This window comes from Mesocricetus auratus, unplaced genomic scaffold (genome assembly GCF_017639785.1).
Source record: "Mesocricetus auratus isolate SY011 unplaced genomic scaffold, BCM_Maur_2.0 Super-Scaffold_100010, whole genome shotgun sequence".
Lineage (NCBI taxonomy): Eukaryota > Metazoa > Chordata > Mammalia > Rodentia > Cricetidae > Mesocricetus > Mesocricetus auratus.
In genome coordinates, this window is record NW_024429194.1 from 33,208,694 (window position 1) to 33,276,356 (window position 67,663).

The 67,663-nt window shown below is 47.2% G+C and overlaps 2 protein-coding genes and 1 long non-coding RNA gene across 5 annotated transcripts; 2 read left to right on the forward strand and 1 right to left on the reverse strand.

Moving 5' to 3' along the window:
- The first annotated feature begins 445 nt into the window (after positions 1–445).
- On the forward strand, positions 446–8,831 carry LOC121142784. Its single transcript, XR_005879883.1, has 2 exons — positions 446–606; positions 6,869–8,831. It is a non-coding gene; the product is annotated as an uncharacterized LOC121142784 (long non-coding RNA).
- On the reverse strand, positions 3,588–10,273 carry Des (desmin). The gene is made up of 9 exons (NM_001281612.1): positions 9,676–10,273; positions 8,429–8,489; positions 8,236–8,331; positions 7,955–8,116; positions 7,668–7,793; positions 7,003–7,223; positions 5,325–5,368; positions 3,841–3,923; positions 3,588–3,681 (listed from the first exon to the last, which is right to left on the reverse strand). Exons 1-9 carry the CDS (start codon positions 10,248–10,250, stop codon positions 3,640–3,642), a joined length of 1,410 nt encoding a protein of 469 aa, NP_001268541.1. The 5' UTR covers positions 10,251–10,273; the 3' UTR covers positions 3,588–3,639.
- Positions 10,274–46,036: 35,763 nt separating this feature from the next.
- LOC101838215 (aspartyl aminopeptidase) lies at positions 46,037–55,764 on the forward strand. Of its 3 annotated transcripts, none has more exons than XM_005070471.4 (15): positions 46,037–46,157; positions 46,712–46,805; positions 46,888–46,976; positions 47,073–47,186; positions 47,429–47,554; positions 47,730–47,860; positions 48,017–48,092; positions 48,203–48,310; positions 49,372–49,449; positions 50,286–50,369; positions 51,279–51,439; positions 51,815–51,854; positions 51,951–52,052; positions 54,855–55,022; positions 55,622–55,764. In XM_005070471.4, the coding sequence occupies exons 1-15, from the start codon at positions 46,152–46,154 to the stop codon at positions 55,670–55,672; spliced, it is 1,428 nt and encodes a 475-aa protein (XP_005070528.1). In that variant the 5' UTR covers positions 46,037–46,151; the 3' UTR covers positions 55,673–55,764. The 3 variants fall into 3 exon arrangements, with proteins under 3 accessions (XP_005070528.1, XP_012969098.1, XP_012969097.1); XM_013113644.3 differs by having other exon boundaries at positions 46,120–46,257; XM_013113643.3 differs by lacking the exon at positions 46,037–46,157 and adding an exon at positions 46,183–46,321.
- The last annotated feature ends 11,899 nt before the right edge of the window (positions 55,765–67,663 follow it).

Sequence of the window (67,663 nt, forward strand, 5' to 3'; positions counted from 1 at the left end):
CGCCAAGCCATCTCTCCAGCCCCATCCTCCTGCACGTGGGGGTGAGGGGACATCTCAGTAAACATCCATTGAATCGGTGAAGAAGTGGGTATCACCAGCCCTTCCTAGTGAATATTTAATGTAGAGAAAAGTAAATAAACATGCCCAGTGGGTATTCATTCAAGAAGTATTTAAATATTTAATGAGTGCCTACTGTGTACCAAGTACTCTTTGGGGTGCAAGGGATATAATAGTGAATAAAGCAGATTAAAAACTGTCCTTGGGCAGCTGACATTCTTAGGCATTGAATCAAAGGTCACTGATTCATTTGCATATGTGCCCTGGCGAGCTGTGTAGAGACAAAGGAGGGGGGAATGGATGACCTCAGAGGGTAGGGCTGGAGTCCCGCCAGAGTGGACAGATGGGATAGAAGAGTGCCCACTGGGATCTAGCTGCCTCTACAGTCCTTCCTGCTCTCCTCCTCAGAGAGAATTGGAGATGGCCTGAGCCTGGTCTTCGGGCTATGGGGAGCCTCTGATTCTTGATGTAGAGTCTTGTAGAAAGGCTTCCCTTCAGAGCATCCCCTATGGAGGAGCCTCCAGAGAACTGCCACAAAGGATGTGACAGGTGAGGCTGGGAAGGGGATTCCTGCATGAGGGATGTCTGAGGTCTCACCACCACTCTAAAGACGCTTGAGCTGTTATTTAAGACAGTGAGGCTACCCCCTGACCTATGTGTCCTTTTGCCCTGTACAGAGGAGCTGTAATTCACTCAGGCGATGGTGGAGAACAACAAGGCTCTAGAAACACCTTCCAGGCTACCATCGAAGCCTTATCCACCAGGGCTAGGACCCCAGCCCAGACATTCTCCAGGAAAGTCAGCACATGTTTGAGTTTCAAAGACAGACAACTCCTTGCTTGTGCTTAGTTCTCTAAACTCATGGAAAGACACTGAATGCCATTCTGGTCTGTTCTGTGAGAATCTGACTCTACTAGGGTATGTGGGAAACAGAAATGACCAGGAGTCATAGATGAGGTGGGGACTTGAGGTGGATCCTCAAAATGGACCTGCTTCGAGAAAGTTGGGAACTGGTAAAACAGGGGTACATCTTAAATGGGAAGAAAGACAACACCACCTAAAAGAACTTGGGGACTTTTTGGAAAGCTGTTTTAGAATGACTGGTAGGGACTTTAAGGCTAAAGCCTCATTGGTTTTATTCACCTGAAACCTATATGAAGGGCAGATTAAGGAAGTCCAGGAACGCCCAAAAGAAAGAATATCAAAAGAATATCAAATATTTATTTGGGGAGACTCACATAATGAAGGTAAAGAGTCACCAAAGTCTTCTGCCCTGGAGATGCAGGATTCTGCCTGCCATTAGGGCTCCTGTCTGTCAGAGAGAAAGAGAGAGAGAGAGAGAGACAGAGACAGAGACAGAGACAGAGACAGACAGAGACAGAGACAGACAGAGACAGAGACAGAGACAGAGGGAGAGAGACCCTCCTCTTCCTTATAAGGGATATGGAGGGGCACACACCAAAGCCACTCCATTGGCAGAATGAATCCCCACCACACCTGCATGTGTTCGTCATCTCTTTGATTCCCATACTCTTCCATCTCCTTTAAAGGGCAGTCACTTAGACATGGGAGGAGCGGCAGGGAGCCTCAGGTCCAAGGGCTTACCATGTTCTTTGAATCTTTCATTGACCTGAAGCATGTTTTAAGAAATGGAAAGAAAGACAAGCTTCATGCCTGCACTCAGACCTTTGGACTACTCAGTTGTCTCTAAGCTATTGATAAGTCTTCCCCCGTAGATTGAAATGCCTCCTGAAACATACGCCGGCGTTCATATGTGAAGCTTGTTTTAGTACATGAATGTCTTATGTGGTTCCCTTTCATTAGCAAAACATTCTAAGTCAGTGGTTCTCAAGCTGTGGGTCGTGACCCCTTTGGAGGTCATGTATCAGATATCCTATATATCAGATGTTTTCGTTACAACTCATAACAATAGCTAACTTACAGTTATGAAGTAGCAACAAAATAATTTTATGGTTGGGGTCACCACAACATGAGGAACTGTATTAGAGGGTCGCAGTATTAGGAAGGTTGAGAACTGCTATAGTAAGTTGTCATTGTCTCATAATACATATACACATTTTATTCTAGGTTCACTTTTTACTTCTTTTTCTTTTCTTTAATAATTTCTCTATGCCCCTCTCATTTTCCCCTACTCGCTCAAATTTTCCTTTTGTGTGTCCTTGGCTGTTGTTGTTTGGATTTGTTTTCGTTTTTTACACAAGGGTCTTACTAGGTAGCCCAGGCTGCCATTGAATCTGGGGTCTTTGGGCTTCCACCTCTTGAGCCCCAGTGCTAAGGGTAGGGGTACAAGCAACACACCTCCCCTGGCTCCCTTTGGTATTTAAATGAGACCACATTCCATTGGAATTGCATATGGATGAGGGATAGGTTGACATTTTCTCAATGTTGAGCCTTCTTAGCCATGTAAAAATTCTGTCTGCACTTTTGTGAACATTGTTACTTTGCCTGGACTGGCCTCTGGGTATTAAAGAGCCTTAGAAAGGGTTAAAAGGTACTTGTAAGACTTAAATAAAAGGATCAAGAGTTTCAAGTTGAACCTTGGGTACAGAGGGAGTTTGAGGCTAGTCTGAGCTATATGAGATACTGTCTCAAAGAAAAAAAAAAAAAGAAGTAAACGAAAGGGCCTGATAGTTTCTGGGGAAAGGACTTGGGAGCTGTCCCCATCCCTGCCTTCACCAGATGTCCAGATGATCTGAAGGTAGCTTAAGGAAAGGGGCATCACTGTGGCATTGTAACAGAAGCCCCTTGTCCAACCTCCCCTATGCAGCACATAGACTGCAGCCTGGAGGCCTTAGAGCAATCTACCTGGCAAGAGGGTGACACCGTCCATCTCAGGGTGATGGGTGGTATGACAGGGTCCAGTCAAGACAGCAGGGGCATGTAGGTTTGTGCTTGGCTCTTTATTGTTTCTGTCCAGGGCCCCTGCAGTGGGAGGGGCAGGCGTGAGAGGTGGGGCCCTCCCACCAGCCTGGGCCCACTCTCTGCCTCTCTCTTCTTTCCCTCCAGCTTCTCACCCACCCGCTCTCCTTCTGAATCTCCTGCTCCCACATCCAGCACCTTCAGGTTCCCTCTTACAGCCCCAGCTTTTCTAAGCCCATCCTGGGCTGGGATGGGAAAGAGAGGGGACGCAAGGACATTTTTTCAGCCCCTCCCCCACCTCAGCTGAGAGGCTTCACTCTGTCTCTGACCCAGGCTGGGGGTCGAATGTGAGGGTGTCTATAAAGCTCTGTCCTGACCCTACAGATCCCAACACCTTCTCTGGTACCATCTCCAAAGCCAAAGGCTAGAGCCTGAGGTTACAAAGGTGGGAGGGAAAGGGCCATGACTTGAACTAGGTTCTATCTGAAGAGCCAGGCTTGGCGACTGCCGACAGCCAGGACTCATGGTAAGGTCTGCAGAGGTGCTGGGGTGTTTCCTGGGCAGCATGAAGACCACAAAGGGGTGATCGGTGAGGAAGGGTCAGATTCTGTGAGTGAAGGAAAGTGGCTGGGTGTGACATCCGAGAGTGGAAGAGGCTGGCTTCAGGAGGCAGTGACCACGGGGACCAGGACAGTGTCTGGCTTAGAGCACCTCGTGTTGTTGCTGTGTGGCCTCGCTGACGACCTGAGCATGAGGAGAAATCCAGTCTAAGAGGCGCCTCGGCCCCATTTACTCCACCCCACAGCAGCAGGACCTCCTCACCCCCACCCAGGGTGAAAGACACCGGGCTGGCAGACACACCATTGCCACCACCAAGGACACGGGGTCCAGCAGACCACTCACCTCTCCATCCCGGGTCTCGATGGTCTTGATCATCACCGTCTTTTTGGTGTGGACTTCAGAACCCCTTTGTTCAGGGCTGGTTTCTATAATAGACACACCCCATGCTCAGCCTGGCAGGTTCATATCTAAGCTGCACCTTGGATGGAACTCCATCCCAGGTTGCATTGCCCCATGCACCATCCAATTCCACCTTCCTCGTGACAACCTTCTGCCTTCTTCAAGACCTGGTCCTTGAACCCAGCACCCAACAGATGGTTCTGTAAAGCCAGGGACCAGTCCTGCTAAAGAGCTGACTTCAAGAGCCAAAGGATGGTACTGAGAATGCTGGTGCAGAATGGCAGGGGACCCAAGCCCCAGCCCAGTACTCAAGTCCCCTATGTCCCCTTGTTCCCTCTCCACCTCTGGATTTTCAGAAGAGCCCAGCGTGAGTATGTATCTGTGGACTCTCCTCTAAGACAGACAGCCCCAAAGCCCAGGCTGTGGACTTGTGGGAGGGACACAGAGGCCCCAGTTCTTTTTCTCTGGACGAGCTGCTTGGTGTCTTAATGTAAAAGCTAGTCACTGGTTGACTGTGCTGATCCCTACTGTGCCTGTTTCCTCTCTGGGAAACGGCAGCCATGATACTTCCCGTATTGTGGCTCTGGGCTTCTGATTTGCAGCAAAAGTGATTTTATATGCAAAATGCATACTTGGTAACTGAATAAACAACTAAGTGAAAAAAGAAGTCTGAGTTTTATAGTGGGGGTCACATTTAGTTCCTTGGTGTCAGGAGTTTGGCGTTCATGAATCCCTTAGCAAGCAAGTAGCCTGTAATGAACGTTTGACTCGATGGAGCACAGCATGTATTTTTCCTGATGGAAATGAACATCGAAGACGTAAAAGGTTTGATCTAGGAAAGGAGAAGCTGCCAAGATCTCCGACTCCCTTTCCTAATGTATCATTAGTGAGTGCTTCTCTGCTCTCTGGGGTTGGGAAGCCACTTAATCTGCATATTACTAATGTCAGAATGGCAGAATGCCTTCAAATCTCATTCTCTTCATTGTTTGGCTTTGCTAAAATTTGGCTTCCTTTTTCCAAATGCGCATCCAACATCTTGCTCTCCGCAAACAAGGCACTCAACAAACAGGCAGAGAACAGTGTGCCAAGTGCTCTCTGGCAGCATGCCAGACAGATCATGAGCAAGGGGTATCTTCCTGCCCAGAGAGTGAGATGCTCCTACTGCCAGGGGAACACCCCTGCAGCTTCCAGAGTCTGCCATTCAGAACACATCCTGATTCTTGAGACCCAATAATCCAGAAGGTACAGGGAATGCAGTCAGCACGATAGGATGCAAACCAACACCCCCACCTCCCTAACCCCCTCCCCGGTGCCTTATCTATCGTCTTCTTTCTCCTTCATGCCTGGTCTGCTCCAGGGTTCCATCCTCCTCTCCTAAAAGGTTTGAGCCCCTGCAGTCCCACCTGTGCCATCCAGTACACACTCACCTCGGAAGTTGAGAGCAGAGAAGGTCTGGATGGGAAGGTTGATCCTGAAAAGGGAGAGACCATATCCCCAGAGGGTTAAGGACACTCAAAACTCTTCCTGAAATCACTCCCATCACTTTTTTTTAAAAAGAGGTTTACACTTTTTAAAAAATAACAGGATTTTTTAAAATTTTTATTTATTTTGTACAGTGTTCTGCCTGCATGTATGCTTGTACACCAGAAGGGGGCACAAGATCTCATTACAGATGGCTGTGAGCCACCATGTGGTTGCTGGGAATTGAACTCAGGACCTCTGGAAGGTCAGTGCTCCCAACCTCTGAGCCATCTCTCCAGCCTCCCATCACTCTTTAGGCTGCTTCTCCCTAAACACCATTTCCAGTTGTCCTAGCTGCCCCCTGCCCCCTGCCCCGCAGCCCAATACTCTCACTACCCACAATGCACAGATCAAAAACCAACTCTAGCTATCCCAGGAATTGCCCCTTCTAGAAAGATCACACATTCTAATCCTGACCTTGGGCATGACACCAAGATGCCTAATCCCACTGCACCCTCCAGTCCCTGGTCCTCCTTGTTTCTGGCACTGGAGGAGGCATGAACAGCAGCTGTAAGGGACACTCACTTTGCGCCCACCCTCTGTGCAGGCCAGATCCAGGAGTGGGCCATTTATGCCTAGTCTAGAAAAGGGCATCTGGCTCCAGCTACCTTAAAAGGTCATCCATGTTGTGTTAGATGTAGATGTCATTCTACAGAACTCAGGGGCTGTTGATGTAGCTGGGCTACTAAAGGGCTTGCTTAGCACTCACCAAGCTGTGGTCCAGCACCCAGCACCATAGCAACCAGGCATGACAATACAGCCTGTTCAAGTTCCAGCATTTAGGAGATGGAGACACGATGTTCAAGGTCATCCTTGAACTACGTAGCAAGTTTGAGGCCAGCCTGAGCTACCTTAAGCCCTTCTCAAAAGAAAGAAGCAAAAAAGTAAGCCTGAATTCTCCTTGTAAGTCCATACCAAAACGTGGCTGCCACACTTTTATGAGTATTGACAACACCATTTTTTGGCATAATGGATCTGTCTTAAATTGATATTAAACTTGCATACAATGAGATGGGCAAACCTTTAGGACTCATCTAGTGAGTCTTGAGAAGTATCTATCCCCATGTAGCTGCCAGTCTAATACAGATTCACACTCTTTCTGTCTCCCAGAAGACTCTTTACACTCCTGTTCCTTGTGTCTGGAGGTTGGGCAGGTTGCTTTGCGCACATTGTGTCTTGTCCCTTGTGAGTGTGTGCTTGTGTGTGCACTAAATCAGCCTCCTCCTAAGGCCTTCCAGGTACAAGGCTGCCCGCCTCTCCATCTCTGTTTGTCTCTAGCAGACTCCCTCCCTGCTTTCATCTCTCCCTAGACTGGCAGTAATATTTTATTACTGATTGCTGAATATGATTTTTTGCTGCGGGTTCTTAATTCTAAAGGTAGATAAGGGAATACTAACATTTCTCTTTTTATAAAAAAAACTGTTAATTACATCTCACTTTCTTTACCCAGGTGGCCCTAGTTAATTTTCTGTGACTGGCAGAATAGTGGCCTCTCTCATACAGAAAGAACTGCTGCCAGGTCTTTTTGAGATCATCTGCGATGGACTGAGATCCCAGCACCCTACCCGATACCTAAATCCTCACCGGCTCTCCTCGCCCTCCAGCAGCTTGCGGTAGGTGGCAATCTCCACATCCAAGGCCATCTTCACATTGAGCAGGTCTTGGTACTCCCGCAGGTGGCGGGCCATCTCATCCTTCAGGTGCCGGATCTCCTCCTCCAGGCGTGCAATGTTATCCTGATAGCCACTGGCCTCGCTGGCAAAGCGATCCTCCAGCTCTCTCATCTGCCTCATCAGGGAGTCATTCTGCAGGGGATGAGGGGACCCAAGTCAAGGATAGGCCCAGAGCATATCTAGGAAGGAGGGCGCCAGAGAATTGGGGTAGAAAGAGACCCAGTGTTGGAGGTTGGAGGCAACTCCACATGGTCATGGCCAGGTAGAAGAATCGTCAAGTGCTTCTTTCTTAGTCATGGAGCCCTGAGCTCTAGAGAAGGCATATGTGGCCACTCACAATAAACCACCTAATAAGGAGCATCTACACTAGTCCTCCAACCCTACATAGGGAGACACCCCCAGGAGTCCTCCGATTCCTTAGTACCTAACTAGGAATCTGCCTTTACCTCCCTGTACATTTGAGGAGATGGAGACCCCAGAGGGTCTGTAATAGGCTCAAAGTGTCACAGAGTGAAGGTGTGGAACTAAGCTGTGGGCAGAAAGAGGCTGAGCCCGTGGGGATGGGGAGGGACTCACGGTGCCCTTGAGGGCATCAATCTCGCAGGTGTAGGACTGGATCTGGTGTCGGTACTCCATCATCTCCTGCTTGGCCTGGCGCAGGGCATCATTGTTCTTATTGGCTGCCTGGGTCAAGTCTGAAACCTGAGGGCAGAGAAAGGGACTCTGAGATGGGGAAAAGCAGGATTCAGTGTGGGCGAGGGAGTGTGGAAATCCCAGGCTCACCTACTCCATGGATGCAGGTACAGGAAGCATCTCGTGGAGATAGAGGACAGGTGCCAGGGTCCCCAGGCTAAACCACCTACCTTGGACTTGTACCACTCCTCAGCTTCAGAGATGTTCTTAGCCGCAATGGTCTCGTACTGAGCCCGGATGTCCCTGAGGGCCGCTGTGAGGTCTGGCTTGGACATGTCCATCTCCACCTGGACCTGCTGTTCCTGAAGCTGAGCCTGAAGCTCACGGATCTCCTGCAGGACACAGCTGGGCATCAGTCCCCTTCAAGACCCTCCCAAAGCACCTTCACACCCCCATTTCAAAGCCAGCCCATTGCCTAGCTGCTTTCACCATCACCCAAGGGCCCTGGTACCTCTTCGTGCACTTTCTTCAGGAATGCGATTTCCTCGTTGAGCGATTCGATTCTGCGCTCTAGGTCGATGCGAGCCAGAGTGGCTGCATCTACGTCCTGGGTACGGGGAAACAACAATGTTAGGGTCTGGAACAGTTCAAGTGGAGCCAAGAGAGAGAAGAGAGATGACTGCTGGGGACCAAAGAAGGCTCACCGCTCGGAAGGCAGCCAGGTTGTTCTCTGCTTCTTCTCTCAGTTGGATTTCCTCCTGTAGCCTAGCCAGGGCAGACAGACAGACAAATGGTGAGCTACAGAGCCATCAATAGAAACCACTGGCTGGGGACCTATCAGGGAGCCAGCTCAGGACACAGGGACAAGTCCTGGTTGCTGGGTAGAAACAAGAGGCTCAGAAAAAAAAATAGCAAAGGTCCCGCCCACGGGTGGGGGGGCGGGGTAGGAAGCGGCTGAGTCTCAACCCTGAGCCGCACCCTTGAAGTCTATGTCCCAAATAGATTGACCTCCCCGGGGTTAGGCACTGTGTTTTATTTTACCCACTTGTATGTTCTCAGGCCCAGCCTGACCCATGTAGCGGCTAAATAAATGTTTGTGACTTTGGAGACAAGAAGGTAACTCTGCTCAGTAGGGTAAACAGAAACAGGTTCGAGAATGTACAAAACTTTTCCTGCCTTTAATTTTCCTTAATTGTCTAAAACAAGTCTTGCTATGTAGGCCCAGCTGCCTTGGTACTTGCTCTGTATCCCAGGTTTACCTAGAACTCACAGCAGTCCTCCTGAATCGTCCTCCCAAGAGCTGGAATACAGGGGTGTGCCCCCAGACCGGAATTACTCAGCCTTTTCTTATTGGGTCATGGTGGAATGGGCTGGTCTTCTTGAGCTCTCAAAGGGCCACAGGCCTTATCCACTGCCCCCTTTACTCAAGCCTATCCTTTTACCTAGTGCAGTAGCACCACCTCAGCTAGGCCAAGGGGCCAAGCTCCCCACCTCACCCCTCCCTCGGGCCTCATCACAGCTGAGCTGAAAGTTAGTTACAGTTTGGTTTCCTTCCTCCTCCACTTCCCAATGCATCCAGTTTTCCAGGCTCCACCAGCCTCTCTTCACGCTCTGACCTGCTCTAGCCCTCTGCTCTGCCTCTGTCACATCACAGCACCACCGCTACAGCAACTTAATTAGCATCCTTTCCAAGGTGGCTGGCCACCGTGCAATAGGCCTCCCAAGGTCCCCCGTTTCTTCTCTCTATCTCCCAAAGAAAACTACTCCAGTGTAACACAGAAAGAGCAATAAAAAGATTCGGGGACCATCTCTTCTTAGGGAACACCGGGGAATGACCTCCAAACATGGGGTGAGGAGGGTCACGGGATCCCGGAGGGGGGTGCCTTGTTCCCTGCGGGGAGGGGGGGGGAGGGGGCGAAGGGGAAAGATCTAGGAGGCGCCGTGCCCTCACTTGGCCTTGAGCCTCTGGAGGTCGTCGATCAAGTTGTCGCGCTCCACGTCGACACGGGCACGCTGGTTGGTGAGCACCTCCACCTGGCGCCGCAGCTCGCGCATCTCCTCCTCATAGAGCTCGGCGACCCGGGTCGGCTCGCGGCCCTTGAGCCGGTTGACCTCAGCGGCGAGCGCGGCGTTCTGCTGCTCCAAGAAGCGCACTTTCTCGATGTAGTTGGCGAAGCGGTCATTGAGCTCTTGCAGCTCCACCTTCTCGTTGGTGCGCGTGGCCAGGAACTCCTGGTTCACCGCGTCGGCCAGCGAGAAGTCCAGAAGCTCGCCCGCGCCATAGGATGGCGCGCGGGTGCTCCCCAGCCGGCTGGCCCGCAGCGACCCCAGACCCCCGGCCCCGCCCGACGTGCGCGACACCTGGTACACGCGGGATGTCACTGAGCTCGAGGAGCCCTTGGTGCCGAAGCCTGCTCGAGGAAACACGGGAGAGCTCAACGGAGAGCCCAGCGAGAAGCTCGGGGCACCACCGAAGGTGCGGCGGTAGGAGGACACCCGCTGGCTGGAAGAGTAGGCCTGACTCATGGTGGCGGCGTGGACGAGGCTGGGCAGACGCACAGAGGAGGCAGCGGGCAGGCAGCCGGCTGGAGAGTGGATACGAAGAGGGGAGACACAGTCCCTTTGCCGTCGGCACTATTTGTAGCCCTCCTGACATCACCCCCCACCGCAGCCCCTCCCCTGACAGCTGCAGGATCCCTCTGTCCTGCCAGGAAAGGGCGGCCGCTAGCGAGGGGGCGGGGAGGCCAGCTCCCCTGCAAGAGGCCTGTGCCCCATGCTGCCCCACAAGAACAGAAGACAAGCAGGCCTGCTGGATGGGCAGCTAGCTGACAGGAGACCCCAGACCGGCCTCTTTACATTTGGAATCCTGCCTTATCCTGGGGAAAGCAGGCTGGAGATTTTCATTAGTTTGAGGCCGCTATCTTCTTCAAGGAGAGATTTTTAGGTCATTAGAATGAACAAGAAGGAACTCCCAAAGTATTTTACTTGCAAAGGTTGCTAGAAGAGGCTGAGGTCTCCAACCACTGGAGGTAAAGACCAGACAGGAGTCTACTAGCTCATCAAAGAGGTCTCTAGACAGACCTGTAGGGTAGGGGGACACGAATTAGGCAGAGAGTTAGCCTGGTCAGTGCCTGACTGCTTATGCGTACCACTGACAAGTGGGCTCTAGCTCTGAACCTCAATTTCCCTCTGGCGGAGTGCAGGCCTCTGGTTTCCCTCAAGTTTATAACCAGCAAGACAATGTCCAGAAAGACTCTGGTGACTGTTTGCAACCGTGGGGAACATTGCCTTCGCCTGACATTGCAAGCCCTGTCTCCCTCGCCCCCTTCTCTGATTCACCCCCTACTCACACCGCCCACACCCACTCACACCAGGGGTTTGTGTTTTGTCAGGAGCTGTGTGTCAACCCAGCCATCTCCCTGGCAGCAACAGCTGCCAAGTCGAAATACCAGAGCTGGTATTTATAGAGGAGGATGAATGCATGAACCAGGGAAGCAAGGTACAGGAGAGAGATTCTGGGGATTGGGGCCCAGGCACCTGAGGAGATGTACGTGCCAAGCAAGGTGTGTGTGTGTGTGTGTGTGTGTGTGTGTGTGTGAAACTTCAGTCACTCCAGAACCCCAACAGAGAAGCCCTGAAGTGGGTTTGCCCTTCTCTCCCACTCAGCACAGGGCACTCACTGAGCCCAAAGGGCATCTGTATTTCTCCATGCAGATTTCTGTGGCTCCTCACCTTCCCTGCCCTCTATACGCCTCTCACAGGACTGAGCCTTCTGGAATGCAAACCCTAGAAACAGAGCACTAGATTTGTAGCCACAGCTTTAACCCTGGAAACTGAGCACTGGGTTAGGAGCCCTGGTCCTGCCCAGGGCTGGTCACAAAGAGTTGCTAAAAAGCATGTCCTTTACCTCCCTAACCCCCAATGTCCTTAGTCATAGAGTGGGAACCTCCCATGACTGTGCAATGGTCATTTGAACACGCCCAAGGGACAGTAAAACTCACAACAATAACAACAACAATGCCTTATATGTACTGATGTCTGCTGGGAATGCCACGCCTATGACTCCCCAGGTCTCCAACAACCTCCTGAAGCATGGCCTGGTATAAATCCCATTCTTGTAGCTCAGCACGGTGAGGGTCTAGGCTTTGGCCCCAGACTGGATGTGACTATAGCAGGTGATGCTCACATTGAGCATCTAATTTTTATCCCCGAGACGAGCTTGTTCGATAGATGAGAAGTTCCAGATATTCTTATTCAGCCTTCAAGTCAGCACAAGCTGTTATGTTCTAGTTATTTTTGGGTCTCAGAGCCCAGTCTAGATTGTATGCTTCCAGAGGATTTTGTGGGCTGTATGGATCCTTAACACATCCCAGGCAGCACCTTCAGTTGTCATTGCCACTGAACACAGTCTACATACTTTTTTGCCCTTTCTCTCACTGTGCCTCTTCTCACCAGCACGAAGAATAGCTATGTCACTCTGATCCCAGCCAGTCCTATTGCACCTCCTAAGAGTGAGAATTGGCTCAAGGGATACAGAGCCTGAACAGGTACAATCAAAGATCTCCTCTGTAATTTATGAATGGAATGAGGTTTGCTAAACCGGCCTCTTGTGGTAGCCTTGTTTCCCTGCTCTGTGTCGGGGTGGGGAGCTGTCTACACGCTAGGCTTGGAAAGCTGGGAGAAGCTGCTGACCTGGGTGCAGTTGTCTGTGCTGAATGGTCTCACGCTTGCCCTCCACTCGGATCAATAAACTCTTTTTTCCGCTAAAGGCCCTTGATGTTGGCTTCAGTCAGCCCAAAGAAACGGGTGTGAAGGACATTGCACATTCATTTCTGTGACGCTGCTGAAAGGATGTTGCTGGGGCCTTGACAACCATCCCTAGGACACATAAGGGAACTGGCTTTCAGACCAGCTCAAGGCCCCTCAGTTTCTTAGTGAAATGAGGCAAAAAAACAAATAAATAAATTGCATCATCTCTCGTCAAGATCAACAACTACCAGGCTTGGCTTCAAACCAGTTGGGACTTTTCCAAACTGCAGTTCCACTCCTGAGGAACTGAAATAACACTCTGGGGCCTAGAAGGCAGGAGAAAGAGAAACTCCAAATCACACACTGCCACTGGAGCAAGACCTTGGCCTCTCCAGGGGGCCACTGGAAAATGCACACACTAAAAATAACCATCATCTTCCTGGCTGGGCAATGTACATGGTCAAAACACAAGGTATGCAAGAGTTTAGTGAAAAGTTACTGTCTCCTATTTTTCAACAGTTAATCATCCCATCCTGTGCCCACCCCTGAGTCACACAATCAAATTTTAGATGGTGGCTGTTGTCCTAGAGACACTTTGAGCATATATTTGGAACTGACCTTTTTAAAATTTTTGTTGAGCCGGGTGGTGGTGGGACACGCCTTTAATCCCAGCACTTGGAAGGCAGAGGCAGACAGATCTCTGTGAGTTCGAGACCAGCCTGGTCTACAAGAGCTAGTTCCAGGACAGCCTCCAAAGCCATAGAGGAACCCTGCCTTGAAAAAAACCAAAAAAAATGTTATTTGTAGCCCAGACTGGTCTCAATCTCAAGATTCTCCTGCCTTAACTTCCAGTGAGCTGGGATTACAGGTGTGTACCACCACACCTGGCTTCTTCTGCTTTAAAAACATTTCACATGCTGTTCTGAATCAAACACACAGATGAGTCAGCTGTGTTAAATACCCATTTAAACACAGGCATCTTAGAAAGTGTCCTGTTTCAATATCCTAATAACAGTGATTTTTTATTATAAAATATATGTAGTATAAAATTGACCTTTTTGTTTGTTTGAGACAGGTTCTGCCGTGTAGCCCTGGATACAGATATAATACAGACCAAATTGATCTAAACTTGTCTTGATTCTGCTGCTCTGCCACCCCTGTATTGGGATAATAGGCCTGTGCTACTGTGCCTGGCCATTTTTGCCATTTCTAGAAGAGTCGTCAGCATCAAGCCCATTCTCAGTGTTGTGCACTCATTATTACTACCCATCCTTAAACCATTTTCATTTTCCCAAACTGAAACTCCACAACCATTTAATTAATCCCAGTACTCGGGAGGCAGAGGCAGGCGGATCTCTGTGAATTCGAGAGAGGCCTGGTCTACAAGAGCTAGTTCCAGGACAGCCTCCAAAGCCACAAAGAAACCTCTCAAAAAAAAAAAAACAAGAAAAAGGTAGTAAACCCATCAAACAAACAACAAAAACTCAAAAAGTAAACTGAGGCACAAATCTTAGGAAAAAATTATTTACTATTTGTATGTATAAGGGTGTTTTGCTGGTATGGTATGTATGTCTGTGCACCACGGAGATTGGTGTCCAAGAAGACAAAAAGAAGGCATAGGGTCCCCTGGGACTGAGTTACAGATGGTTGTGAGCTGAGATGTGGATGTTGGGAATCTAACCCAGGTCTCACGGAAGAGCAGCCAGTGCTCTTGACCGTGAGCCACCTCTTCTGCCCCAACGAACCTTGAAGAGTTTGTTTGAGCAGGAGCTGAGCATCCAGCTCAGTTGCCCAATACATGCACAGCCTTGAGTTTGATCCCTAGCACCACATCAACTGGGTGTGTTTAGCACATACCTATAATCCTAGGACATGGGAGGTAGAGGCAGGAGGATTAGAAATTCAAGTTCATTCTTGGCTACATAGCAACTCTCAAGCTAGCCTGGACTACAGATTTTGTTCCAAAAACCAACAAATGCTGGAGTGTATTGGAGCTAACAATGATTTCCGGCTTAGGCAGCTGCGAAGGGAAGTGGTTCAAGAGTTCCATGCAGGGAGCAGAGGGGTCAGCATTTACTGGTCAGACACAAAGACCAAGCAAAGACAATGCTTGATCGGTTGCCTCATCTGCCTGCCTTTGTCTCGCCAGCTGGGAATCCCGGCCTGTGCCTGTTAGCTGTCTCTACTTGTTTAAGCCAAGTTCTCTATTTTTTTTTTCTTTGCTTCTTTCTCTCCCTCCCTATTTCCCACTTCCTTCTTTTGTTTTGTTCTGAGATGTTTGTGCTGAGTAGCTCAGACCTACCTGGAACTTATTCTGTACCTCAGCCTGACTCTCCTGCCTTAGTCCATGCCTGAATGTTTCCTATTAGCACAGCCTTGTACAAGAAATAGCTCCAATTAAGTTTCACTTCTATTTGCAGAGCAAACAAGTATTAGGTTACTCATGAGCCCTATCTGGCTTTATCTACTCGGGGATTCTTCAAGCCCATTTAAACACCGTATCTTATTTCTGTCTCTATGAGTTTGATTGCAGTAGGTAACTATGAACATGGAATTATACAAGATTTGTCTCCTTGTGACTGTTTTATTCAACGTAGCACAATTTCTTCAAGGTTCCTCCACATTATAGTAGGTATCAGAGTTCCCTTCTTTTTAAAGGGTGAATGATATCCCCTCATTTGTTATGCTACTCTGTCTGTCCCTTTATCTGTTGATGGGTGTTTGGATTGTTCCCACCTTTAGTTATTGTGAAGAATACTGGATGCTGCCGTGTTATAATATTGACCTGCCGGGTGAGACATGCCCAATGGTGCAATAGTGACAAGATCACTCTGGGGTTACCAACTGCTTTCTGGTTGGATTTGAGGTCTGCTCCACAGGAGGGAATGTATTCATGGTCAAGAGCCCATGCCTGGGGCTCTCAACCTGGGTCAGAGAAGCTTCTTTCTGTAGCGGCAGTGGTTAGTACACAGACTCATAACTATTCAAAGTGATGGGAATAAACGATTGTGATGCCCAGCCCTAAATAGGGAATCTCTATCAATCAGCCTCACCCAGACCCAAGGCTCAGGGAACATCTTAGAAGAGGGGGCAGGAAGGATGTTAGAACTGAGACTAGAAAGGAATGATGTGAAATTCTGTCTTCTGGACATGACATGGCTGTTGGCCATTGTGCACATGAACTGCAGCAGCTGTGGTTAACCTCCAAAGACCAAGAAATCAAGTTTCAGAATAGATAGGAGAGGCTCAACCCTAGCTGAGAAGCAATTGACAATGGCAATAGCTTTGGCAATTTCTAGATAAGTAAGAGTCATTTTTCTTCAGGAGGATGACCACTGGAATGGTTCCCATTGTCTTAGTTTGGGTGAACAGACACCATGACTAAGGTAACTCTTTTTTTGTTTGTTTGGTTTTTGTTTTGTTTTGTTTTTTGAGACAGTGTTTCTCTGTATTGCTTTGGAGCCTGTCCTGGAACTTTCTCTGTAGACCAGGCTGGCCTTGAATTCACAGAGATCCAACTGCCTCTGCCTCTCAAGTGCTGAGATTAAAGGTGTGCACCACCAACACTCAGCTCTTATAAATGAAAACATTTAATTGGGGTCACTTGCTTAGTTTCAGAGGTTCAGTTCATTATCATGGTGGGGAGCATAATGGCATGCAGGCTGCCCTGGTGCAGGAGGAATAGCTCAAAGCCCAACACCTTGATTCAGAGGCAACAAAAAGCCAACTGAAAGTCACAGTGAGAGAAGCTTGAGCAAGAGACCTCAAAGCCCGCCCCCACAGAGACACACCTCCTCCTACAAGGTCACACTTCATAATAGCCCCACTCCCTTTGGGGGCCGTTTTCTTTCAAACCACCACACCCATGTTCCAGAAGATAGTCCTACACCCATGAGCAGCACACAGGCAGCACTAAATTAATTCAGTGGGGTTTTTGCTTGTTTGTTTGCTCACAGAAGAGCCTATGAAGTTGGGAAGGGGATGTGTTGGAAGGAGGAGGACCCAGAGGAGACCGAGTGGAAGAAATGAGGGGTAGACATTATAGTGGCCTCGTGGCACAATGGTAGCATATCTAACTCCAACATTCATTATAACATGTAAAAATTCTCAAAGAACAAAGTTAAATCTTACATTTTTTAAAAAAGGTTCTCCCAACCTTCATTATATTCTTGCCTTGTTTGTTTTGTAATATCTGTCCTAATGAGCATGAAGTGGTGCCCCATTGCAGTTTTAATTTGCATTTCACTAATCATCACAGATGCTAAGCATCTTCCTGTGTTTATCAGTCATCTTCAGATCTTCTTTGGATAAGTGTCTGTCCTAGTTAGTAGGGTTTCTATGGTTATGACAAATACACCATGACCAAAAGCAAGTTGGAGAGGAAAGGGTTTATTCAGCTTACACTTCTACATCATAGTTCATCATTGAAGGAAATCAGAACAGGAACTCAAGAAGGACAGGAACTTGGAGGCAGGAGCTGATGCAGAGGCCATGGAGGGGTGCTGCTCACTGGCTTGCTCCTCATGGCTTGTTCAGCCTGCTGCCTTAAAGAACTCAAGACTATGAGTCCAGGGATGGAACTACCTAAAATGGGCTGAGTCCTCCCCCACTAATCACTAGTTAAGAAAGTGCCCTGCAGCTGAATCTTACGGAGACATTCTCTCATTTGAGGTTCCCTCCTTTCAGACAACTCTAGTTGTGTCAAGTTGACATAAAACCAGCCAGCACAGTGTCTACTCAAGTCCTATGTCTGTTTTCTTATTGGGTTGTTCTCTGTGTTGATTTGTAAGATCTCTTTATATATTCTAAGGCATTGATCCCCTACCAAGTATACAATTTGCAACTGTCCCATTCTGTGGGGTATGTTTTCACTGTGTGTGTGTGTGGTTTTCAGAGACAGGGTTTCTCTGTGTAGCTTTGGATCCTGTCCTGCCACTCACTCTGTGGACCAGGCTGGCCTCAGACTCACAGAGATCCCCCTGCCTCTGCCTCCCGAGTGCTGGAATCAAAGGCATGTGTCACCACCCCACTGTATTTTCACACTTTTAATATTGTCCTTTGGCGTTTTTTAGTTTGTTTGCTTTGTTTTGTTTTTTGGTGTCTTTGTTCTTTGTTTGTTTGTTTTGTTTTTGAGACAAGGTCTCTCTATATCCTCCCAGCTGTCCTGGAGTCATTATATAGAGCAAGCTGGCCTCAAACTCACAGAAATCCTCCTGCCTCTGCTTCCTGAGTGATAGAATTAAAGGAGTGTGCCACCTTGCCAGATTCTTTGTGTCCTTTGATGCACAATAGGTTTTAATTTTTGTGAAAATCAGTTTGTCTCTTTTTCACATTTTTGAAGTCATATCCAAGATATTATTGACAAATCCAATGACATGAAGTTTTTTTCTACTATGTTTTTTTTCTAACGATTTTAAGGTTTTTAACTCTGTGTTTAAGTACAGATATATCTTGGGCTAATTTCTATGTAGGGCATAAGGTAAGGACCCCAAATTGGTTTTTTCATATGAATGGCCAATGTTTCCAACCACCATTTGTGGAAACCTGCCCTTTTCTCGTTTAATGACCTTGGTTTCCTGATTGAAAACCATGTGACTATGTAAGATTTATTTCTGAGTTCTGTATATCCCACTGGCCTATAAATTTGTATTTATTCTAGTACTACATTGTTTTGATAACTATAACCTTAGTAGTATTTTGAAATGAACAAGTACAGTATTTTAATTTAAAAAGCAGGGTGAGAGAAAAAGACACCATGCAACAGAGTTCACGAGGAGGGTTTTGTTTTGTTTTGTTTTTAATTAGGGGAAAGGGGGAAGGGGAGTGGGGAGACCAGCCTCTGGGGACAGGAGCAGCAGGAGAGAGGAAAGTGAGGCAGAGAGAGAGAGTGAGGAACAGACAAACAGAGAGAGAGAAAGAAAGAGAGGAAGATGGGAGGTGGGCAGGGCCCTTTTAAAAGGGAACTTAGTGAATATGCACAGGGGGTGCTCTTAGTAGCTGCAGCTGAGGGCACATCCTGTCAGAACTCTAAGGGCAGGCCAGCACAAATGCTTAAATACTAACATTTCTCCTTTTTTATCTATTACAAAAAGACGAGGTGTTAGAAACGGGTAGCAGGTGAGGCAGGGATGGGGATGCTGTGTCCTCAAGACTACTTCCTGCTGACCTTTGAGGTATCATTCTTCTTTGGGGGACCTGGGAAAACTGGGGCGCTACCCACGCCCTGCAGTTGCTGGCTGTTTCATTTCACTGTCCAGGCTCTGTGGAACCATCAGGCGCTGCCAGGACCTGGCAAAATGCTGTTTAAGGTGGATCCAAGTCAACTCCCTTGGGCTTAAAGCACCTGATCCTTTCCCATCACCACAGCATCACCCAGACATGATTGGCAGTCTTGCACATACAACTAATAGTCCTGCAACAATAGCTGATAAGGAATGGTCAGTGTGCCTCCAAAAAACATCCCAGTGAGAGAAAGGAGGTATAGACTACGGCACAGCTCCCATGAGTGAGGCAGAGAAGTAAGACCCAAGGGTCTGCAATTCCTAGCATCCCAGGAATTCAGAGAGGGTGGATTTCTAAAAGGCACAGAACATCCAGTGAGTCGTTAAGCAAAAGGTGGAGGCCAAGGGCTAGCTCTGCTATTCTTTTCCAGCGCTTGCTTGTTTTCTAGTTGAAGCACCTTGAGAGACCATAAGCAGTTTATAAGTATTTTTCTTTTTCTGTACAAAATGGGGCTTTTTTTCTTTTTCTTTTTCTTTTTTTTTTTTTTGGTTTTGGGGTTTTTTGTTATTGTTTGTTTGTTTGTTTTGTTTTGTTTTGTTTTTTGAGGGAGAGTGTCTCTGTGTAACAGTCCTGCCTGTCCTGAAACTCACTGTGTAGACCAGGCTGGCCTCTGAATTCACAGAGCCCCTCTGCCTCCCATGTGCTGGGATTAAGGGCATGCGCCTCCATGCCTGGCAAAAAGTGGGGTTTTGATAGAGATCAAACCAAATGAGGAAATCAACATCTTTGCAGTATTACAGTCTTATGAACTTAAGATTTTCACTTTAATGTTTTCTCTTGTATTTCACTCTACAGATCTGGCATAGAGTATGCAGCAGGTTCCTTGTTTATGAACATTTATATTGTTGTCAGTCTATTGTTAGTATAAGCAATGCTGTCTGGAGCATCTTCGGGACACACCTTTGAATGTGTCTATTTAGGCAAATTATTTTTAACATAAACTCATGTTATTTCATGATTATGCCTTTCTGGAACTCATTAATATTGGGAAATGTGAGGTTTGCCAAGGCCAACCTAGCTGTTGGAAAAGGAGATATTTTATACGTTTGTGTAGGTTGCGATGGGGTAATACTTGCCTTGAAAGCCTGATGACCTGAGTTCAATCCCCAGAACCCATGTTGGGGTGGTGGGGAACTTAGGCAAGTGATATGTGCTTGTAACTCCAGCACTGGGGGAGGCAGAAACAAGTGATCCCTGAGGCTTGCTGAGTGGCCACTCTACCTACGTAGCAAGTTCCAAACCAGTGAGAGACTCTGTCTCAAACAACAAAACAAACAAAAAACCCAAAAGCTAAAAATGGTAGCAATGAAGAATGACAACAGAGGTTGTCCTCTGGCCTTCACATGCACAAACACACAAGTGTGTGCATGAACACACAAATGCATGCACACCCACATGCATCTGCTCACACATGAACACACACATACACACACCTATGTATGTGCCTAGTGTATGACGTTAGATTTGGCCCTTTCATAATGGATCCTGGTGTTAAATTTTGTTGGCTAGATTAAGGAAGAAAGAAATCTCCTGAAGTACTCTGACATTCAAGGCTGGACCTCACAGGTATTCTCTTCCAGTTGTTAATCTCCTCCACTGTGGTTCCGGCAGGCACCTGGCCAGTTGAGACCCTCCACAGCTTAGGAACTCACTGCACAAAGCTTACCTACCCATCTACACCTAACTTATCTCCACTGTACAGCAGAGAGCACCTTTGCTGGTAGCAAACATTGCCCCAGGGGTGGTCCCACCCACTTTGCCAACTCCAGCTGCCCTGCCTCTCCATATGCCCCTTACTTGAGCTTCTTTGTGTTGGGACACTGCCAAGCTCTCCCCTGCCTTCAGACTCTGCAGGTACATGTAATTCCCTAAAGGTCTTGGACCTCACAGAGGGCTCCCTGGAATGCAAGGGTCCTGGATAACCCCAAGAGTCCATGGATGACAGGTGGCTGGTGTAGATGAACAGCAAGGGTAGAGTCTAGCCAGCATAAGACTCTCGGATGAGCTGAAACTGAAGGATGGAAAGAAAGAACCACACTCTTGTGTTGTTTGCAACATGGGAAAGAACCTCGCCCTGGGGTCCCAGGGACCAGACACTGCTTATGCTTCCCGTATCGTGTCCTTCCTCTACCAGCTGGCACCTTGTCTGTCTTACGTCAGTTGTCATTGGTATCACAAAATGCCTGAGTCTGGGTACTTCATGAAGAGCTTTGATTAAGGTAGATGAGATCACAAAGTGGGAACACATGCAGAACAGATCACAAAACAAGACAGGAAGCCTGAGAGTGAGCCAGGAGTCCTGCCATTTTTTAACTTACTCTTGCAGAGAGCTGATTAGAATTTCTAGAGAGCTATTTTAATAATATACATCACACACACACACACACATACACACACACATATATGGTTTTATCTGTATGTACCTGGTGCCTATGAAGGCCAGGGGGGTGTTAGATCCCCTGGGATTGGAGTTACAGATGGTTGTGAGCCTACATGTGGATGCTGGGAATTTAACCTAGGTCTTCTGCAAGAGCATGCAAATTCTCTTAACCACTGAGCTGCCTCTCCAGTCTCTAAATTAATACTTTCAAGGAGCAGGATGTACCCCCTGACCTACCCACCTCCAACTATGCCTCACCTCTTGAGAGAGAGAGAGAGAGAGACAGAGAGAGAGAGACAGAGAGAGAGAGAGACACACACACACACACAGAGAGAGAGAGAGAGAGAGAGAGAGAGAGAGAGAGAGAGAGAGAGAGAGAGAGAGTGTAGTCAGGATGGTGCACATATAGAGATCAGCGGACACTTGCAGGAGTCAGTTCTTCAGTTCTTTCTCCTTGTGGGGCCTGGGTACTAAGTAAACTCAGGTCATCACTCTTGGTGGCAGGTGCCTTTACCTGTCTCCCCAACCTAGTTTGTTTTCCTTAAGACAGGGTCTCAAGTAGCCTACGCTGGCCTCAAACTTGCTGTGTAGCAGAGGAAATCCTTCAACTCTGATCTTTCTGCCTCCACTTAGTGCTGGCATTACAGACATGATCTGCCATGCCCAAATGTATGCCTTTTAAAGATTCCACAGCCGGCCGAGCAGTGGTGGCGCACACATTAAGTCTCAACGCTTGGGAGACAGAGAAAAGCAGATCTCTGTGAATTTGAGGCTAGCCTGGTCTACAGAGAGAGTTCCAGGACAGGCTCCAAATCTATACAGAAAAAAACCTTGACTCAAAAACAAAACAAATAACCAAAAAAGATTCCACAACCTGAGACCTCCTACATTGTCAGCTATCACTTAACATTTATATGGGACCCAAACTTCCAGCACAGGAACCCGAGGAGAACAAACCATATCCAACCTGTACCAGTGCTGGCAAAGTCACACTTGCTCCCTGTCTGTTTCCAGTCAGCCATCATTTGAGAGGGTAACGCTGGTGCCCTGGTGAACTCTGGGGGCCTGAGCTCTTGTCATCACTTCAGCACTTCATAGGGAACATGGCTAGAGGCACAAACAGGGGCCCTGGGTAGTTTCCACTGGAGGTCCAGAGAGGTGCTCATCCTGGGGTTCAACCTGTAGTTATCTGTGGCACCCACATGCGCCATTTCCTCTCTGACCTTGGTGTGACCTTTGTGAGGGGGGACCAAGGCAGGTCTTGTTTGGGTGGGAACAGTGCTCATTTCTGACACGTTGAGTCTTGGTGCCAGAGGAAGGTTGCCTTCGACACCTCCTACAGAGAGCCCCTTCCCGGCTGCCTCCATTCACCTTCCCTTGTAGCAGCTCCTAAGCCTACACCAGTGCAGCCTCCTGAGTGACTGTAAAAGGGAAGGAATGTCCAGAGGCAATTGTTTCTTCCTGAAACCCTGGGGGCGGGGCTGGAGCTGGGGGGCCCAGCCAGAATGGCGTCAGGGTTCTCCCTGAAATTCATCTCTCTCTTGCTGCATTGAGAAGGTGGGGGGTGTGTGACTCCATCAGAAAATCTACCCTCTGCCTCCCTTCTGCTCTGATTGGCTTAAGACCTCCCAAATACATCCTCTTGTTCTCAAACATTTCCTCCTCTTGCCTCTGCCTCCCCCACGGAATAAATCCCTTCCACTGGCCCATCACCCCCAGCCCTGCTCCAGACCCCCCTACACGCACACACTCCTTTTACAGACATGAAGTACCCTGGGTTTTCTGCCAAAGTAGGAGACGTCTGGGGCTAATCTCACCTCCTCCCTCCCCATCGTTTACCAAATAGGACATCTGTGTCCATGAGGGTAGGAGGGAGGGAAGGAATGAAGGGGGGGTGAAGGAGGTTGAGGCCTGGTCTCAGGGTAATGCCTTAAGGACTATGAGTGCCACAAAATTCAGGTGGTGATGGAAATGGACGTCATGGCGGTAGAGCGAGAAGAGGGATCTGTAGCATTAAGGAAGGGCTGGGGGTGGGGGACTTGTAATTCTAGTGCCTGGGAGGCTGAGACAGGAGGATCAATAATTCTTTTTCCAAGACAGTGTTTCTTTGTGTGGCCCTGGCTGTTCAGTAACTTTCTCTGTAAACCAGGCTGAGCCACTTTGAACAGTCTGGCCTGGAGACTTTGTGAAGCCCGGATGCCCGTTAAGAGGATCCAGACGGCAGGTGTTCCCCCTGGAAGAGACCTTATCCCACCACAAGCTGACATGCCTGCTCTGCCAACCTTCTACGGCACTGCCATCTCTCCACCCTGGTACCTTTCTCCCTTCCCCCAGCTTTCTTGTTGGCTCAGTCACAAAGCCACTGGCTGGCCGGGCGTTGGTGGCGCACGCCTTTAATCCCAGCACTTGGGAGGCAGAGGCAGGCGGATCTCTGTGAGTTCGAGGCCAGCCTGGTCTACAAGAGCTAGTTCCAGGACAGCCTCCAAAGTCACAGAGAAACCCTGTCTTGAAAAACCAAAAAAAAAAAAAAAAAAAAAAAAAGCCACTGGCTGTCCCCAAAGCAAATGCAGACCTACTTCCTTTTGGGTTCTCTGAGCCTCAGTTTCCCCACTAGATTCCTCTTAGTGCCCAGTCCCAGAAGATGCCCCAGAACTTCTCTGCTCGTCACTATTGTCTTAGCCCTACCCAGCCCTGAGCTCACCCAAGGGCAAATGAGGCAGAGCTGTCAAGGAAAAAAGGAAGTCCCACTCTCTGGCCAGTCTTGGAAATCAGGTTTTGTTGTTTATTTGTCGTTTGTGGTTTGCTTTTTGTTACTGTTTTTATTTCAGACAGGGTCTCACTGTGTAGCCCTGGCTGGCCTGGAACTCCCCACATAGACCAGGCTGACTTTGAACTCACAAAGATCTGCCTGCCTCTGTGTCCCAAGTGCTGAGATTAAAGGTGTGTACCACCACACCAGGTACAGCATCAGGTTTTGAGGGCTGCAGAAAGGAGGGGTCGACAGCCTTGGGCAGTGCAGGGTCCTTCGGTCACCACCAAAGCTAATTCTTGCGACTGCCAGAAGCAAGACGGGCCCCACTTGCCCTTCCCTTCATGTAGATAAGGAGCAGCGTCTTCACGCCTCAGGCCCGGGTCCTGGGTCATCATTCAGCACTTCGCTCTCTCTGATTCATCCCCATTCCTTTCATCTTTCCTCACAGGCCTTTTTGGTTCCGGCCCCTCTAGTTTGGTCATATCCCTGCTGTTCTGGGCCCCATCCAGGTTTCCTCCAGTCCTCCGAGGCCATGAGTGGCTGGCAATGACCTCACAGGGCCACTATGCACAGCTGCTATTTATAGCTGTGTAGGATCACCCTGCTCTTCCTACAGTCAACTGAGTCATGCTCATGTTGGGGGTCCACTCAGACCCGAGGGCCTCCTCTGACCACAGCATACATCGGTAGCCCAGACCACACTTGGTGGGTGGGTACCTGTTCTCTCAACTAACCAGGTTCACACTGACACTGGGTCTGAAATCCCAGAGAACACCCAGACAGGGTCTTGTTCTGTGGCTTCTCACGCACTGGGCTTACAGGCCTGCGTGCCTCACCTGACTTGTGATATGGGCCCATAGCCCTAGCCTTTACCCTCCCGTCTTAAACCCACGGAGCAATAGTAACACCATGGCTCAAGTTCTACCCAATTCCACAGCGGGCTCAGCAAGCAAAGGTGACCGTTGCCATACCTGATGTCCTGAGTTCAATCCTTGGAGTCCACACAATGGAAGGAGAAAATTCCCTACCTTGTCCTCAAATCTCTACACATGAGCCAAGGTCCATATGCATATCCACACACATGTAAACAAAATAAATGTTTAAAAAATGTAATTAAGGGGGGCTGGAGAGATGGCTCAGTGGTTAAGAGCACTGATTGTTCTCCCAGAGGACCCAGGTTCAATTCCCAGTGCCCACATGGCAGCTCACAACTGTCTGTAACTCCAAGATCTGACACCCTCACACAGATATACATACAGGCAAAACACTAATGCACATAAAAATAAATGAATAAATAAATAAATAAAAAGAAGGCTAGGCACATGTCGTTAATTGGGAAGCAGAGACAGGAGGATCTCAGTGAGTTTCAGGCCAGCCTGGCCTACAAAGGGAGCTCCAGGACAGCCAAGGCTACTCAGAGAACCCTGTCTCAAAAAACAAACAAGGAAAAAAAAAGCAGAAAGTAGGTGCTAATGAAAGCTAGTTGGGGTACAAGCTTGTAATCCAGAATACAGACGGTGTACCAGGAGGACAGAGGTCCAGACCATCTAGGACACTCAGTGAACTGGAGACCAGACTGAACTACAACACTGGGCCTGTAGCTGGGTGGCAGAGCATTAGCACACACGAGGTCCTAGGTTCAACCCCCAGTACTGCTGGGCCTCAGTTTCCCCATCTGTGAAATGACACGAGCATCTTGCATCGAGAAAATAAGACCAGAAATGAAATCATTTGTCACAGTGGCCTCTTAGTAAGGGCCAGCCTTTACCACACTGCAACCCTCTCCACAACAACACTTACTTCTGCTGAGAGGCACAAGGCCAAGACTTGCCGCCACAAAGTGGTAATTCCTGATCTCACACAGCCTACTCGCTGTCACTACTGAGCACCAACTCTGCACTAGGCAGGGAACTGTGGATAGCTGCCTGAAGAAACCATGCCCAATGCTCACAACCTTGGGAAGCAGCCATTTCTGTCTTCCTTCTACAGAGCAAATGAGTAGAGCTTGGAGAAGTGAGTGGTAGTTCCCTAAAGCTGCACAGCAAAACAAAACAAAGCCCACACCTCCACCACCACCACCACCAAAACCTATCACCTCCACCTCCACCACCACCAAAACCCATTACCTCCACCACCTCCACCACCAAAACCCATTACCTCCACCACCTCCACCACCACCACCACCAAAACCTATCACCTCCACTACCACCACCAAAACCTATTACCTCCACCTCCACCACCACCACCAAAACCTATCACCTCCACCACCACCACTATCACAACCTATCACCTCCACCACCACCACCACCACCACCACCTCTATCAGCAACAACAGAATCGCCTAGATTTGGCTCTTCCTAGTGGCCCTAGAAGCTCTGCTCTTTCTCTGCGTGAGCCATACAGCCGACAGACTTGGCAGACTCAAGCTCAGTCTTTTTAACTCAACCCTATAAGGGGCTTTCCATGGGGAGAAGTCCCATGCCCATTTGCTTTCCAACATTCGGTCCTACTTCTCTCCAGCCCCACTGCCCTCCTGCAGGGAGCTGAGACCTCTGGATGGATGTGTGAGGGTGGGTGTGGTGAAGGTTTCCTAGCTGCAGGGCAAAAGAGCTGGACACCCCCACCCCCTCCCCCACACAAATGCCAGTGCCACACACTCCCCTTGGCTGCACCTTGGCCACAGACTGCCCCCCACCGGCCTCATCCACACATGCCTTCTAGTTAGGCCGCCTGGAGGCTAGGGACTGGAGGCCAGGCTTGATCTTGAGGCCTCCAAGTTGGAAAGAGACCCTGGGGTCCATTGCCAAGCTTCGGGGGATTTCCAGGGCTCCAGCGCCCCAGCCCCCGAGGACCAGAGACAAGAGACGACCCCATAGGCTCTTTTGCCATGAACATCCCAACAGCACCGGAGGAAGCGTTTCTCCTGCCAGACGCTGTACCCACAACGGTCCCAGAGTCCTCCGGACGCCCCTCCTCATCAGGCCTCGGATAAGCAAGCTCTCCTCTGCCCTCCCATCCTGGGTACCGGAATAGAAAGAAGCACTAAGTCCCTACCCCTGGGACTGGGAGCGGTCACAGCCGCTGCTGCCACTCAGGATAGGGGAGGGGCTGCAAGGAGAGGAGACCGAGTGGGGGAAGGGATTCGAGTTGCTCCCCACTTATTTTCTGCGCGGCTCCACACCAGCCCAGGGCAATCCACGGAGTCACGGCCTTGGGGCTCCAGGCACAAAACCCAGTACGGGGTCAGCGCCCTAATTTCTCTCCGTCTCTTCTCAGCTTGACTCAGTATCTCTTTTCAACTGAGTATTGCTCCATCCCACCCCTAACTCCATCTAAGTAGAATGTCTCCACAGGGTGATCCAACATTCCGGCCTTATTGAGGTCAAAGGGCTTCCGGCCTGGCTTGGGAATCCCCGCCCCCACCCTTAGGTCCCAGGCGGGCTCCTCTGGGCATTCCAGCTGCTGGTCCTTTGCAATTCTTTCTTCTGGCCCCTCCCCCAGCTCCGGCCAGATTTAGCTCCTTTAATCGTCCCTGAAATCCAATCTGGCCGTTTCCAGAGCACACACTGCACTTCCCAAATGGCCTGTCACTGGAGAGGGTCCCCGCCAGGGAGGCCTCAGCTCTTAGCTGGACAGAAGCAACCCCATTTCCAGTCCTAGCCCTTCAGTTGAACCCCTCTTCTTCCCACCCTAAATTAGCGGTGTTTCAATATACACCGAGTTAAAATATTACCTTTGCAGGACCGTTTATGTGGAATTGGCCTTGTGGCCCTGACAAATTTTGTCTATGTAGGTTTCTGCTAGCCACCACTATTCCAATGGCCCACCTCAAAGCCTTGCTCTCGCTGTCCCTCTGAGTGGGACACCATTACTCTTCTACCATGGAACTCACTCCTCTCCTCCTTCAAGGCTGGGCACACCTGATCATCCAGCTCTTCCCTCCTGGAAGCCCAGACTGGGATCAGTCCACCAGGGACACTTGCCTCAGCTCCCTCCTCCTACTGTGTGACCTTGGGTGTGTTGTTGCCCTCTCTGGGTCTTCAGTAAATGGGATCATAATATTGTGATCCTGAGCTTAGAGCCTGCAGAGTAGCTGAGAAACATCATGCAAGGCGCTATGCACAATTCTGTGTACGTGACAAGTGCTGTTTAGGTACCAGCTGAAGGACTGGGCATAGGACTTGATGGGAAACGGCCTGGGGTGTCATCCCAGCATGGCCAAACAACATATTCATTATAGTTTGGATTCTTCTAAGCAATTGTTAAAAAGTGTCCAATGGCAACACCATTCCTGCCTTGTAGCGCCCAGACTTTCTTCCGTGTTACGGTACCATAGATTGTGAGACACTTCATTTATTTAATAACATCATTTCTAGAGGAAACAGAAACATTACCTTATGAAATGTACGAACTGTCAGTAATCCATCTTCTGGTTTCAGAATGTGTGAATTGTTCTGGAATGAAAGTCTGTGTGGCCCTCTACCTCTATCCAGAGAGCCCTGTCCCAGCTTCCTTGCATTAATTCGTTATTTACTGTTGGTGTTTATAGTCCTTTTTCCCAAATGTTGTTTTGTTGTTGTTGTTGTTCATTTTGTTTTTGTTTTAATTTTAGCTAAGGGGCCTTAGATAAAAGCATTGATTTCCTTACGCCTCAATTTTTCCTTAAGCAATTCACAATGGTAGTGAATATTAAACAAAATATATGTATATATTTATACAGCACTGAATTGGATATTCAACACACGGGAGCTATTATTATTGTAACGATTTTGAAACGTTTGTTGAATTCAATCAGTTTTCCAAAGATGTGGGAGGTAGAGCTCGGGTATTCCAAGGTCCGGATGCCCTCCAATGGTCATAATTGGGAACTGCAGTCTTCCTGTTGACTTTGGGAAACCCTTAACTGTTCCAGAAATTCATTAAACGACCCACACTAGGCTCATCCAATCCTCCTAGAATTCTTAATATTATCCTTCCTTCTCAGGAGACCTTTGGGGTTTCTAAAAGAGTACTTAGTAATATCAAAGACTAGGAAGCAAGGTTTAGCTCTGGGAGGCTATCCTAGACACATTGTCTCAAGGGTATAGCGTCCCAAGGAAAGATACACTGTGTATTGGAGGGAAAAAAAAAAAAAACACTGATCCAACTCATCATAGCGAAATTAATTACAGCAGGAAATTAATTAAAGCAAGCTTTTTATTTTGTGTACATGGGCTGCCTAGCCCTAAGGCAGGGTTTGAGGAAGAGAAGATTTTTTTTTATAGCTCAAGGGTTAAGGGTTTCCAAATGGGAGATTTGGAGGGCAAAATAGGTGGGGTTACAGGAGCAGAACATAAGCATAGCAAGTTAGTCATGATGACCTCCTGAAACAAAGACATGGTTGCAAGGTGGTTGTAACAACAGGTAGTCATAACAAGGTAGCTATAACAACCCTTTGAAACAAAGGTAGGATTGGAAGGTGATTATTAACCTTTTTGGTTTTTGGTGTTTTTGTTTGTTTGTTTTTTGGTTTTGTGTGTGTGTGTTTGGGTTTTTGGGTTTTTTTTTTTTTTTTTTTTTTTTTGAGATAGGGTTTCTCTGTATAGCCCCAGCTATCCTGGAACTCACTCTGTAGATCAGGCTGGCCTCAAACTCAGAGATACACCTGACTCTGCCTCCTAAGTGCTGGAATTAAAGGCATGCACTACCATCACTCGGCTGGTTGTTAACTTTGAAATGAAGACATGATTGCCATTCCTGGAACAGATAGTACAGAACCATTTGTGGCTAAGAAGTTTAATCATAAATAGAAATGAACCTAGTTTGTCTTTATTGTAAGATGGCTTTATTTTTTTTTCAAGGCAGGGTTTCTCTATGTCTTTGGAGGCTGTCCTGGAACTAGCTCTTGCAGACCAGGCTGGTCTCAAACTCACAGAGATCCTTTTGCCTCTGCCTCCCGAGTGCTGGGATTAAAGGCGTGCACCACCACTGCCCAGCTGTAAGATGGCTTTTAAGCCTAAGATAAAGGCAGGCTAGTTCTTCAGTTGGTGGGATGCTATGAGCAGAATGCCATACTTCTATGACCCAGACACTTTGGGATCTTGCCTGTGAAAACCCTTCATGCTGTCATCTCCAAAACCTAGCCCAGGACAGAGTTAGCCTGTTTCAAGAATTTACATCTGTGGTTTAATAAATCTACCCTCTGTTCACTGGGACACTCTTTCCTTTCTTCGTTTATCCATGCATCAATATGTATTGAACACTGGGTATGTACCAAGCTTCATGTTCTAAGTGCTGGGGGTTAAAAAGATCAATTTAACACAGATACAAACACAGCGACCAAGAGTTGTTCACAATGTCCCAGACACCACATGGGGAGCTAATCCTTGTATTCAAGTGTTTACAGCGTCTACTTGTGGCTTGGGGGGAGGTGGGAAGCAGTGCCAGAGGCAGAGGTAGAAAAGTGGACACACATTGCATTCCAGCTGCCAGATGCTCTGGATAGAACATACCTAGTCTGCCTGGGGTAGAGCCTGGCTTCCTCCTCCAGGGTCACCCTGTTCCCTGGGAATCCTCCCCTCACCTCAAGCAGACTCCCACTTCTGGGGGCACCAGAATCTTTGCTTTCTTCCCTTTTCTGGCCAAGGCTCTTACCCAAGTCCAGAGCTGGGAGCCAGGTTGATGAAAGATTTTTTTTGTTTACTTTTTGAGGAAGGATCTTACTGTATAGCTCAAGCTGGCCTCATGAACTCCTGCTTCAACCTCCCCAGGATGACAGGTGTGATGTCATGCCCAGCTAGGCGTGACACCATTTTAAAACCTACTGTTGCCATGGATGGCCTGGCTAGGGACTTCATTTACCAGTACTCAGCATCCAAACACAGCTCCTCATGTCTAGCCAGATCCCCATCTGGGATCATAGGAGGGAAGCTGCAGGTGCTCCTGGGTCTATCCTTCTGGAAGATAGATGGAGGAAGGCAGAGCTGGTGAGTGTGTCCCTGGGGTGTTCAGCCCCCTGAACTACACCCTTCCTCCTGAGAATGTCTCAGATGTCCCCCGACTCCTTTGCTGGCCCCTGACTAGCAGGCTCATTTCTTCAGAACCCTTGGCAGATTTGACAGCACAGACCATGGTCCCCTCTGGATCCTCTCAAATGCCAAACTAGTGCTGTCCAGGAGAAATGTGACGAGGGGAGAGCACACAGACAACTTCAAATGTCCTAGAAGCCCACATTTAAAAAAATACTAGAGGAACAGATAGAATTAATCTTAATAACAATATACTTAATTTATCCAAAATGGGATGTTTCTTTCTTTCCTTTTTTGTTTTGGTTTTTTGAGACAGGGTTTCTCTGTGTAGTCCTGGCTGTCCTAGAATTCACTTTGTAGACCAGGCTGTCCTGGAGCTCACTGAGATCCACTGGCTTCTGCCTCCAGAGAACTGGGATTAAAGGCGTGCACCACCACCGCGCATGCCCAGCTACATTTTGTTTCTAAACTGACCGACCTATACGCTATTTTCTACTGCAGTGCCTCTTATCATGCAAAGTGCTTGAGTGCATAGCTCCTTTTCAAGAGGCCAGTAGCCACATGTGACTGCTGCATTGGACATCAATGTTCTAGAACCTTCCTTGCTACTTAGCATGCACAATTCTACCCATCACATGTTTCATCATCTCATCTCTAGGTATCTTGTCTCCTTAGGGAGATTAGAAGCCCCTTTGGGACAGAGTCTTATTTTATCCATTCGTTTATCTCCCATGACACCTAAAAACTGCGCTCCACACTCAGAAGGCGCCCTAAGCATGTTTGTTGATGGGAGTAAGCGTTAGGGATTGATTTTTGTGGTTTGGTTATGGCTGTAAATGGTGTTTTATAGATTGCTGCTATAGAAGCACCCTGCTGCAATCTTAGCAGAAACAAGCAGCCGTGGTTGTCAGCAGAGGCAGAGAGGCCTCAGGGCAGATGGGGCTCCCTGAATCAGGAGGGGGAAATCCTCCTAGACAAGACACCATTTCTCTAACTTAAGAACCTGTCATTGCTGCAGCTTGCTCCTCCGTGCAGCCCCGTCTCCATCAGACCTCAGATCCAGGCCTTGTCAGGGTGCATTACACAAAGAATGTGTCTCTAGTTTCCCACCACCAGCCTGGTAGCTGCTCAGGGTTGAAAAGGAGTTATTCAGGCTGACAAGAACCTGGCCCACAGCAGATGTTTGGAGCATGCTATGGGATAAGTAAATGAAAGGATTGTGGGTGGCAAGGATGCCTTACATTCAAGTGTTCGTGTGCCAGAAATGTATGGAGAATTGACTATTAGGCTCTGGGTTCTACAGGGAACAAAGCAGGTGAGCCCTTGAAGGGCCTGCCTTCTGATGGGAGAGACAGACTACAGGTATGCCAGTGCACGCAAATCGAATGATGAGTAGAGAGGGAGGGCCTAGGTCCTGCCTGGGATGATATGACAGACTTTGGGTATCCCCCATGGAGGGCCTCACCCTCCCTGGGAGCAGAATGGAGATTGGGTGGGTTTGTGGGGGGCAGGGGAGGAGGGGAGGGAGAGGGAGCTGGGATTGACATGTGAAGCAAGTTTGTTTCTGGTTTAAATAAAAAAAAAACATAGTTCACTTAAAAATTGTCTCATGGTTTTACAGAAAAAAAAAAAAGAGTACATTGGCTGATGGAAGGAACCAGGAGTTCTTCAAGGAGACGAAATCTTTGCCTATGGCCTCCCAGAACACAGGAATCCCTGTCCCAGGTCAGGAGTATAACCTTTTACACATAGGCTACTACATGGGACTCTGAAATAGCTGTGTTCTAAATTGCATTCATGACACTGTAGCAGGCTAAGGCGATACAGTGAGCATCCTTCAGGTTGTGCCAGAGGGGTGCTTGTGTCCACTCCGCCTTGGAAAACTCTGGACCCCAGCCTCAGGAGGAGTAGCCAGGTCACCATGGTGCTCGCTCTCTTTGCCATGTCTCTTCTCAGCATCTGATTTCTTGGCTACCACAGGGTAATCAGGCCCGTCTCTCCTGCTTTCAGTGCGAATATCCGGGTCCATGCAGTCAAGGCCACCTCTCCCCAGTGACAACTTTCCCTTAGGTGCACTATCTGAATTCTGGAAAACATGAGGGTCTCCACCCTCAGCCAAGAGGTTAGACCTGGAGCTCGAGGCTCAGCAGGAGGCCCCCATCTCCCTGTCTCACTCCAGCTACAAGGCAGTCATTCCCAGCAAACAAGTTTGTCCTCAGCTCACTGTGGCACCCAGCAACATAGCAATGAGCTGGAGAGCTGAAACACAGCCCACCCATCGGCACGAGGGTTTTTGAGATTCTGGACCATTGCTTCTCAGAGTGGCCCAAAGATAGCAAAATCGCTCTCTGTTCCTGCTAAAAATGCAAATCTTCAGGCCACAGGCCAGATCTTCCAAACCAGAATTTTTGGGTGTGGGGCTCAGGAATGTGCATTTTAAAAAGCACTCCTGGGGGTGTGGGTCCTTGCACCTGTCCTGAGGGTCACCACATTTCTCAGGCTGGTTGAGCCTGGTGAGTCAGTTTTCTCTTTTCGGTTGGCTTTGACATTTTTATTATTGATGAAAAGCTGTGATTCATAGGCTATCGGTGGCCCCCTGTCCGCCTGGAAGGAGTCAGAGGCCTCTCAGAATGGAATCCTCCTATCTTTTCGATCTATCTATAAAATGCTTACCTGAGAAGACACTGTTTAAAGGCCATTAAAATACCAGACACAGACTAACCCGGTTCCTGGAGCTTTATAGACATATTTACTGAAACCCAAGTGCTTACAAAGAGTAAATAAAAGGGAAGCAAAATGAGCAAGCACCCCCAGAACTAAGAACCAAAAGTAAACAGCCCGGTTCCCTAAAATAAACATGACAAATCCAGAGAGGATTAAATGACCTCTAGTCAGACAGGCTAGGAGCCAAAAATGCCCCACGCCAGCTCCCAGAGAGAGGAGGGAGAGGCCCAGTGCCTAGTTCCTGCTGCCTGAAGGGAGGGCTCCAGGAGCATGTGTCTTTGGAGGTGATGAGGACTAAGGGAAGGCAGTATCCTTGTGTCTGTGGGGAGTGTCCCAGAACTCCATGACAAAGGGCCCCAGGGCCTGAAAATCCCCAGGATTAAAGACTAAGTGTGTCTCTATAGACCTAAGGCCAACTGAGAATTTTCTAGAGGCATTCAACAACTCCACAAGAATTTATTTAACATCTAATATATAAATTAGATACTGTATCAGTTTCTAAACCAGAATGAGTGCCAGGATAAGTAAGGCAGACACACACACACACACACACACACACACACACACACACACCATATACACTCGAAGAGCAAGACATAACCTCACCCTCATGTTTCTCAAAGTTTAAAAATGCAATAGTATAATAAGAGAGGTTCCATCAACTATCATTTATTCATTGACCATTGACAAATTTAACCGTATGTGTCTAGGTGTATAATCTCATTTAACCCTGATTGCATTTTGAGATAATTGCTCTTATCCTCCTTTTTTTTTCAGATGGGCAAACTGAAACTCAAAGAGAAAAAAAAAATCAGTACCAATTTGTAACGTCTGCCAATCTGTGTGGTTGTGCTCCCTGGCATGTTTTAGTCAGTGAATGGGGAGCAGCAATGAGTTGAGTGTCCACTGGCTCCAGCATATCAGGGCAAACATGACCTACAGCTAATAGATGGAGAACCAGAGATACGATGAGCCAAGCCCACATTCAAAGCCACTTTGGTTTATGGCCAATAATTGCACAGCATTGTTGACATTTGAGGCCAATACTCCCTGGAGCCTTTGTGAAGGTCACTTTTAGTGTGCTATAAACCTACCAGGCTTTTAGCCAGTGCTCACCTCTCTGCATCTAGTTTTCTTTCCAGGGCCATTCAAGAAAAACCTTTTCATTTAAAATAATTATGTGCTCACAGGGCATTGCAAAAGAGAGGTGTGTGTTTCTTACCCTCAGTTTCTCCCAGTGATTACAAAACACACAACCACAGCCAGAAAATTGGCCTTGTGAATGTGGGCATACATTTTCTCCCCACCTGGAAGTGTCACAATTAGTAAATTAAAATGCAGGATACCGCCGGGCGTTGGTGGCGCACGCCTTTAATCCCAGCACTCGGGAGGCAGAGGCAGGCGGATCTCTGTGAGTTCGAGGCCAGGCTGGTCTGACAGCCTCTAAAACAATACAGAGAAACCCTGTCTTGTAAAAACCAAAAAAAAAAAAAAAAAAAAAAAAAAAAAATGCAGGATACCGCCCTAGTTATCTTTAGTTGCCAGCTGAGAGAAAAGCCTCTGCTGAGGAATTGTGTGGATGTGGATAAGACTGGCCGGTGGGCATGTCTGTGAAGCTTTGTCTTGATTATTAACTGATGCAGAAGTGCCCGGCCCACTGTGGGCAGCGCCATCCCTAGGAAGTTGGCCTTAGCCTATGTAAGAAAGCTAGCAGAGTATGAGTCACAAGTGAGCTAGCAAGCAGTGTTCCTCCGTGGTTCCTGCCTTCCAGGCCCTGCCCTGACTTGCTCCGTGGACTGTGAACTGCAAGTGTGAACCAAGCAAGGGTTCTTCTTCCCTAAGCTGCTGCTTTTGGCCATAGTGTTTTGTTTTTAGACACGAGACACTGGAGATTCCCGTTAGATGTACATGCGGAGATTTTAAATAGACAGGTGAATGTATAGGGCTGCATCTGGGATCGAGATTGGTAAATTTGAGAATTGTTAAGGTGTAGACACTAATTAAAGCCACAAGATCAGAATAGGCCAGGCAAGGGGTGAGAGTGGGTGAGCTCTAAGAACTCAGCCTAACGTTTTGTCTTAGTGTTCTATTGCTGTGAAGAGACACCATGGCCAAGGCGACCCTTATAAAAGAAAACATTTCATCAGAGGATGGTTTACAACTGCAGAGGGTTAGTCCATGGTTACCATGGGAGGGAGTGTGGCAGCAGGCAGGCAGACATGGTGTTGGAGAAGTAGCTAAGAGTTCTACATCCTGATCCATAAGCGAGAGAGAGAGAGAGAGAGAGAGAGAGAGAGAGAGAGAGAGAGAGAGAGAGAGAGAGAGAGAGAGAGAGAGAGACTGGGGCTGGCCCTGGGCTTTTGAAGCCTCAAAGCTCACTCCTAGTGATATACCTCCTCCCACAAGGCCACACCTCCTAATGATTTTCAAACAATTCGTCAACAAGCATGCAAATTTTCATTCAGGTACCATAGGGGTCCACTTGAAACTGAGAAGACTGGAAAGAGTTGGGTAAAGGAGTGGTCAGTCAGAAGGGTAGGTAACTTGTCTGGGAACCAAGTGCTGGAAGTTTCCAAGAGGGACAGAAGGCAACTGGCAGATGTGGCCTGTAGGTCAAGTATGGTGAGGACTGCAAATTGGCTGCTGGATAATGCATCGTGGGCTGTTTTTTTCTACCTTGACAAGACAAGTATTGATGGAACGATTAAGGTGAAAATGTCGCTCCAAAGAGTTTGCAACTGAATGAGGGATAGTTGAGACAGGAGTCTTATAACTGTTTTCCAAAAAAGATTGACTCAAAAGCAAACAGAAAATAAGGCCATCGTTGGAGGAAAGTTAGACGTGGGTGGGGAGAGAATTATTTGTGTTTATTAAAGATTTATTTTTATTTCATATGTATGAGTGTTTTGCCTGTGGGCATGTCTATGGATCACGTGCATGGAGTACCCTAGGAGGCTAAAAGAGGGCCTCAGATCTTCTGGAACTGGAGTTACAGATGGTTGTAAGCCACCATGTGTGGCATGATACAGGTGCGAGGGGGATCTTGGCAGATTCCATGGCAGGTGAGGGTGACCAAGATGGGGACAAACATGCCAGACTGACAAAGCTTAGTGAGAAGGTTTATTAGGAAGGGGAAGGAGGGAGAAAGAAAAGAAAAGAGATAAATAGGTACAGAGACAGAGAGAGGACGGAAGAGAAGAGGGAGACAGGAAAAGTCCTGTCTGCCCCAGGGGAACAGCAGGAAAGAGAGAATGAGAACAGGGAATAGAGAGGGAAAGAGAAAGAGGAACAAGAGCGTAAGTGGGTGGGGGTCTTCCCTTTAAAGGGGTCCTTTGCACCTGCGTACAGACTGCAACCATGGAACCCTGGACTGACCAGGTACTGCTTGAGTGCATTCTGTCAGGTAACAGGGGTAGGCCAGCATAATGCCTGAGTCCTTACTTTGTGGGTGCTGGGAACTGAACTGGGGTCCTCTGCAAGAACAGTCAGTACTCTTAACCACTGAGCCATCTATCCAACCCATTTTTAATTTTTATGAAATTTATTTATTTATTGTGTACCTGCTCACTCACATGCTGGGGTCAGAGGACAACTTTTGTTTGTTTATTTTGGATTTTTAAGACAGAGTCTCTCTATATAGTCTTGGCCTTTCTGGAACTCACCATGTGGACCAGGTAGAACTTGAACTCAAAGAGATCTGCCTGCCTTTGCCTCCTGAATGCTGGAATTGAGGTGTGTGCCACCACACCGACCCAGAGGACGCCTTTGGGAGTACTCCCTTCCACCATGTAGGTAGAGGGGAAGGGTGCCGAGGCCTTACTACCATTGCTTTTTTATGCGGCATTTACTCCCATGCCATAAGTTTCTTCAATTTCTCCTGGGACACCTTTTTCTTCTGTGTAACCCCGTCTTCTGGCTTTGGAACAATTTGTTCCTTTTCAGTGAGGATCTTCTCAATGTGGCAGGGGGAGTGCCTGTGTGGGTTAATTCAGCCATGAGCTCTAGAGGTTCATAGGTGAACTCTAGGTGCTTTGTTTGTTTTATAATTTCACTGATGTTTTATTTTTTAAGAAAAAAGCTTGCTTCACATGTCAATCCCAGCTTTCTTCCTCCCCTCCTCCCACACACCCCCACCAGCCCACCCAGTCTCCCACCCTATCTCTACTCCCTTCTCCATGGGGATATCCAGAGTCTGTCATTTCATTCAGGGCAGGGCCTAGACCCTCCCCCAAGAGCTCAGGCTGAGAGAGCATCCCTCTTTGTGGTATGGACACACAAAGTCTACTTATATGCTAAGGATAAATGTGGATCTACTGCCCAGAGCCCCATAGATTGTCCATGTCTCTTCACTAACACCCACATTCAGGGGGTCTGGATCAGTCCCATGCTGGCCTCCCAGCTTTTGGTCTGGGGTCCAAGAGCAACCCCTTGTTCAGGTCAGCTGTTTCCTTACCAGCCCATTCTTTATCCTTTTGTTCATCACTCCTCCCTCTCTGTCACTGGGTCCCAGGGATTCAGTTCAGAGTTTTCTGTAGGCAAGTTGAGACCGTGACATTGAGAGATATTAATGACCATTGATTATTGATTCTTGTTTGTTTTGTATTTATTGGTGGTGGTGTTATTGTGTGTGGGTTTCCCTCCCTTTTTCTTTTGGTGTTTGGTAAAGTAGGATTATCTATTGCCTATGTCTTTGTGAGTGTAGTTATCTTCGTTGGGTTGACATTTTCCTTCCAGTACTTTCTGTAGGGCTGAATTTGTAGATATGTATGTCTAATTTGGTTTTGTCGTGGAATATCTTGTTTTCTCCATCTATGGTAATTGCAGTCTTTGCTAGGAACAGTAGTCTGGGCTGGCATCCTTGTTCCCTTAGCATTTGTAGGACATCTGACCAGGATCTTCTGGCTTTCATAGGTTCCATTGAGAAGTAGGGTGTAATTCGGATAAGTCTGCCTTTATATGTTACATGGCCTTTTTCTTTAGCTGCTCTTAATATTTTCTCTTTATTCTGTAGGTTTGATGTTTTCATTATTATGTGGCGAGGGGACTTCTTTCTCTGGTCCAGTTTATTTGGTGTTCTGTAAGATTCTTGTATTTTCATAGGCATATTCTTCTTTAGATTAGGAAGCTTTCTTCTATGATTTTGTTGAATATATTTTCTGTACCTTTGAGCTGTATTTCTTCACTTTCTTCTATACCTATTATTCTCAGGTTTGGCCTCTTCAAGGTGTCCCATATTTCCTGGATATTTTGTGTTAGGGATTTATTGGACTTGAGATTTTCTTTGGTTGACGACTCTATATCCTCTAATGAGTCTTTAACCCCTGAGATTCTCTCTTTCATGTCTTGTATTCTATCGGTTATATTTTCATCTGTAGTTCCTGATCATTTACCCAGCTTTTCTATTTCCAGCATGCCCTCATTCTGTGTTTTCTGTCGCACCTGCTGTGCGGCCTGCATCCAAGAATGTAGCGAGGTGGTCGGGATAGATGACACAGAGACCGGTTGGTTGCTTTTAGAAAACTTTATGCTTCCCAAGTCAGCTTAGGAGGAGACCCCAGTCCACTTAGCAGAGCTCTCAGGAGAAGTCTCAGGAGAAGTCTCTGGAGAAGTCTCTCCAAGAAAAAGGAGCTTCCCTTTTTAAGGACTTTTGCCATCCATTTACATACCATTCTTTCCACTTCTCACCCTCCTGGCTGGTGGTTTAATCTCCGGCCCCAGAATCGGGGAGACACCACAGGGGGCAGGGACAGGAAGAGGCATCTAGCTGTAGGGGGTGTGACAGTCATGGTATTTCAGTGAGCAAGCCCTTATCTGAGCCCTATGAAGCTTTAAAGCACTGAATTGTTTCCAGTAAACATTACATAGATGCCTGCTCCCAGGCCGAAGGGGAAGTGGGTTTCTGCTCAAGGTCTGGTGTCCCCACAGTTTTCTTTATTGTTTCTATTTTGGTTTTCAAGGCTTGAACTGCTTGGGTTGTTTCCTTCACTTGTTTGTCTTTTCTTGACTCTCTTTAGATTCTTTAAGAGATTTGTTTATTTCTTCAATTTTATGATTTGTTTTTTCTTCTATTTCTTTAAGGGATTTCCTCGTTTCCTCTTTGAGGGTATCTATCATCTTCATAAAATAATTTTTAATGTCTGTCTCTTCTGCTTCATCTATATTGTGCTTTTCAGGTCTTGCTGGTGTGGGGTCTCTAGATTCTGGTGGGGTCATATTGGTCTTCCTATTGCTGAGTGTGTTCTTATACTGTCGTCTTCCCATCCCTTCTTCCAGTGGGTGCAGGTGGAGTCTCTCTGTCTCCACTGGTCTCCCTGAAGCCGGGGGCATGGATATGGTGAGAGGTGAGGATGGGGTCTGGCAGGATTCACTTCCTTCCTTTCTGGGCGGGTACATTAGATGCCAGGAGCAGGCCCTGGAAGGTCGAGGGAGGCAGTGATGGGCGGGGAAGGGGTCCCCAGGAGACCCAAGATCACCTGAAGCCTGATGCACAGGTATGGGGAGAGCTGGGGGTTGGGTCTGGGAGGATGCATGTCTTTCCTGTGTGGGCCGGTCCTCTCCATGCCAGGAGCCGGCCCCTGAATGATTGAGGGAGCCCCTAGGTACTTTGTTTGCTGGATATGTTCAGTGACTAGAGACTCCACATCTAAACCCTTCAATTCAGCATCACTCTCTGCATTTTTAAGCCTGTCTGAGAATGTGCGGAGGGTGTCGGGATTGATGACACAGAGACCAGTCGATGGTGAAAGAAGGCTTCAAGAAGCTCTCAAGAAGGCCCCAAGAAAACTTCAAGAAGGCCCTCGCTTTATTCTTACCCCAGCTGCTTATATGCCCTGACACCAGTGTCGGGGTGGGGGGATCAGGAAGAGGCAGTTAGTCATTGGAAAAGGTCAAGGTCAGGGTGTTCCCATGGGCGAGCCCTTATCAGGAACTTATTGCTCCGGTAAACATTTCTTACCACCGTATTGTTTTTATAAACATGTTTTTAGTAACACCTGTCTTCTCTGCCGTGGGTTACAGCTGCCTGCTCCCAGGCTGATGGGGAAGTGGGCCTGTGGCCAAGGTCTCTTCCCACAAATGGAAAGGAAGGAAGGAGGGGAACCTTGTATGCAGGTAGAAGGAAGAATTACAGTGGAGCACAGATGTCCCCCAGCCCACAGAAACAAGAACCATGTATGTGCTCCTTGAAGTCTTCTGTTTTCACAGTAAAATCAACAGCAAGGGGCAGGACATTGGATGGAACTGTCCTGTAGTGGGAGGGAAGAAGAAACTCCTGGGAGGTCCAGTAGGAAGGATCCCTGGGCAGGACAAAGAACCCCTTGAAGGCTAATGAATTTCAAGTGAGAGCAGTCACCATGGCTGTGGATTTCTCCAGCTGCATGTGTGTGGACAGATTGGAGCAGGTGGGCCTCCAGGTGCCTTCAGAGTTGGGGTTTTTGTGCTTTGTTTAGTTTAGAAAGTAAGTAAATCCCAGAGGTCAAGGGGCTTGCAGGTGTGTGCAAGGGGATGCTTACATCATGGAGGATCAGGATGTTAGTTATTCTTCTCAGGGTATTTGGGATCTGTAGTTCTCAGTTAATTGAGTACTGAATGGAAGATGAGCCTTGAGCAGAAGTTCTGTGTTTGAAAATAAAATGTCCCCAACTCAACAACCCTGTAAGAAGACAATTTGTACCTGGTTACACAAGTTCCTATCATATTATCTTGAAGCAAATGATTTTTTCATTGGAATAATGTGTTTGCCACCATTAAGAGGCCCCTGAATCATCTCATTCAGCCCCTCACTCTACCCATTTCAGCAGATAGGGCAGGATTCTTGGACCACACACACACACACCCTCTTCCTTACAGTATTGCTTGCTCTCCAAAGTCACAAATCACCCTTAACAATCATGGGGCACATTATCACTCAGGGGCCCTCTAATAAGCTGATGCTCTAGAAAAGACTAGCACATTGTATCAACTCCCAATGAGCCGTATAATTGATTGTCATGCAACTCCTAGGTATTTGCACTTTAATATTTGTTAAATCAGAATGAAGAATGAAGAATGGCAGTGTTACAAACACCAGCTGGTACCGGTGAGGAGGACTTGCTAAGAAGGCCCAGGGCAGGAATGACTCTTAGAAACTTCTCGGTCTTGCGGTCATTCTGACTTGTCCATCCCAACCTCACATCCATACTATAATCCCTTACCCACAGGCAACTGCTCCCCTTCCAAACCTGTTTGGATGTACATATTTTTTTTCTAGAAATTGAGTTCATTATGTATCATCTTACCTAAATGTATTTATTTGCCTTGTAAACATTTTAGAAATTGCTTTTCTTTTTATTCAGCCATGTAATCTGAAACATTTTTCAGGTGATAATACATAAGAATTGGCCTAAGGAGTTGTTTTGCTTCGGTTCCAGCAGCACGGAACTCTGGAACACTGCATCTTAAATTCAGTGTTCATTCAGATCATCTAAGTTCACCATGAGGCACACTCACAGCCCCAGTTCCCAGGGAGCTGAGACAGAAGAACTGAGAGTTCAAGTCCAGCCTTGTCTGCATAGGGGCCTCCAGGCCAATCCCGAGTTACAGATTCAGACACTGTTTTAACAACAGTAAAGGCAGGCTGGAAGTGTGGCTCAGTGGTAGAGTGCTCATCCAGCATTCACGACAACCTGGGTGTAGCCCTCGGCTCTGAGAAAAAAAAAGAAATTAGCAATGTCTTGGGTCTGGTGGTAAACTCTGATTTTTCCCATTTCTAGAAACTTCCTAGATACTGATCATGTGGCACAGCAACAGTAGAAATAAAACCAAGCCTTATAATCCCAGGGTTGGGAGGCTGAAGCAGGAGGATCGCTGTAAGTTGAAAGCTAGCATGGTTTACATATGAATCCAAGAGCAGCCTTGGCTAGTTGATGATACCCTGTTTCAAAAATACATACATGCATGCATGCATTCATACATACATACATACATACATACATACATACATAATAGAGGGGGGGGGAGAAAATAAGGGACAGAAGGATACCAAATCACATATTAGGGACAACACAAGCAAACAAGGCGTCTTTATTATAATTTTAGACTGAGCCAGGCAGCTTCAGTGTGAGCAAAGGGGCATGCTGAGCAGTGATTGAAAGGGACATCAGACTGCTGCTTGCTGAACAGAAACAAGCAGCAAACTTTCATTGATTTTCTGGGATGGATTAAGGGTTAGTAATTGCCCATTGGTCATGGGAAAGATTTCAAAAGATCTTTCCCTTCTTGTGCACAGGCATTCTGGTCTTGTGGCTTGCAGGCTAATGTGTGGTGACTTAACCCAGGAACCACTGAGTTACTCATTGTCACATAAATGCCCCGGCCTAGTGATTTGGTCTGAACCTTCTGATAAGGCTGAGGAAGTACAGGTGCTTAATGGACAAGGCCAGGGTATAAGACGCTCAAAGCAGCTCTGATGGCAACGGGTTGAGCTAATCTTATATTATAGTCTTAGGCAATTCAAAAGTTTGTAGTGTTTTGTTTTGTTTTCTCGAACAGGGTTTCTCTGTGTAGCTTTGGAGCTTGTCCTGGAGCTTGATCTGTAGCCTGGGTTGGTGGGAAAGTCAGCACAGCTCAGCTTTATGAGATCCCAAATTAGTGACTTTTAGGTTAGCTCAGAGCAAGTGAAACTAGAAGATTCCAGGGTTTTGTTTCCAGGATAAGCGTCATGCTCTTGTTGACATCTAGGACGACTCTGGGGACTTACTGATAACATTTGATGGGACAAAATTTTTCCTTGGTAACAATTCCCTCTTATTTTGTTACTGGTGTGAGTATCTCTCAAACCCTGGTAATTTTAACTTGGTCTAACCACAGGGACTCCTAGTCCATAAACATCCTGACCTTGTGGCCCAATCTGTTTTGTTTTTTTTCCCCTGACAGTACTTTTCATAGCAAGGAAGGTGAGTGTGGGTGGAACACTGAGCTAGACCAGTTAATGAGAAATGACTGCCAGATTTCCAAGGATTTGGTGGTCCTGCTGTTAAATGCAGCAATCATTAAAACATTATAGAATATAGATGTTTAATTAAACAATTTATATTGCAGAGATAGTAAAAATGTAAAACTATCAGTTTTCCAACTATTTTACTGCATTTTAAAATTTCTGCTGTAGAGGTTATTTAAGCCCAGTGTATCTGTCTGGCAGAAACACACACAGTGGCTTGCTTCTGCACATTTCTTCCCAACTCTGTGCTTGGTGACATCATGTTCATAGCTTGAAAGCAGCCATATGGAATATTTACATTGCAGAACATTGAATATAAAGACAAGTATCACCCCAAGCCTTTTCCAATGTTTTGCATTGTCAACCATTTACATATTTGTTAATCTTACCAAATGAAAATGGCACATTATCTTAAACTTGCATCTCCTTGGGTGACATGAGATTGGGTCTTTCATAGGTCATGCCTAGCAGTTTAATAATATCTTTCATTCTCATAAATATACATTAAAATATGCTTATAGCTCCTGCTAAGTTAGTATACAGGACTCACCACAAATACTTAGTTGGATTCAAGGATGCTAAACCCACTCACATGGAGGACTGTCTGCACCCTGTTTCAGATCTCAGCAGCTAAGAAAATAGCCCCTCTCACAAGGAACCAGACTCTTAGAATATGCTTCTCGTGTTCCACTCAGCACTGAACTTCATATATAAAGATACTTCTTTTTTTTTTTTTTTTTGGTTTTTCAAGACAGGGTTTCTCTGTATTGTTTTGGAGGCTGTCCTGGAACTTGCTCTGTAGACCAGGCTAGCCTCGAACTCACAGAGATCCGCCTGCCTCTGCCTCCCGAGTGCTGGGATTAAAGGTGTGCACCACCAACACCCGGCTATAAAGATACTTCTATCGTTATTAACTGTATTAATTGTATAACTCAGAAGGGGATGCAGTGATGTTCAAACAAGAGATAAGAATTACACAGTTGTAGTCTGCAACTCACTGAATGGATCTTGAAACTGCCCCATTTTGAAGTAAGGGTAGAAGGACCCTTCTGGAAACTCTCCCCACCCCTGATCATTCCCATCCAGATGTCCCCAAAGACCTGTGATCTCTGGAAAGATTATTACACCCTTAGTAGTTGGGCTCTGTATTGAACCTCAGAGCCACTAAGTCCTGATCCATCGATGCAGCCAGGCAAGTGGATGAGTTTAAGATTGCTACACAACACTCTTGACATGGAGATAAAATATTGGAATTGCCTCCAAGAGTACATGAAATCTGCTCCCCCCATTGTTTTAGGAAGTAGAAAGGGTCGGTAGTGGTAGCATAAGTCTGTAGTCCCAACAACTGGGAAGTTGAGGCAGGATTGCCATGGATTTGAGGCTAGCCTGGGCTACATAGTGTGTTCCAGAAAAGCCTGAACTAGAGTGAAACCCTGTCTAAAAGAAAGAAAAAAAAGCATGGATATTAAAATTAAATCCCCAGGCCAACTAAACAGTGTGCGATCCTGAAGAGGCCACTGACTTTTGTGTCCCTCAGGGGCCTACTGAATAGCATAACAATCAACCAAAAAATGATAGAAAGACCTACGAAGCTCGTAGCAGTTGTTTTAGGCTTCTGCAAACAAATTCATGGAGTCCAAAGCCCAGCTGTGTCATTTGTAACTAGGGACAGGTAATCTCACTGTTAGTTCATCTAGAAAATGCTGACAGTAAAATCACTCGGATAGGAAAACTATGAGAATTAGATGCGATAACACGCTTATCATAACAGAAGCTCACGGTGCCCCAGGAACATTAACCATGCTACTCCTATTACAGGGGTGGCTGTGCAGAGCCCTCTTTATTGTACCTCGGGGACCCACAGGTCAGCGACTGTGCTAACACCTCCTGGATGCTAGAGGACGCTGCTGCCGCAGTGTGCGGTGCCTGTCTAGGATGCTCCAGGAGCTGAACCCCAGGCGTCAGCTTCAAGGCTGCTGACAAAGGGCAGAGCGGACAGCGCCAGTAGAACTCTGCCCGCTGGAAGCCGGGCGAGAGGCTCAGCAGGGGCGGGGCCTGCCAAGGTAGGCCAGATGGGGCGGAGCTAGGGGAGCGGCGGGGGCAGGACCTGGAGGCGTAGGCCTGACGGGGCGGAGCTAGAGGAGTATTGGGGCGGGGCGCGACCTGACTGGGGCTGAGTCGTCCACGTGATTAGAACGCGGCCTGATTGGGGGGCGGGGCGAGAGGCGGGAGCGGAACCGGAACGCGTCCTGACAGGGGAGTAGCGAGGGCGGAGCGCGGCCTGACTGGAGCGGAGCAGTCCACGTGGTTAGAACGAGGCCTGACGGGAACTGAGCGAGAAGTGAGGGCGGGGGGAGGAACCCGACCGCGGCCTGAAAGGGGCGGAGCTCGCGGAGCCGCGGGGGCGGGGCGAGGCCTGGTAGAGGCGGAGACCCGGTGCGGCCCGGCGAGAGGCGGAGCACGCAGCTAGGCGAGGGCGAGGCCTGATCGGGGAGGGAGGAGCGGAGAGGCCGGGGCGGGGCGAAGGCCGATCCCTTGAGAAGAGCGTGGTGGGGCTATGCAGGTGGGTGGCCGCCGCCAGCTCCGCAGCCCGCCGCGCGCCCTTTCGAAGCTGAGCGGAACGAGCTGAACGCGGCGCTGAGACGGGCGTACTCCGGTTCCCAGTAAAACTGAAACCCCCCGCGGGGCCGGAAAGGGTGTCCAGTGACTGACTGGGTGGGAGGACAGGTGAAGGAGTGCTTTGATTCCGGAGACGGTGGCGGCGCGCCGGCTAGTGGCGTTTTCCAGATTTGAGGGCCGCTCCGGAGCTGGAGTTTCAGTTCGACTAGGGACTTCCTGGCTGGGCAGGACGCGGGCTGGGACTTAGGGGGGCGGACCCTTCGGGTCCAGCTGCTCGAGGGGCGGAACTGGCTGGAAGTCCTGCTGCGCCGGGGCTGAACCTTTGAGCACTGAGCGGTCGAGCCAGGAATCTGGATCTGTCGCTAGGAAAAGGGACAGCGGAAGCAGAGATCTGAGCCTTGGAGCTGTCATTTCTGGGGGGGGGGCTGGATCCTGGAAGCTAGGGTGAAAAGAGAGTCCTAGACCTGGTAGCCACTTGAGTGCTGCCTCCTCCCGTAGGTGGCCATGAACGGCAGGGCCCGGAAAGAGGCAATCCAGGCCACAGCGAGGGAGCTCCTCAAGTTCGTGAACCGGAGTCCCTCTCCCTTCCACGGTAGGTGATCTGGGTTAGGGAGGCTAGGGATGGGAGTGACCTGACCAACTTCCGTTGCTATGAGAGAGCCCTTTCTTTACAGTTGTGGCTGAGTGTCGCAGCCGCCTCCTCCAGGCTGGCTTCCGTGAACTCAAGGAAACAGAGGGCTGGGATATTTTACCAGAAAACAAGGTACTAGGGATAGTTTGGGGGTAGAGGCTGTTTCAGAGTCCTGTGTTCCACGTGGTTAAGCAACTCACATCCCTGCCTTTCAATTCTGTCTTCCAGTACTTCCTAACCAGAAACTCCTCCACCATCATTGCTTTTGCTGTGGGGGGCCAGTATGTTCCTGGCAATGGCTTCAGCCTCATTGGGGCCCACACGGACAGTCCCTGCCTTCGGGTAAGGAGTTAGGGCTCTGCTGGACTGAGGGAGGTGTGGAGGCATAGTGAAGAGATTGAGAAGGTACAGTTTGGAACGCCCTCTCCCCAGGTACAGGAAAGAAGGTAGACCACCCCGTGCCCTCACGCATTTTCCACAGTGAACTGATGTGATATTTGCACCCTTTAACTTGTCAGTTGCCTGAGTCTCACCTCCAGATGTTGCCATCCAGACGTTCTCTTTCTTCTCATGTCTGTGCTCAGGTCAAGCGCAAATCTCGACGAAGCCAGGTGGGCTACCACCAGGTCGGTGTAGAGACCTATGGTGGTGGGATCTGGAGCACGTGGTTTGACCGGGACCTGACCTTGGCTGGACGAGTCATTATCAAGGTGGTATAGAGGGGCTAGGAACTGGGGATGTTCTTACTTCAGCAGCCTGAAGATTGAATGTCACATTCCTTCAGGGTACCAGTGAAGAGTCTTCATGGTCATTCTGGGTTTGGTGAGGGATTTAGTCAGTTGGATTTGGGCGGTGCCCAGTTCTGACCTGGCCAGTTGGCCACAGTGCCCTACCTCAGGTCGGCTGGAGCAGAGACTTGTGCATGTGGAGCGGCCCATTCTGCGCATCCCACACCTGGCCATCCACCTGCAGAGAAACATCAACGAGAACTTTGGGCCCAATACAGAGATGCACCTGTGAGTCTACCTCAAGGGCTGTGATGGCTGTGAGGGGTGGGATATGGCACCGGGTGACTTTTGGAGTCTAGTTTCTATCCACTGTCTGCTTGGGGAGTGGGCTGGAAATTAGAGGACAAGGAGAGGCCTAAGTTCAAACAACCCATTTCCCCACAGAGTGCCTATTCTTGCCACAGCAGTTCAGGAAGAACTGGAGAAAGGGACTCCTGAACCAGGGCCTGTCAGCGCTGCTGTAAGAAACTCCCCTACTCCTAGGAGGGTGGGTGAGTGGGAGCAGGCCAGTCCCCTAGGAAGGGGCAAAGGGACGAGCACGCCATCCTCCCAACATCATCTGCCTTACAGGACGAACGACATCACTCAGTCCTCATGTCCCTGCTCTGTACCCAGCTGGGGCTGAGTCCTGAGAACATCATGGAGATGGAGCTCTGCCTGGCAGACACCCAGCCTGCAGTAAGGATTTTGTGGGTGGGGTCCTCCAGGGTCCCAGCCAACCACAGCATATCCCCTGAAGCACTTAGCCCCTCTGTTAGTCTATTCCTTTTTCTTTCTAGTAGATTCTACTTTTTCTCCTTTCACTAGTTCCCAGATAAGCAGAACATCTCCCCCCAAGACACCCCAATGGGAACTTGATTAGGGTGTGGGCCTTTCACAGATCCTGCAGCTCAGTGGGCGGAACTGGGTGGAAGTCCTGGTGCCCTAGGACCAAACCTTTGAGAACAAAGCCAGGAATCCAGATCTTTCTCTAGGGAAAGGGGAAGAAGCAGAGGCCTGAGTGTTGGAGCTCTCATTTCTAGGAGGGCTGAATCCTCACAGTGTGTGAGGTGTGAAGTGAGGTCCAGTTTCTGCTGTTTGTGATCCCTGCTTGCTTTGACCTGCGGTGGCTCTGAGCCTCTGAGAGCCAGAGGCCTGATGCCTCCCAGCTGCTAATGTAGAGAACTGCTAAATCTTTGGATCCTCTGTCCTAAGTTTCTATTAGCCAATTTCTTCCTTTTACTTAGCATTTTGTTTGGAATTTTTTGTTTTTGTTTTTGTTCTTTTTTTTTCTGAGGCAGTGTTTCTCTGTGTAGCCCTGGCTGTCCTAGAACCTGCTCTGTAGACCAGGCTGGCCTTGAACTCAGATCTGCCTGCCTTGCCTCCTGAGTACTGGGATTAAAGATGTGTGCCACTACCAGCCTGATTTTGTGTATGTGTGTGAGTGTGTGTATGTGTGTGTGTGTGTGAAAGAGAGAAAGAGAGAGAGAGAGGGAGGGAGAGAGAGAGAGAGAGAGAGAGAGAGAGAGAGAGAGAGAGAGAGAGAGAGAGAGAGAGAGAGAGAGCGCACTTAGCCCTCCCTTCACCTGTCCCACTGGTAGATGCTGTAGGTCACCCTTTCCTGGCCTTCATTCTAAACTGAACATCAAGAATAGTTTCTTAAGCCAACCGTCAGGAGTAGTTGCTCTGGCCCTTGGCAACAGGAGAAATGGGTGAGGCGCCTGGGCACTTAGGTCATGGTGTTGGTCCTGCCCTTCTAGGTCCTGGGTGGAGCCTATGAAGAGTTCATCTTTGCTCCTCGTCTGGACAATCTGCACAGCTGCTTCTGTGCCCTGCAGGTGAGGCGCCAGAGCACTCCAGGCAGCGCATACCCACGAGAGGTGGGGAGCTAAGAGTTGAGATGGGAAGCTTACCTCAAGTCCCTGGGAAGGGCCCAAATGCTGCAGTCTTGGCATCACTGTTTCTGTGCTGGTCTGAGACCAGGAGCTGAAGTATGGGAAAGCTGTCAGGTGTGCCATGATGTCTTCTACTCCAGTCTGCTACTTCCTTTAGATTAACGATCTCTGCCTGAAAAGAAGTCCTTGCCACCACGGAAAACAGTCTCTCACTTCCTTGTGCTTCCCTCCCTCTGCCTCTGACTTGAGTCTCCTCTCAGCTTTCTTTGTGTTCCTTGGGACCTCAGTAGGGCGGTCTGGACCATCTTCATGGTCTCCACCTTGTCTCTACCCCAGTCAGGCACTCCTCAACCTCCTGCCCTTTGCCCTTCCCTGCCTGGCTTCTGGTTGGAGATAGGCTCTGGGTAGTTACTGTAGACCTGGAGTCCTTGTCTGCTTCTGAGCCACGCAGCTGGGTTCGTGGCCATCTCTAGAGCTGTTGCTAATGGAAGCCCATTAATTTGCATGATCTTCATAATCAACCTCCCAGGATTTTCATCTTTTTTCTGTCTTCAACAATGTCCTCCTGCTTTCTGCAAGGGAAGGTGTGAGAGCCAAGTAGCCAGAGGTGGACTCACCTATCCCATTAGAAAGTCTCCACTGCCAGGCCCTAAGAGAAAGGCTGCTGGAAGCCACGCCCACTTCCCTGTCAGGGCAGCATGCCGTTCCCAGATGCTGGCAGACTAAGCTGTAAGAAGTGAAGGGGCAAGGATGGTGACCCTGCCTCCTTCTCCTCCCAGGCTTTGATTGACTCCTGTGCAGCCCCTTCCTCCCTGGCCAGGGAGCCACATGTGCGCATGATCACACTCTACGACAATGAAGAGGTATGTGGAGGGCTCTGGGCAGAGGTCTCTGTGGAGTCTTTAGTAACTTCCTGGTGACAACACTCAGAGTGAGTCAGGGCCATCGTAGAGGCCCTAAAGATGGGGGAGGGAGAGCTGCCAGTGTGTCTGTGGCATGCGTTGGTCCCTTCTGGTTCTACACAGATCTGCTTCTAACTGCATTCCACGTCCCTATTCTCTGTGCTCCTTGCTGCGTCCCTACCCCAAGGGCAGGAGCATCCTTTCAGCTGTGTGTTTGGCTGCAACCTGATGCTGTAGTGGAGCTCGACAGAAAGCTAGTTCTCTCTTACATAGCTCCCTAGGTCAGTTAGCAGTGAGGAGAGGTCTTTTGTCTGCTACTCTGGGTGTTTGGCTGTTCCATCTCTGGCCATCTTGTCTACACCCAGTCAGCAATAAAGGAGAGGGCTGAGAGAGTAGATGCTTGTGTCTTTAAGAGTGTGGTTCGGAAGTGAAATTCATTATTACTTACACTCACAGAAGACTGGGAATGATGTCTCTGGCTGGATAGTTAATTGTGTAGCTACAGTTTGAGTCTTCTGTTAGGATAGATATCATGGGTAGTTAACAGTGTCTGTCACATGCGTCAAGGGAAATGACCCAGTGTGCTGCGACACTTGCTGAGTCCTGGATGTAAGTGTTGGGGACCAGTGTGGAAGCCCCATCAGTAGGTGCTATTTCTAGCCCATAAATGACTGGGAATTAGTCTGGCCCCAGTCCACTGTCAGATGGTCAGTGATGACCTGGGTGGGCATAGGAAAGTTTCTAAGGATACCAATCCCACCAAGTGACTCATGAGGGTCCTGGGCTATTCTGAACATGGGGCTCCTATTACTGGCCTTCATATCCAGGCCCATGATCTGATTCCCAGAGTAAAGTGTCTGCCGTCCCCAGGTGGGGTCAGAAAGTGCTCAAGGAGCACAGTCTCTGCTGACGGAGCTGGTACTACGGCGAATCTCAGCCACACCTCAGCGCCTGACCGCCTTCGAGGAAGCCATACCTAAGTCCTTCATGATCAGTGCAGACATGGCCCACGCTGTGCACCCAAACTATGTGTGAGTCTTTGTACCAGACAATACTCACTGCTAGAGACCCAAGCATAGCCCACTTACAGGCTGGCCCCTGGCCCTGCCTCTTTCTCCATCTCCTGGGTGGTTCCGGGGTCTTCCTTTTGATTGTTCTAAGGCCAAACTTAGTGAAAGTCGTGTGTTGCCTAAGCCAGGTACATGTGTTAGATAAGCTTTGTCTATAACCTTGTTTCCTTTCATGGCTAGAATATGCCTGAATGTTTATTTTGAATGCCCTTGTGGGCCTACAGGGCTGGGCAGGAAAGAATGCCATGGCCCGTCAGCGCTGTCTGCCTTGGAGGGGGGGTAGATGTGACAGGCCCCACTACAGTGCGCTGTCCTGACCTTTGCCACCTCTCACAGGGACAAGCATGAAGAAAACCACCGGCCCTTGTTCCACAAGGTAAGGTGCTTCTTAAGGATGTGGTGGCCTGGCTGACTGCAGCCTATGTGGTTCCCCCTGGGCCGCAAGTCATCTCTGTCCCCTTGACTTTTGCAGGGTCCTGTGATCAAGGTGAACAGCAAACAGCGCTATGCCTCTAATGCAGTGTCAGAGGCTCTGATTCGAGAGGTGGCCAGCCAAGTTGGGGTGCCCCTGCAGGTGAATGTGTGTCTTTTCTGGGACCGCTTGGTGTGGGGAGCAGGATGAAGCCATAAACTGATGTGCACCCAATGAGTGGGGAGCACAGTGGATGGGCTTTAGTAGAAGGAGACCCAGTAAATGAGATCAGGGCTTTTGGGTACAGAGCCAGGTGCATTGCTGGTTTAATGTGGTGACTTTAGCCTGGTTTGCTGAGCTGTCTGGGTTTTAGTGTCCCTCATCTGTAAATGGAGGTGATAATGATCCCTGCACTGCTGGGATCACCAGCTCTGGTGGAGGCAGGACTAGACAAGGGCTGTTTTTGCTTCATCGTCTCCCATCTTGCCTCGTGTAATGCCAGATCATTCTAGAGAGGCCTTTGGGAGGAAGTGAGAGCTAGCCACTGAGAAAGGAGGAATCTGGGAAGGTCCAGGCAAGAACATCTCAGCCAGAGGGAATGAATAGAAAGATCTGCAGGGGGAATGGCAATGCCTAGTAGTGCAGAGAAGGCCAGGGCTGAGAGCAGGTAGGGTAACAGGAAGCTCACCTAGGCCAGTTTGCTTCTGAGGCCTTGGAAGAGCATTTCTATTCTAAGGTATTGTGAAGACATTGTGGAATTTTTCCTAATAGTTTCCCACAGAAGCAGGGCATGTATACTTCAGAAAATTAAAATGAAAAAATAAAAATTGAACCAAGTATGGTAGCACACATTTGTAACCCTAGTTCATAGAAAGTAGTGGCAGAAGGATCGGGAATTTAAGGTCATCCTCAGCCACATAGCAAGTTCAAGACCAGCTTGAGCTTCATGAGACTTTGTTTTAAAAAACATGTCCTACCAGGCAGTGGTGGTGCACACCTTTAATCCCAGCTTTCAGGAGGCAAAGGTAGTCAGCTTTCTGACTTAAGTAGATCTCTGTGAGTTCCAGGATAGCCAGGGCTACACAGAGAAGTCCTATCTTCAAAACATAAAACAACAACAATCCCAGAGGGCCCAGCATAGTGGTGAATGCCTTTAACCTCAGCATTCTACTTGTGAGGCAGAGGCAAATGGAGCTCCTTGAGTTTGACCCTGATCTACATAGTGAGTTCTAGATCAGCTAGGGATACATATTTGAGACCCTGTCTCAAAAGAAAAAAGTATCACTAGAGTTTTATATATTCTTGCAGATTTGTCCTGTGCATTTATTTTAAACTTTGTAAAATTAAATCACTGGATACATTTGTTACCTCTTCAAACACTGACTGGACAGTAGCTATACAAGCAGTAAGCTCCCCTTTTAGCACTGATTGGTAATCCTTGCATGATCTGCAATTTATATTAGAACTTACTGACAACACCTGCCCCTCATTCTTTCAACCTTCCCATTCTGTGAGGTAAAACCTGTCCCCAACCTGTCCCCATTGTCCAGGCTCCAAATGCTACACAGAGAAACACTGTTTCGAAAAACAAAAACAAAACAAAACAACCTCCCCGCAAAAAAAAGGGAAATGAAAAAATGAGGTTGAGGCTGAAATTTCTTACTGTGCCAAAAAGCAAGGTAACTTTCAAGAGTTATGTCGCAGGGCATAGGAAAGGACTCTCACTGGTCAAAGCCATGACAATTTGAGCATCATGTATTATAATTCTGTGGATAGTATTCAATCAGTGAACACTCACAATTTTGATAGTAAAAAAGGCAAAGCAAAGACTAATTTGTAATGACATTTGGGATAAAACTTCACCTTGAAAAAGGATATTAAAGAGAAAGAATGAGCAATTATCTTGTTTTCCTGCAAACAATCATCTTTAAAAATTTCATGTGTTAGTCGGGCGTTGGTGGTGCACGCCTTTAATCCCAGCACTCAGGAGGCAGAGGCAGGCAGATCTCTGTGAATTTGAGGCCAGGTTGGTCTACAGAGTGAGTTCCAGGACAGCTTCCAAAACAATACAGAGAAACCCTGTCTTGAAAAACAAAAAAAATTGTGTGTGTGTGTGTGTGTGTGTGTGTGTGTGTGTGTGTGTGTGTGTGTACATGTGCACATGCATGTGCTGTGGTGGCTCATGTGTCAAAGGACAACTTGCAGGAATGAATTCTCTCATTCCACCATGTAGGTCCCAAGCATCAAACTCAGGTTGCTAGGCCTTGTAGCAGGTGATTTTACCCACTGGGCCATTTTGATTGGCTTTTATTTTATAGTTCTGTTTTACACTTTAAAATATTAACATCTAGCATCATATTACAATTTCCTTGTTTTTTGTTTGTTTGTTTTTTCAAGACAGGATTTCCTTGTGTATCTTTTGAACCTGTCCTGGAACTGGCTCTTGTAGACTAAGCTGGTCTCAAACTCACAGAGATCTACCTGCCTCTGCCTCCCAAGTGCTGGGATTAAAGGCCGTACTACCACCGCCTGGCATGATTTCCTTGTTATTTTAAGATAGGGTCTTACATAGCCCATGCCAGCTTCAAATTCATTGTATAGCCAGAATACACCTTAAACTGCTGATCCCTCCACCTCCCAAGGCTTGGAATTACAAGTGTGCACAACTGTGCCTAGAGTATGCACTGTAGAGGATCAACCCAGGGCTTCATGCATGTATGGAAACACTCAACCAAGTGAGCCACACCCTCAACCCAGCAGGATTTTTTAAAACATTAAAAGCTACCGAGTGTTTTTCTTTGTGTATTAAGGGTTCAGATTGGGTGTGAAAGTAACAAAACGGTGTTTTTAAACACTTGAAGACAAAGAACTAGATCATTTTCCAGCCCTGAGGCCCTGAGGTAGCTTCCTTCTTGATCTTAATGAGCTTAGTGTTTAGCTTATGACCTCTCCTCCTCTCTCCAGGACCTCATGGTCCGGAATGACTCCCCCTGTGGTACCACCATTGGACCTATCTTGGCTTCTCGACTGGGGCTTCGGGTGCTGGACTTAGGTAGCCCCCAACTGGCCATGCACTCTATTCGGGAGACAGCCTGTACTACTGGAGTTCTCCAGACCCTCACCCTTTTCAAGGTAACTCCCACCTGACTCTCCTCTCCATCATTAAGTGGCTAGCCTTGATGTTGTGGCTGTTTGCTGTGGTGCTATTTGTTATGTAGAAAAACAAGGGCCCTTGTATCACTCTCAGAAAGTAAGTGATAAATAGTCTCCAAGAAGTCAGTGTTTGTTTTGGTTCACAATTTTACAGGCTTTATTCCATGCCCGGTTGGCTTGTTAATTTGAGGCCTGTGGTGAGAACATGTGGTAGAGGAATCTGCTCCCCTGAGTTGTCAGTGAGGGTGGGGGGAGAAAATGGATCCACTATCCCCTTAAAAGTATGTGTGCTTTATCCCGAGGGACCTAACTTCTTCCCTTCAGGCCCCACCTCTTGGTGGCCACACTACCTCCAAGTAACGCCATGGGCTGGTGACCAAGCCTCCCACACATGGACCTTTAAGACCACTTAACAAGCCATGCCACCCCTCATTTTCAAGGTCTCAGAAAGTGGTTGAGGGATGAGAAGACACCAAGGGTAGAAACCTCGACACTATAGCAGTAGACACTAGACCTGCTATAGCAGTAGAACACCACCACCATCTGGCCACTCACTAATTCCCATTTGCCTCTCCTAGGGCTTCTTTGAGCTGTTCCCCTCTGTAAGCCGCAACCTCGTAGTGGACTGAGGCCTCGTGGCGAGCCTCGTCGTGTTCACCCTGAGACTGAAGGGGAGGATCTCAGCTTGTGATGCTGGCTTATTAAAGTGGATTTTCCTCCAGCTTGTCTTACTTTTTCAGAAGCTACGTGGTGGGGTCCTGGAGCTCTGAAACCAGAGCAGAGGTGAAAGTTGGGGTGCAGCAAAGGATAAATTCCTAGAAATAAAATTAATCAAATGTGTGTGTACTTAAAATGCAGGTAAGTACTGCTAGGCTGTTCCTCCTTGTGTCTCACCTGAGCCACAAGCTCCTGTGTACGAGGACAGCACACCACTTCTTTTTATTTTATTTTATTTTATTTTAGATTTGAGTGTTTTGCCTGCATGTGGGGGAGGGAGGTGGGTACCACATGTGTGCCTGGTGCCCATAGAGACCAGAAGAAGTACTGGTTCTTCTGACTGTAGTTGAGACAGCATGTGGATGCTGGGAGCTAACCCAGGCCCTCTGCAAGAATAACACGTGTATAGACACAGCCATCCTTCCAGTCCCAGCTTCACACTTTTCAAGGCACTTTCATTCATCGTGATTTTGATCTCCCAGACTTTTAAGAGGTTAGGATATGGGGTTGGACAGATAGCTCAGTGGTTAAGAATACTGGCTACTCTTGCTGAAGGCCCAAGTTCAGTTCCCAGCACCTACATGGTTGCTCACAACCGTCTAACTCCAGTTCAGGCCATCTAGTACACCTCTTTTTTTTTTTTTTTTTTTTTTTTTGGGGGGGGGGGTTTCGAGACAGGGTTTCTCTGTATTGTTTTGGAGGCTGTCGGTCCAGCCCGGCCTCGGTCCAGCTGTCGGTCCGGCTGTCGGTCCAGCCCGGCCTCGAACTCACAGCCTGCCTCTGCCTCCCGAGTGCTGGGATTAAAGGCGTGCACCACCACCGCCCGGCGTAGTACACCCCTTCTGGCCTACCCAGACACTGCATTTACACCCGTGGCATGCATAGACATACATGTATGCAAGATATACATATAAAAATCTTTTTAAAAAGATGATTCAGCAAGACCATGTATGTGCTGTATAAACAGACTTATTTATCAATTGGTTTGAAAAGTATTGACTCTGGAGAGACTGTGAGTATTGATTACACCATTTCAAATTTTGTATGCATTTAAGTCACTTTATAATAAAAAGATGAAGATAAATTTAAAAATTCAAAACCAGAAGTGATAGGGGGAAACTCACAATAGGATGAAGAATTTAAGATGAAGGCTTAAACCAAGTGCATGACGGTGCATGTCTGCAACCTGGTACTCACTGGGGAGGTTTGGACCAGACGATACTGTTTGAGGCTAGCCTGGGCTATTTAGGACCTGTCTCAAGAAGCAATGAAAACAGGATAAGCAGACTATTTCACAATCTGCTATATAAAAAGAAATTACAAAAGCAGGGAATGAATCTGTGGCTCAGTGGGTAACCCCAGTGCTGGGGCACACTGGCCCCCAGCCTAGTTATGGTTTCAGTGAGAGACCCTGTCTGAGGAAGTAAGTTAGGGAGATAGGAGATGTCACCTGACGTCCCCTCATTCGCCCACAGGTGCGCAGACACACGTGCACAGGAGTGCATGTACAGTTCACACACAAGTACAAGAGCAAAAGAGAGCAGGTGGACTAAATAGCTAAGAAGCTTGTCAGACTGAGTATTTGCAAACTGTAGCTGTTTGACCCACATGGCTGCAGCCAAAATGGAGGAATACAGCAGAGCACTAGCCTTGGCAAACTGGATGACTTTGGTACCACAGGTGGTGGATTTTTCAAGCAAGCAGAGGTTTTTGAAATTCTGATATGGGTGTAAACCATAGATTGTGGTATAGGAGACAACTACTGAAGGACTCTGCAGGTGGAAAGTAGCTTTACGGTTGGGGAGGTCTTTTCTGTGTGTGATTCTACTCAGGAAAAGATCCCTGTGACTTCATCACTACTTGTTCCTTACCAGAAACTACCCTGGCAACGAGAAACGGGCCACTGTCTGAGTCAGCTGTGCTTGATGGGTAGCACATCAGCTCTTTTTTATGCTGTGATAAAAATAGCATAATGAAACAGAAGGAAGCATTTGGGAAGCATCTGGTTCCAGAAGGACGGTCCATCATGGTGGGAAGCCATATCTCAACAGGACAGAAGCAGAGAGGGCAAACTGAGATGAGGCTTAAAGCCCACACCGGTGACACTTCCTCCCAAAGGCACCATAACCTTTCTGAATCGCACCGCCAGCTGGGGACCAGTAGTTGGGTACCTTAGCCTCTGGGAACCATCACTCATTCAAACCTACCGAGGACATTCTAGTTTTAACTGAAGGAGTTGCTGTCCTGCTGTCATGCTAACAAGATTTGCCTCTACACAGTTCCCCAATGGTCAGTCCTCAGTTTGCTGAAGACTTCTCAGTGGCCTACATGCCAGTCACCACCCTCACCTTTAGAGAGGATCCTAAGGATCCCTTAGGATTCCTCTGACTGGCTGAGCCATGGTTCAGTAATGGTTTCAGAAGACCAGGTTACAGTGTGTGAAATAGCCATGGCCAAATGTGTGATAAAGAGACATTTAGTAATTTTTATCTACCTATAGAACTGTGAGGGGAGATACAAGATACTTTTTGTTATTCACATTTGGGTTGCATGTGTGACCAAAATAAATGTCTAACTTAATGTATAAGAAGTACTTAGATGAAAGACCAAAGGGCAAATAATGAAACATGACCATATTTCCTTGATGACTTCTCTGACTGATTTTGTGTGTATAGTTATTCAGACAAAAGGCAGGCTCCTGGAGCTTTTTCTTTAAAAATTACAGCTGTGAGACACACTTGGGGGGGGAGGGTTGACAAAGGTCACTGTGTAGGATCTGATTTTTTGTTTGGTTTCTTATTGCTCTTTTTGAGAGAATGTCTTGCCATATAGCTCAAGGAAAGAGCCTGTATCTTGTTTGTAGTAGCAATTTCCCAAGTGTATATCTGTCAGAATTCATAGACTTGTATGCTCTAGGCTGGCATATATCCTTTTGAGACAGAGCCTCTCAATATGTACCATAGGCTAACCTCAAGCTCTTCCTCCTTCCTTAGTCCTCTAAGTATTAGAATTATAGTATAGTTGGTTTCATTTAAATTTTAATGAAACTAAAAACACAATATCAACAGCCATCACTAGCCACACCCTGGGAGACAATGTTAGTGATAGGCATCTTTATCCAAGGATTGTCTTCTGAATTTACAGGGACATAGCCCTTTGTGACCATATCTGTGTGCTCAGTGTACATACTAGTAATTACAGGATGAACAATCCAGTAAAAATGGGCAGTGTGTGAATAGCAACTTCACAAGCAACAGTGTCCAGATGACTCAACATTATCAACAAGGAAACACCAGGTGGAAGGCTGGGGCAGTAGCTCAGTGCATAAAGTTCTTGCTGTGCATGTGTAAGGATTGAGATTTTGATCCCTAGCATCCAAACAGTCAAGTAGGCATAGTGTACCACTTTGACATCCATCTCTTCTGTTTGGAAACAAGCAGTCACTATAGTTTCTGTTGGTATTTTCTAGAGTTTTAAATAGAATCATGTAGTATGTGCTCTTTGTGGTTGTTTCTCCATGTATTCACATGGATAATTGGGGTAAGTCCTGATTGGTTATTATGTGGACTAATATATATCGAATTAGCTGTCTACCACAGAGGTATAATACACCCACAGCCCTCTTTTTACTATTTTATTTGTGGTGTGGTGTGGTGGTGGTGGTGGTGTGTGTGACAGAGAGGGGAGAGGGAGAGAGAGAGAGAGAGAGAGAGAGAGAGAGAGAGAGAGAGAGAGAGAGAGAGAGTTAGAGTTATATGTGTATGATGGAGTACAGACAAAGACGGTGGCTCCTGGCTCACTTGGCCTTCTTTCCCTGAGACAGGGTCTCTCATTGAACTTGAAGCTAGGCTGGTGGCAGACAAGACTTAGCAGTCCTGTCTCCATGTCACTCTGCCCCCAAGTGCTGGAGTTACAGGCACACATATACCATGTTATGTAGGCCAGCCTTGAACTTGGAGCTCTGCCTCAGCCTCTAGGGGCTGGGATAGATTACTGACCTGCACTACAATGACCAGCTTATTTTCTGAGTCATTGCTTCTGTTTGGTGGTATTTAAGATTTTTGCATCTATATTCATAAATAAAATTTTCTTTTTGTGATATCAAGTTCAGATATCAATGTTACTATTACTTCAGAGACTTTCCTTTTTAATGTTCTGGAGATTTTTAATAACATTGGGGCTTTTGGAAGGCTATACAGTCTCTGACAAAGCATATGGATTTAGTGCTGTTCTGGGAAATCTTTTCATAGCTTTATTGTGCAGAAACTGGTGTGTCTAAGCTTCTGCTTCTAAAGGGATCGATTTTTACAAAGTTCATGTACTTACTCATGTAAGCATTTGTATTTATTTGCATAATTCTTTATAAAGTCTCTTATAAAGCTTTTTCATCTGTTTAAGTTCACTTCTGTTAAATTTCCCCTCATTATTTCACCCTCCTTACCTTTCCCCCCTCCTTCCTTCTCTTGCTGGCTCTTTTTTTGCTCTCCTTTCTCCTCCTTCTCCTTCTTCATCTAAGATTTGTTAATGCCTCTTCTTTCTTAGCTAGAACTTTGATATATGGTTGTTATTGGTTTTTTTTTCTGTAAGTACCAACATTTTAATTTGTCGGGGCTAAGTGTGATAGTGACAAACCCTGGTGTGGGTCATGTCCATGACTAGATTCTCACTAAGCTGTGACTGCACTTTCTAGGCCAGGGTTAAGGGTAGGGATGCTGCTGGTGGACTCAGCTCCTAGTGTTAATGGTGAGATAGAATTTCAGCATCACAGAGCCTGGATGGCAGCCTCTTAGCATCATAGTCTAGTATTTTCTGTGTCTTAAATATGCTGTAACATAGTATTTGTTTTTCTTTCTGACTTTTGTAGGCTGCACAAACAGATTTGGACTCCGGTAGCTGCTCTGATTCTTGGGAACCGCCTTTGTGTTATTTGTAATAGTAAATGTTGATGATCCTTATTGAAGATCCTGCAGTAACTGTCCATCTACCACTCTGTGTGACCCCACTTCCAGCTGTCAATATCTTTACTTCTTTACTTAGAAATTCCTTTTGCTGTTTGACAAGAGTTTTCTTTTCTTCTTTTTAAATGTTTATGGGTTTTTTGCCTGCATAGATGTAAATGCACCATGTAAGTGCCTGATGCCCAATGAGGTCAAAAGAGAGTGTCAGGTCCCTTGTTACTGGAGTTAGGCTGGTCTGTGCGCCATCATGTGGATGATGGGAACTAAACCTGGATCCTCTGCAAGAGTAACAAGTGTTCTTAAATGCTGAGCCATTGCTCCAGCCCCAACAGGAATTTTCCACTCACATCAGTGGAAGTGCTAGGGAAAGCATGTTCCTTACTGCAGGGCACTCCATCCTGGGGTACAAAAGCTGTGTGTGGGTATCCTCCAGCTTCCTCCTGTCTTGGGTCAGACAACTCGGAGCTGTAAAGCTCACACTCACTCATCAGCAATATTAAAGTCCAGAATCCAGCCTCATTACTGCCCTTTTTTTTTGAGACAGGGTTTCTCTGTATTGTTTTGGAGGCTGTCCTGGAACTCACTCTGTAGACCAGCCTGGCCTCAAACTCACAGAGATCTACCTACCTCTGCCTCCCGAGTGCTGGGATTAAAGGCACCAGGCTCATTACTGCCTTTTGTGTTGGCTGCTGTTCCAATGCTGGGATAAACTGTGTGAGCATCTTGGCTTTGCATTCAAATCTTTGTCTAAGGGTCTGCCTCTAAGGAAATCCATCTTAAGTCAGAAGTCCTTTGACAATGAGAATTGAACAAGAATGTCTGCTCTTAACTTGTTCTACAAAAGAGGGGTAAGAAAAGAAAAAATATACATGGATTGAAAGGAGTAAAACTTTCTTTGGATACCAAATCCCAAAGATATTCAAATTAATGAGAACATTTATCAAGAAAGCTGGCTGGAAAAAAATCAATATACCAAAATCAATTTCATTTCTATCTTCTAGAAATGACTAGTTAGAAAATGAAATTTTAAAGAGGCTTGCTTCTACCAAGCATAAGAATAAAATACCTGTGATTAAATATAAAAGATGTTTAAGATCCCTACAGAGAAAATTTGGTTCAAATAATTTAACAGGTTTTTTTGTTTGTAGATACAAAACTCAATGTAAAAATACATCAGTTATCCTCTAATTAATATATAGGTTCAGTATGATCCTATAAAGATGTCAGAAGGTTCCTTTCTCTTCTTGATTTTCTTTTATGCAGGTTCACAAGCTGAAGTGTACACACACACACACACACTCATACATACACATACATACACTCATACACACTTACACATACACATACATACACTCATACACACACACACACACACAGAAATATTCAAGAGACTTTAATTACTTTTATTTATTTTGTGGGGCATGAGTATTCCACAGTACACATATGTAGGTCAGAGGATAACTTAAGGGAGTCAGTTCTCTTCACTCTTTGAGTCCTAGGGATTGAATTCAAGTAGTCAGATTTAGTGACAAGTTCCTTTTCCTACTGAGCCTTCTTACTGGCTCTAATCAAGATGTATGTAGGTATAATCATATATATTGAGATACACACCCATATACACACACATACATACATACATACATACATACATACATACATACTTACACAGGGTCTCACTATGTAGCTCTGGCTGTCCTGGAACTCACAGAGAGCCATCTGCCTCTGCCTCTCCATTCTGGGATTAAAGGCATGTGCCTCTATGCATGACTCTGGTCAATACAATTTTAATGAAGATAATGGCCTTACAGTATGGAAGCTCATTATAAAGCTTCAATAATTGTAACAGCCATCTCCCAAATAATTTATTAATTATGAAAGCTTGGCCTTGCTCCTAACTAGCTCTTAGAACTTAAATTAACCTAATTAATATTTTTATTAATCTATGTTCTATCATATGACTTTTACTTCTGTCCTATTCTGTGTGTCTAACTCGTTCTGCATCTGGCTGGCTTCTCTGCCTCTCCTTTCCAGAGTCCTTTCTGTGCCTGAAAGTCCCACCTTTACCTCTGCCTAGCTATTGGCCATTTAGCTCTTTATTAAACCAATCAGAAGGTACCTTGGCAAATACACATCGTCACAGTGTTAAAAAAAGACTATTCTATAACAAGTAATTAAAACAGGATATTTATTACTGCATAAAGATGGACTGATCAATAGAACAGAGTAGAGGCACATGAATAGTTGATACTTGATTTATACCATAAGTGGTAGTTCAGCTGGTCTCTTCAATAAATGAGACATGAAAACTATGTATCCATATAGAAAAGTGAAGTTGGAAAGTATGGACAAAACTAGTTACAAGTATGCATTTGACTTAAATGTAAATGGAAGAACAATAAAGAGCCTAGAAAATATCTTTATGACTTTGGTTAAGCAAGATACAAGAGACACTAAGCACAGAAGACAATATTGGTAAATTTGATCCTGTTAAAATTAAGGCACAGGGTCTGGGAATGTAGTTCTGTGGTGCTAGCATGTGTAATCCCCTGACTCCAACCCCCGACACGGGATAAAAAGATGTAATTAAGAGAATTAAGGATGGGCATGATAGCATACACCTGCAAATGTCAGCACTGGGGGGAGGGGTCAGGAAGATTTGAAGTTTGAGGCCAGCTGGCACATATGAAACCTTGTCTCAAAAAACAAACACACATAAGTGAAAATATGCTCATCAGTCATCAAAGAAATACTAGCTGAACTGTGGAACTGACTGTTTGACCTTAAAATGTCAAGTCCGTATGACTTCATGCAAAATAAAATATAGATACATGCTAATACAAATAAAATGCAAATTAAAATGATGAAAAGATCTGGGTGGTAGTGGCACACACCTTTAATCTGAGCACTTGGGAGGTAGAGCCAGGCGGATCTCTGTGAGTGTGAGGCTAACCTGGCCTACAAATCCAGTTCCGGGACAACTAAGACAAAAACAAAATCAAAACAAAAAACCCTCAAAAAATGAAAAGAAAACATGAAAAGAAGCCAGTATACCTCCATCATAGTAGTTATGATTGTTGGTCTTGACCAACAACTTGATTGGATTTCAAATCACTATGCAGACAAATCTCTGGGGATGTCTATGAGAGATTATCTAGAGCAGTGGTTTTCAACCATTCTAAAGCTGTGATCCTTTAATACAATTCCTCATGTTGTGGTGAACCCCAACCATAAAATTATTTTGCTGCTACTTCATAGCTGCAATTTTGCTGTCATTAATCTGATATTCAGGATATCTGATATGCACCCCCCCAAAGGGTTCGCAACACATGGGTTGAGAACTGCTGATCTAGACTAAGTTAACTGAGATGGGAAAACCCACCCCTAAATGTGGTTGGTACTTTTCCATGAGCTAGGGGGCCTGCACTAAACAAAAGGGAAAAGCAAGCTGAGTACAGCCATCCGTTGTTTCTGCTTTCTAATTGTGGATGCAGCGTCACCAGCTCTGCTCGGCTCCTGTCACTGTTCTTTCCCTGCCAAGGTGAGTGAGCTCTATCCCCTGGAGTTAGGAGCCAAAATAAACCCTTCCTTAAGTGTCAGATACTTTCACACTCCAATGAAACAAGTAACAAATATAATAACTTAAACAAATTAAATCTGCCCATACTGAGTATTGGTAAAATGTCACAGTCTCAGCGGGATTGTAACTGGCATTGGTGTTGGGCATCACTCTGGTGTACACCCTCAGCAAGTGTGTCTGTGTGTACACTAAGAGATGTGTCTGAATATACAATATATTGGCACCACTTATGCGTCTCAAACTGGAAACAACCCATGGGTCCATAACAGTGCAACAGACATTGCTAGAGACAGCAGCTTTGTGGAGTCTGAAACATACACTTCTGGAGGCTTCCTTTATGTGGGAGATGATGTGCAAAATTGCAAATACAAAATTTAGTATCACAGCAAAAGCTTCTTTAGGATATGTTTAAGGAAGACCAGGCAAGGTAGTTTGAATGATAAATGTCCCCCATAGTCTGTCACTTGAATGCTTGGTCCTCAGTTGGTGACCCATTTGGGGAGGCTTCGGATGTATGGCCTCGCTGGAGTATATGGGTGTTACTGGAGGCAGGTTTGGGAGCTTAAAGACTTTCGGCATCTCTGCTTCCTGTTTCCGGTTTGAGATGTGAGCTCTCAGCTTGCTGTTCTTGTCAGGAAGCCTGCTTGCTGCCACTCTTCCCTACCGTCATGGTGATGAACTCTTCGGCTTTGGAACCATAAGCCCAGATAAACTCTTTTCTGTAAGTAGCCTTGGTCATGCTGTGTTGTCACAGCAGCAGAAAACTAATGAATACAGTAGGCCTCTGCCCTTCTGGGTTTTAAGCACAGACTTTAACCCATCCATGGGGAGTGAACTGTGACTCCAGTGAGGCTGAAAATGAAATGAAGCAGAATTGGACTCGTGATTCCTCTCTTGGCATCTGCTTTCCCAGCAGTCACTTCACTTCAAGAGGACAGTCATCCTTACATCTGCGAGAGCACAAGGCAGGAAGATTTCATGCACTAAAGTCCATTGCATCATTCAACACATTTTTTTATTGGCTGTCCACTCTGAGATGAGCCCAGTATCCCAAGCTAGACACTGAGGATGGGGCAATAAATGAACGATGCAGGCCCTCCCTCTGCTCTCTTGGAGTTTAGACTCCAGCAGGAAGAGACAAGCAGTCAACAAGGGCATAGGTCAGTACAAATAGTGCTAACATGAATTATGATGAGATAATGATTGGTAAGGAAGTGGGATTGTTGGTGACACAGAGAGAGTGCCAGAGAGATAGTACTGGAAGGCAGGAGAACAGGGATGGTTGGAATGAAAAGCAAGATGACTTCATGTTGGGCCTTTCATGCCAAGGCCAAGTGGTGTCTTAGTCACTCTTCTATTGCTGCAAAGAGACTTCACAGCCAAGGCTACTTAGAGAAGAAAATATTTAGTTGAGGGCTTGCTTACGGTTTCATGGTGGGGAGTGTGGTGGCAGGCAGGCATGGAGCTGGACAAATAGCTGAGAGCTTTTCATCCTGATCCACAGGCAGCGGGCAGAGAGGAAAACACTGGGCACAGCATCGCTTGAATCCTCAAAACCCGGGGACACACCTCTTCCAACAAGGCCACACCTCCTAATCCTCTCCAAACAGCTCCACTGACAGGGGACCTAGCATTCACATGTAAGCCTATGGGGTCCATTCTCATGCAAACCACCGCAGGAGGTTAACAGTTATTGGAGTGTTAAAGAAATCCTTGAAGAGTGTTAAGCAAGTAAGTGAGACACCTGGATGGATGGATAGTTTAGCTTTCTCCTAAGCCCTGCAACAGGCTAAATGGGCCACTGGTCCTGCTTCTGGTTGCCTCTTTGCTCCATCACAGCTACTGTCTACCACAGAAACAGAAACCAGCCAGCACCGCCTGCAGCCCACTGCCCTGGTACATGAAACAGGCAGTCCTGAGGACAGAGTGCAGGTCCCTTGACCTGGGCTCTTTGTAACTGCCTTTGGCACATAAGAGGCCAGGGTGCTGCATTCAATTTCCTTAAGCTAAGACATGTCAGCCATCAATGACCCTGCCTGCTGCCAAGTTCACGGAGAAAGAAAGAAAGAAAGCTCCCTCCCCCTCCTTCCTGTGCTTGTGAAATTATAAGGAGGCAAGAGTTGAACAACAAACACTCAACAAATATCAATTCCCTCTGCATATAGATTTTATTAATTAAATAATTAATTTTTTTCTTCTCTCATATATTACATCCCAATGGCAGTTTCCCTCCCTCTTCTCCCACCTGTCCTCTCCCCCCAGATCCACTTCTCTTCCATTTCCCTGCAGAAAAGAGCAGGCCTCCTAGGGCTATCAACCAAACATGACATAATTGTAGAGTGAAGCCTTTTCCTTGCCAGCCGCTTTGGTTTTTCCCCACCAGTCGCCTGGGTTCTGCCACGTTGTAGTCCCCAAATAACACACAAGACGCTGTATTAATTATGAAGCTGTTGGCGGTTTGCTTGATTTCTTACTGGCTATCTCTGACTTAAGTATTTACCCCATAATTGTTATTCTAAGTATTTCTCTTACCGGAGAAAAGGTCTGGACTTCTTACCCCTATGTAGCTACATGGTGACTCCCTGTGTTTCTCCTTCCCAGAATACTCCTTGACTCCTAGTCCCACCTATCTTGCTTCCCTATTGGCCAACAGTGCTTTATTGACATATATACAAGACTTCCCCATCATCTCCTCTTTTCTGTCTAAACAAAAAGAAAGGTCTCAACTTTAACATAGTCAAATTATATATAACAGAACAGTTATCAAGAACACAGTTACAATATTTTGTCTATCAACATTTAGTAAGATTTAAAGAAAGTATCATCCATCCCATCCTTGTGAGTCCAAAGTTCTATGTGTAGCTTATCTTTTTTTTTTTGGGGGGGTTTTCGAGACAGGGTTTCTCTGTGGCTTTGGAGGCTATCCTGGAACTCACTTTGTAGACCAGGCTGGCCTCAAACTCACAGAGATCCACCTGCCTCCGCCTCCCGAGTGCTGGGATTAAAGGCGTGCACCACCAACGCCCGGCGTGTAGCTTATCTTTTATCATAACTAAGGAAAACTATAATTATATCTGTTTTCAACTCCATCAAAGATCACAGAAGGATAATATATAAACACTAGGATTGACAGAGACATCTCGCTTCCTGAACAGTCACCCGAAGTTCCTCTGTAATGTTGGGGCATCCATCTTCAGCCCATAGACCACAGTGTGTCTGGAAGACTTCTCAGCAAAGTAGGAAGTCTCAAACTGTCCATTTGCATTGGCAGTCTGTCATTCATTTTTCTGAGTCCTGCAGAAAGTCTCGTAGACTCTTCCATGAATCAGGAACCCTGAAGGACTGTTTGAGTTCAACAGTCACTTTGC

Coding starts and splice junctions, on each gene's coding strand:
- Des (NM_001281612.1), bottom strand. CDS start 10,250: ATGAGTCAGGCCTACTCTTCCAGCCAGCGGGTGTCCTCCTACCGCCGC. Junction 8,117..8,235: donor TGAAGAAAGTGCACGAAGAG/GTACCAGGGCCC, acceptor TGTGTCCTGCAG/GAGATCCGTGAGCTTCAGGC. Junction 7,224..7,667: donor TTGATGCCCTCAAGGGCACC/GTGAGTCCCTCC, acceptor CATCCCCTGCAG/AATGACTCCCTGATGAGGCA.
- LOC101838215 (XM_005070471.4), top strand. Junction 47,861..48,016: donor CCCAATACAGAGATGCACCT/GTGAGTCTACCT, acceptor ATTTCCCCACAG/AGTGCCTATTCTTGCCACAG. Junction 49,450..50,285: donor GCTGCTTCTGTGCCCTGCAG/GTGAGGCGCCAG, acceptor TTCTCCTCCCAG/GCTTTGATTGACTCCTGTGC.